The sequence below is a fragment of the Mustela putorius genome, unplaced genomic scaffold, assembly GCF_011764305.1.
Source record: "Mustela putorius furo isolate JIRA1106 unplaced genomic scaffold, ASM1176430v1.1 tig00000992_pilon_pilon_pilon, whole genome shotgun sequence".
NCBI lineage: Eukaryota > Metazoa > Chordata > Mammalia > Carnivora > Mustelidae > Mustela > Mustela putorius.
In genome coordinates, this window is record NW_025421526.1 from 935,506 (window position 1) to 1,007,594 (window position 72,089).

The 72,089-nt window shown below is 39.5% G+C and overlaps 1 long non-coding RNA gene across 1 annotated transcript; it reads right to left on the reverse strand.

The window, feature by feature from the left end:
• Nucleotides 1–23,219: 23,219 nt before the first annotated feature.
• On the reverse strand, nucleotides 23,220–45,442 carry LOC123393697. Its single transcript, XR_006608501.1, has 3 exons — nucleotides 45,314–45,442; nucleotides 30,516–30,585; nucleotides 23,220–23,593 (listed from the first exon to the last, which is right to left on the reverse strand). It is a non-coding gene; the product is annotated as an uncharacterized LOC123393697 (long non-coding RNA).
• Nucleotides 45,443–72,089: the final 26,647 nt, after the last annotated feature.

Sequence of the window (72,089 nt, forward strand, 5' to 3'; positions counted from 1 at the left end):
CTGTCGTCTCTTCCTTGAATTCGTTTATTAGCTTCTCCACGGGTCTTGCTGCCTCCTGCCTCTCCGCTTTGTATTACCAACACAGCACTCCAAAGTGCGATTCTGGTAAAAAATGTGTCACATGAGCTCTGGCTCTGCTTGAAAGTCTCCCAAGGGCTCGCCCTTTCACTCGCTGCAGACATTGGACGTCCTGCAAAGCCCTGTGAGCTGGTCTCTGGTTTCCTCTCCCACTCCAAGACCTTCTGCTCCACCTCGCCCTCTCCTGCAGACTTGGTGGCCCCTTCTTCAGATAAACCGAGACAGACGGCACACTGCTAAGCGCCTTCCTGTGGCAGTTTCCTCCGAGTGGGACTCCCTTCTTTGGGTGTCTGTATGATTTACTGTCTCAGACTGAAGTCACCCTCCAGTCACCAACTTCTCATTGATGCTAAGCCCGGCCATGCTGTGTAAATTGTTACCCAGCACCCCTCTGACACAGCCCACTTGCTTTCTTTTTTCAACAGAACGTATTACCACCCAATACACTCTATTTATTATGTTTACAAAGTTAAAATCAGTCGTTTCTGGGCCGTCTGGGTGGCACAGTCATTTAAGCGTGACTGACTGACTCTTGGTTTCTGCTCAGGTCATGATCTCGGGGTTGGGGGATCGAGCCCTGTGTTGGGCTCCTCATTCAGTGTGGAATCCGCTGGGGATTCTCCCTCTCCCTGTGTCCCTCCCCCTGTGTGCCCGCTCTCTCTCTCTCTCTCCCTCTCTCTCTAAAATAAATAAATAAATCTTAAAAAAAAGAAGTCGGGCATTCCTCACCAACAAATTAATTCAAACAAAGCAGGAATGTGTGTGTTTTGTTTGTTCTTGAATCCCGAGTACCTAGAACAGTGCCTAGAATATGCTCTACACTCAATAAATATTGCTGACTACATGAATACCGTTACGTTAAGTCACTTCACTTCATGCTGTGTGGGAGTAAAGAAAGTCATCCCGTGCACTCAGCGATGAGTTCGTATCACTCCAACACTGCCCATGGCCTTCCAGTGACGCATCACATTAATGTACGTTTATTGAGCCTGCGGTGCTCTGTCTTCTTTACATTGGGGTCATGGAAATAGGAAAGCTTGTACTTAAAATACTTGAGATTTCTGCTTGATACTACTTATAAAGAGATTATAGCAAGTCTGATAACTATAATCATTTCCTTTAGCACTTGGGGAAACCTCTAGCTTCCAGTGATAAAGACTTCGGTGACCAAGATTCTAGCCCAGGGTCATATGCACGATAGCTGTATGACCTTGGGCAAAGTAATTTAGAGTGCACATCTTTCACTTTGAAGTAGAGGAAATATTTGCTCTATAATATAAGATGGCTACAAATATCAAGAGATTATGTAAAGAAAAAAACTGTAAGCAAATGTAAATGCTCTATGATAAAATAAATTATTCTTATCATAAAAACTATAGATTTCAGTTTTTGACATGTAATACTGATACACTGAGAGGCTTCTAAACTCTAAACCAGTATGAGATGATAATGAACTATGAAGACTTTAGTGATTTAAAAATGTTAAGGAGCATTTGTCAAGTATCCTGTATATATACAGGATACTGTATATATTATATATTATATATATACATTATATATAATATAATAACATTATATATATAATATACATATATATTTAAAGATTTTATTTATTTATTTGACAGACAGAGATCACAAGTAGGCAGAGAGGCAGGCAGAGAGAGAGGAGGAAGCAGGCTCCCCACTGAGCAGAGAACCTGACACAGGGCTCGATCCCAGCACCCTGGGATCATGACCTGAGCCGAAGGCAGAGGCTTTAATCCACTGAGCCACCCAGGCGCCCCTGTATATATTTTTAAGTTCCATTGTAACTTTCTTAATTATTTAATTTGAAAATTCCATTCTCAGTGGGCAATTACCCAAAACTAGAAGAGAAATGAAACAAATATATCTTCATATTTATTCCAGGTGTGTTTATAAGACAATGATACTATAGTTAAGGAACGAACAAACTTCAGTGCCAATTAGTTTCTAGTAAATTATCACATGTTTATCAAATTAAAATGCCAAGGTTTATAATATATGTTAAATAATATCTATGAAGTAATAATTTATATATACTTCTATTTAAATATAGTTAGAATCATAAATAATCTGTAATTTATTCAAAATTCAAGATTTAATTTTAGTAAACTTTTCTCTAACAGTTATTAAGGTCCTACAATTTATAAAACCTTTTCATATATTTCATCTTTTTACATTCTCACAACTGCTTACCAAAAAAAGTATATTAATCCTATTTTATTGAAGAATATTTTAGTGGTGTCTCACTGTGGCCACATTTACTATATTTTTATATACTGTATCAATATCATGGTTCAATATTTTTGCAACCCTTTCTTATTTTATAAGATTTACATGTGTTTTTGTCTGTGTATATCTTGAATCTATAGTTTAGAAAACATAAGTATGCATAGCAAATACACAAACATAATTGATAATTGCCATAGTAGGTGTTGAAGAGGGTCTACCGTGTCTCACTTACTGACCCTTTCTTTCCGCTCTACTGAGAAGTAACTGACATAGTCAGTGTAGAAGTTTAACGTGTGTGAGCATGATGGCTTGATTTACATGTATTGTGAAATGATCACCACATGAGATTTAGTTATTGTCTTTAATCCCATAGAGATACAATAAAAAAAAGTTTCATAATTGTAATGAGAATTATTTGAATGAAAAATGACTAATTCTTTTTATATAAAAAAGATCCCAGAAATTACCAAAAGTAAGACTGATTCATCCTGGTGGATCTGCTGTCTCATTTTCAACAGTTTCTAAACATCGCTGTGGCGATATTGTATTTCTCATATGCATTATTTATACCAATTCTACATCTAGAAAGGAACTGAGGTTGATTACCATTATAAATGTATTATACGTTAGAAAGAGGCAAGAGGCAAAACCTTAGTGACTGGATTGTATAAAATTTAAGAAAATCAGATATGATAATAGGATCTCTTTCTTTAATATATGATGCCTAAAATTATTCATAAAACAAAAAATATATATTTGAAATTATTTTTATATGACTTCATTAATTCTAAAATTTTGTTTGCCTAGAAAACTTGTTGCATATAACATATTGTTAAAACCGTAATAAAAACTACTTTTCACATCATGAGCCATCTTGCTGGTGTTTTCATTGACGTGAAAGCTATGTACTTTAATCTTTCTGTGAAAACAATGGAGGAATTAATATATAAAACCCAGATGATTTGTGGATATATCACAAACTAACATACAAAAAGGAAATGGTTAAAATGCAGACTACGAAGTCTCTACCCCTTTTTCTCCATTTACTATTTGCCAGTTCCTTATTCCTTGTAATCCGGTGTCTCCATCGTAGTAGTGAGAATACTGGCCTCAGACCAACGGCCTCAGCCTGAGGGCGGCACAGAGCAGCGCTTCTACCCCTACTTTCGTCCTGCTTTCCTTCCTGCCTCCCGCCTTGCTTGTAAAGTGGAGATTCCGGTATCTGTGCGCAAGATTGTTGTTCAATAAAATTTCATAATACATGTAATAGCGTTTGTCAACTATGAATTGGTACAATTTAGGAATTAGAATTTTTAAAACTTCCAATGTTTCATTAATAAAACATTCACTGATTATTTATGATGTGCCAGCGACTTTTGAATATTTTACATGCATTGTCTTATAGAAATCTCAGAGAAACCTACTGGGAAAATATATTTTCTGTTATTATGAGATAACTTTTGCAGCAAGTACTGTGGTGCGAACTGCTGTTTAACTTGCCCAAGGTCATCTACCTAGTGAAGCGATGAACTCCAGACGGGCATATCTCGGAGATAGCATAGGTTCGGTTTCAGACCACTGTAATAAAGTGAGTCAAATGAGATTGTTGTTTCCCAAGTCACATAAAAGTTATGTTTAGGGGGAGCCCGGGTGGCTCACTTGGTTAGGCATCCGACTCTTGGTTTCGGCTCAGGTGATGATTGCAGGGTTGTGAGATGGAGCCCCGTGTCAGGCTCCGTGCTCAGTGCTCAGTCTGCTTGGGGTTCCCTCTGCACCTTCTCACTGCTGCTCGTGCTTTCTCTTTCTGAAGTAAATAAATAAAATCTTTTTTTTAAAAAGATATTATGCATATAATGTAAGCATAAAAGTATTATGTTTATACTGTAGGCTATTGATTGTACAATAGCATTATGCCTGAAAACATGTGAATAGCTTAACTTAAAAATACTTTATTGCTAAAAAATGATGATGTTGAACATCATCTGCACTTTTTGGTGGTGAAGGGTCTTGCTTCAATGTTGGCGGCTGCTGACGGGTCGGGGTGTTGGTTGCTGGGTTTGGGGGTGGCTGTGGCAATTAAAATAAGACAACAGTGAGGTTTGCCGTGTGCACTGACTCTTCCTTTCCTAGGTAGTTTTCTCTAGGATGTGACGCTGTTTGATGGCATTATGTCCACGGTAGAACTCCGTTCAAAACTAGAGCCAGTCCTCTCAAACCCTGCCGCTGCGTAACAACTGTTTCTGTCACGTTCGGGATCCTTTCAACTTCTTCACAGCGTCTCCATCAGCAGAAGCTTCCATCTTGAGAAACCACTGTCTGCTCATCCGTAGGAAGCAGGTCCTCCTCTGCTGAAAGTTTTATCGTGCGATTACGGCACGTCAGTCTCATCCTCAGGCTCCAGTCCTGATTCTGTTCTGTACCTGCTTCCCCACATCTGCGGTTACGTCCTCCACTGAAGTGGGAAGCCCTCCAAGTCGTCCATGAGGGTTGGAATCAGCTTCTTCGAAACCCACATCCATGTTGATATTTTGACTTCTTCCTGGGAATCCCACATTTCTTAATGACGTCTAGACTGACAAATCATTTTCAGAAGGTTTTCAATTTACTTTGCCCAGATCCATCAAAGAAATCATTACCTGTGGCAGCTATCGTCTTATAAAATATATTTCTTAAATAATAAGACTTGAACGTTGAAATTGCTCCTTCATCCATTGGCTACAGAATAAATGTTGGCATGAAAACAACATTACTCTGTCCCTCTCCATCAGAGCTCCTGGGCCACCGGGTACATTGTCAGTGAGCAGTAATAGTTTGAAAGGAATAGTTTTTTCTGAGCAGTAGGTTCAACAGTGGGCTTAAAATATTCAGTAAATTGTTATAATTCAGTAACTTATTGTAAACAGATGTGCCCTCATCCAGGCTTTGCTGTTCACATTATAGAGCATAGACAGAGTAAATTTAGTGTAAGTCTTAAGGGTCCTCGGACGTTTGGGACGGTAAACAGGCACTGGCTTCAACTTCGTCACCAGCCGCATTCTACCTAACAAGAATCATCCTGTCCTTTGAAATTTTGGTCAGGCATCAACTTTTCCTATTTACTTAAGTCCTATATATGGCATCTTCTGCCGATATAAATCTGTTTAATTTTGTTTACGTAGAAAATATGTTGCTAAGTGCAACCACCTTCGTTAATTATCCTCGCCAGATGTGGATGGCGTGGCACAGAGTCGCCAACCCTGCACTTTTATAGAGACGGCTTCTTTCCTTAAACCTCGTGAACCAACCTCTGCTCGCGTTGAACTTCCTATTTGGCTTCATGACCCACTTCGCCTTTAGAGAAGTGAATATTTGTTGGGCACAGCAAAGGTGGCGCTGGCCTGCCTTCTCTTCCTGCTAGAAAAGGCGCCACCGTGGCAGTATTGGCGCCACCGAGGCGGTTTCGGTGCCGCATCTCTGATATTTCCTCCTCTGGCCCAACACACCCTACCCAGTTACTGACCACTAACCAAACCCCATAGGCTATCTCCCCGCTGACTCATCTCCCATCCCCGACCCAATATAAGCTGCAACCCCGCTCAGTAAAGCGAGATCCTGCTTCGACAGATCCCCCGAGCCTGGTGTGGCTCGTGAATGCGCCCGGACCCGCGACACTCGCCATCCCGCTCAGCCCCTAGTGGGGGTCTCCGGCTGGCCTGGTTGCTCTCCTCGCGCCTGTCGGCCCGCAAAACCTACCGGAGTCCGACAAATCTTTACGGCCTTGCTCTGGATTAGTCTTCAGCTCAAAAGCATCTTAACAGCTGGTTTGATCTTCTCTTGAGACCACAGCTTCTGTCCCTGTAAGCAGTAGTGTGTTTCACTTTCTTCCCATCGTGTTTTCGCTGCAGCCGCACTTTGCATTTCCTTTGAGAACTTTTCCTTTGCATTTGCAACTTGGCTAACTCCTGCAAGAGGCCTGACTTCTGACCTGTCATGGCTTTAGACATACCTTCTTCACTAGGGTCAGTCATTTCTCGCTTTGATTTCAAGTGAGCGATGTACAAGTGTTCCTTTAACTTGAACACTTAAAGGTCACTGCAGAGTTATCACTTGGCCTGATTTCAATACTGTTGTGTCTCGGAGAATGCGGCAAGCTGAGGAGAGGGTGCGAGACAGAAACCGCTGGTCAGAGGAGCCCTCGGGACACACACGACATCTATCGGTTCAGTTCACAGTCTAATGTGGTGCAGTTCCTGACACCCTAAAACAGGTACTAGAGCATCAAAAATCACGGATTACAGACCCTTACAACAAATGTAATGATAATGAAAGAGTTTGAAATATTGTGAGAATTACCAAACTGAAACATAAAGTGGAAAAATGATCCCAATAGACTTGCTCAGTGTAGGACAAACCTTCAATTAGTGATAAATGCAATATCGTAGAAGTACTGTAAAATGAGGTGTAATAAAAATGAGATATGCTGATTTTTACGTTCGGGCACTATGACTGCCGCGTTTATCCTGACGCGTGTGTCCTGCTACTTCAACAATCAGTGCATCTGCCACCATGTCGCCCTTACTGTGATAATGGGCACTTCCTGTTACTCCAGAAACTTAGGCAACAGGTGTGTGTACATAGCAGCATCTGGGTAAGGCAGTGTTAAATTACACATTTCATGAAATTCTTATGTAAGAAATTAGAAGAAAACGTATTTTATTATGTATATTGAAAATGCTATATAATTGAAATTGGTGGGATATAATAGTTCTAAGAAAGATTCTCATTTCATATTATTAAATAATTTGAAATATATTATCATTAGTGAAATAGTTATAGCTGGTTGTAGTTAAAGAAAGGAAACAAATGAACTCAATTTTACTCTCAATAACTTCAGCTAAGATATATTTTTATAAATTTTATTTTGCTACTTTCACACTTTATTGAATTAGAAAATATTATTACACTTAAAACAGTACTGAGAACAAATATTTAGTGATTATTAAATCATGGAACAAGTAGACATGTTCTACACATTAGTGAAAAGTGAGCCTTTGTACCTTGAAAGGCAGTTCTCTCACATTGCTAAACTAACGTGAACTACAAAGGGAAAAAAGTATATACCAGTGAAGTAATTTTCACAACTATTGAAAATGTAAATGAACAGTTTCAAAGACTATCTGATATTATTTTAATGTGCTTGCAAAGGTTTTCTTTCTTCATTGCATGTAACTTTGCTGCTTTATTAAGTCTCTCCTTTAAACAGGCAAATTCTGTTGCACTTCCAACCTGCATTCCTGTTCATTTTATATTTAAAAAAATTTTTAAAATCAGCCTCACATTTTTTCGAAAACCTTAATTATGCTGTGTTAGTAAAGATCCTTGACAAAAATTGGCATCCAATCTGGATAAAATGTACAGGAAGAAAGCAGGTTTGGTATAGTAGATGACAGCCCCGTTGAAGACCGGCTCTAATCAATCCTAAGTTGTTGAGTCATAACTTAGATACCTTTAACGTATAGACCTATTTGGGAGTGTCAGCAAACATCTTTCTCCAGCGGTTTCCCAGATGATTACTTTACATATCATTTAGGAACCAGGCCACTGATGACTCCAAACTTGGGTAAGTGACTAAAGTAATTATTCCTTTCCCTGGAATTTTTGGATTTAGGACTAAGTGATGTAGCCATCTCTCTCTAAAGCCTGAAGGTTTTACGCTCAAAGGCTATTTGAAGCCATGTTTACTGCCATTCCATCTAGAAATTCAGAGAAAAAGTTGGTTTCTAAGTATGAAAGAAGAGGAAATCAAATGTTCACAGCTAGAGACAAGTGAAGCAAGGTTTCTCAAGACCAGTTTCGACTCGTCCCGGAAGCCTAGCAATATTCCCTTTGAGTTCATGAAGGTTCCCGTGTCCTTATAATGACTCCTAACTGTTCACGCCTAACTGGTTGACCTTATGATTTTGGCAAGCACATGCCAAAAAGAGTACAGATATACTGTGGGCCAACACGTTTGCTTGGGTTAGGCTGTTTAAATTTGTAAGAAACACATATCAGGTTACGTCGGTGAATGAGGAGTTATTTTAAGGAGAGACCAGATAATAAGGAAAATGAGAAACACTGCAGCATTCTAGCAGACGTGGAGAAGTGGTACCCTGCTCATCGCCTTCAGCTGATTCGGAGAACAGCTTCGGTGGTCTGTCGATAATGTAAGTACTGAATTCAGACATATCGCTCTGCTTTCTCCAGCAACTCTCAGCAACACGGACGTAAACACTGGCTAGCGGTTTATGGAGCGTCGGGGGCTTCTGAGTATAGTGCAGACCGAGATGGGATAGAGCAGCCGCCGACAGAGCGGTGAGCACGCCAGACACACGCGTCTGCTGGAGATGGACGTGGAGGGTGAGGGAGAGACGCTATGGTAGCGTCCGGGAAGACCTGACCCGTCCTGGTCCTTTTGGCTCCTCCCCAGTTGTCCCTTAAATGCTGACGCACGCTTGAGTTCTCACTCCATTTATCCACTTTATCTGGATGATACAATAGCTTGTATTACCATTTCTGACAATTCTGGCAATTCTGAAACCTGGGCCTTCAGATGGGATTTTGACGGAGCTGCTGAGCTACATATAAAACACATCATGCATTTCTGCGCCTGGATCTTTCAGCATCTGAAATCCAGCATGTTTCATCTTGAACAAAGTATTTTTCAAACCAGATTCGTAGTCCTCTTCTACACTTGCTATCCACGCATCACCACAGCTAGAAAAGTGAGGAACTTCAAAGAAATCCCTCTTTTACTTGGGATTGATCAATAAATCCTCTCGGTTAAATGTTTCTGACTTGCAGTCTCTTCACCCATCGCTACTATCGCCAGTGAGCCCTACATCATCTTTCATTTACGTCGTGGAGAGTAAATGAACAGAGTTCTTAAGAGCATGAGTTCTGGGTCTACACACCTGGATTCTACTTCCAACCCTACTACTCATTTACTCTACAATCTTCATGTCTCTCTGCCTTACTTTCCTAGACTAAAATAGAAAAAAAACAAAAACAAAAGCCCTGTAGTAGCTATTTCAGGTTTCCTCTGAGGAAGCAGTTGAGTCAGGGCTTCATTAGTGTTGATTTTTATTCTCCTTCCCGTGATTAACTCTGTACTCTTCAATCCTTCCACATTGCTCCTCTAATTATCAATCCAAAAGTAAAACTTGACTTCTCAAAACTTCTAATTTATCTTCATTGCATACATAATAATATCCAAGCCTGTTGTATGGCACCGAGTGTCTTCGTGGTCTGGCCCAGCCCCTTAATTCAGCATTGTCCATCAAGGGCCAACACTTTAGCATAATGACCGGACAGGGTTTTCCTGGTCATGTACTGCGTCCTGCCTGGTGCTTTTCCTGGCACGTATTCTGCTTCCTTCCCTCTCCCCTCTGTCGAATCTTCTCGACAAGCATTTTTTTTCCTATTTTTGACATTTTAACATAGAAAAGGATAAATTGCCTTCTTGCAGTCTAGCCCATCAGTAGAGCTGAGTAGCAGCCACGTCTGTGAAACCAGGCATGGCATTGACTCCTTCACAGACCCCTTTCCTAGACTCTCTCTGAGACCAGGAAGAATCAGGAGATACCTTGTCACTTCCTTCCATCGCATAAGTATCCCGACCACTGCTGTGGGTTGCACATCTACCTCTGATTGTAAGTGATCTGTCGTTACGGGACCGCCTGTACGTACCCCAAGCGTTTAAGGCAGAGCCCGGATCTTGCAGGCACGGTAACTGAATCGGTCGTCTGACTGAACTACAGATTCAATGACCACAGAATGGAGAGACTGGCTGCAGACTAGCCTTGCTGCTTTCTAAACCCAGGCTGCTTAGCAAAGGGCTTACCGTTTTTGAGTCTCATTTTCTCTGTGGTGAAATGAAGCTAATAATACCATCACCTCCGAAGGTGGTTGTGAGGATTGTGTGAGCTATCCACGCAAGAGGCGTCAGCACCTTGTTTCAAACAACGACGCCGAGAGGTTAGCCACAATGTAAGACAAAGTCAAATCTAAAATGTAGCCACCTTGTGAAAAAAAATTAACAGAGCAAAATTGCGGTCTTCTACATTGCAGAATGTCAGCTTTACTGCTTGGTCAAGTTTTCTGTTGTCCATAAACACCAGCAAGAATAATTTTACTTGCCTAAGGATGTAATCAAATAATTTTCCTATGCTTAACCCATCAAAACCTTCAACCTACAATTAATAGTGACGATTTTGAAAAGTATACCATGCAACAGCTTGGAAAATTTTGTCAAAGAGCAGTTGGGGGCAAGAGAGAGAGAGCTAGAGAAAAAGAGAGACAGGGAGGGAGAAGCAGACGCCCCTCTGAGTAAGGAGCCTGACCTGGTGCTACATCCCAGGACCCTGAGATCATGACCTGAGCCAAAGGCAGAGGTTTAACCCACTGAGCCACCCAGGTGCCCCTGTTCCCTTCTCTTGATTACTAGATAAAATTTAGATTTTCTATAAGTGGAAATGAAAATCCATTGTTTGCAAACTCTCTTAATTTCAGACTTGACTTGACTATAGCAAAGCACTTAAAGAGATTCTTTTTAAAAGGTGCTGATGCTGAACCGGAAGGTGATCTCATCTCCGTAGAGGCAGCAGAATTAGACCCATTAACTTCGATTGGCATTGAACAGCCGCCCTGGGAAAGCTTGTTGTCGTCAAATTTGAGGCAAGGTGTATGAGAACATCTGAAAGTATAATGTGATGCAAAGTATTTCACTGTGGCCTATTAGCCACACCTAGCAGCTTGTTTTAAAAGTCTAGACAGACAATAAAAATAACTACCAGAGAAAATAAGGAAGCATTCTAGATGCCCATGGGATTTTCCTTTAGTGGGGAAATTATTTAAACTAACCATAAACCACCCCTCCACTATCAAAGAACTTTAAGATGGTTAATTTTAGCAGAGAAGTCACATTTAAATATTTTCTTAAAATGTGGCCATATCATTCCTCAGAGGCTTATGGCTTTACCCTGCTATAGACAAGAAACATTAAAAGAAAACCAAAACGAAACAAAAAAACCCTTAAGCACCTAATTTGAAAACTTTGGGGGAGTGTGTCATTTAAAGAGATTTCTTTTCCCAGTCTTGGAAACAGACGATTGATCTCTCATTGCATTTCCGCAAACTCAGAACTTTCTGTGTACATACTGCTACTTCTTCTCCGTGTTGGGAGAGGTGTCACGTGTGGATCGTGGAACCATCCACCTCTGGAGGCGCAGGTGCAGGTCTCCGTTGATACGACCATCTCTATGTATTTGGGAGCCAATTCTTGGAAAAGGTTCTGTTGAAAGGTAAACTGAGGCACCAGACTCCTCTTCAGAGTTTATCTGAGCACCTGTCCCTTTGAATCACGCAGAGCCAAACCAAAGGTAGCCGGAGAATTCTGCGGACAGTAGCAGGAGCTGGGCTGGGAGGCGGAATGGGAGGATTTCTCCAGAAGAGGAAGCGGCAAAGCAAGGGCGTTGTTTTGAGTGACCGTAGTTTGAGCCATTGCGAATTTGGGAAATCGGCCGTTTGTGGTTGGCTGGTCTTGTTTGATTTTCTCAGATTGGAATGCATTGACTCTGGCTTCCGGTTTGGGTTTGCGTATGAAGGTGACCGAGGCATTAGAACTGTCTCTGTGTAATGACCTTCCTGTTGAAAATTCCATTAGTTCGGCAGGAAGCAATGCTCTGTGTCCGTGACCTGCTTCCCTTCCAGCCATACGGGGATTAGGGCACACCTGGTTCCCCGCAGATCACAAGGCGCTGATTTATTTAATTTCCTAATTTTTACTAAACACAGTCATCCCCAGGGTCCATGGAAGGTGGACTTTGAAACTTAGAGAAGCAAGAGAATGAACCGCATGGCTATGATGTCGGGGAGTGGAGCGGACCACGAAACTGCTGAGGGAATTTAGCCAACGCTTGATTTGGCATCTTTACCCGACTTGCTACGTTCCATGCTTCTGTTTGCAAAAAACTGTCCTCCCGTGAAGATGAAACTCCAGAGAAAATGGAAAGAGATTAATTTATGAGATCAGACTAGGAACGTAAAACCTGCAAACCTGGAAAAATGATTCAAGGTAAATGCAAATCTTGTTTAGAAAGTGTCTAAGGCAGGTGCAAAGGTCAAGGTTTTACTCTGAAATCAGATGCTCAGTCTGAAGAATTAAAGACATCAAAGACAGACTTGGTTATGATCATAATTACAGTAGTATCCGTGTTTTGACCAAAGATACAGCCTATGATGTAAAGGACACTTCAGGAGAAAAACATTAGTCACTTTGTGGTACGGCAGCACGTGACCACCAACATGTATGTTACGGCACTTCTCGTATTTATCAGAAACAAATGAAAATAGACTCTAACGAGGCTTATGTTCTCCTCTGTATAGCCAGTCATCAGCTGCTTGTAATTTTTTTTTTTTTTTGGAATCTACCAATATGTCTTAAAATCATAAGTTTAAACATACAAATACAGGAACGAGAAAAATTGATGAATTTATCTCAAAGGTATTCTTTATATTTAAAGGAGGGAGTAAAAGCAGAAGAGCTACTTAAGGAAATTATGCTTATTTATGACGTGTCCAGTTCTGCGTTACCATGTCTAGCTGTAGAGGACTCCATCAGAAACACAAGGTAAAAAAAGAACAGCTGGTTACACTGATCGGAAAAATGAATTTGTGTAGAGATCAAATGGTTATTTTTAGAATACTTGTAAAACGTCAGTATTATCAAATTTGTTAACATACATGTTTAAAAATGAAGCTGATCGAAGTGACTAGTAGTAAAAACAATGCCCCTTTCATCACCTCTTACCTCTGCTCCCCACGGACAACCGCACTGACCACTGAACTCTTCTCTCGACCTCCCAAATAATACCTTGACGCTGACTTTTTGTGGTTTTCAGTATTAGGCCTTATCCATGGCCTCTTACTACAGAAGATGGGGGTTCTCTCCTTTGTCTTTATATACCCTAAATACTTTCTTTTCTTTTTTTTTTTTTAAAGATTTTATTTATTTATGTATTTGACAGACAGAGATCACAAGTAGGCAGAGAGGCAGGCAGAGAGAGAGGAGGAAGCAGGCTCCCTGCTGAGCAGAGAGCCCGATGCGGGGCTTGATCCCAGGACCCTGGGATTATGACCTGAGCCGAAGGCAGAGGCTTTAACCCACGGAGCCCCCCAGGCGCCCCCCCTGAATACTTTCATTTCCATCCTCTCCAGACATGTCACCTGTGTTTGGGAAAGCTAATATTTATTGCTTAAACCGTTTCTAGTGGAGATGTGACATTGAATACTCTGATTGCATTTCTTGTGTGCAATGTGTTTTTCCTTGAGTTAGCATTTGTCCCCTTCCTTGACTTAATTGCTACTAATAAATTCCAAAAATATTCCCTAAAATTCCTCTCAAATATCAAAGATGTATGGTAAACTATCATTTTTATTTTTTCATATATTTTATTATTTTGCATACAATAGTCTCCCATAATATTTTCCAATATATTATTATTTTGCCAATGTGGACCATTTGTTTTAAGACCTGTTGAATATCCAGACTTTATTTCTTCCGAATTTTCTTTGCCTCATGTAGTAATAATAACTACCCTTTCCGGGTTCTTCTAGGAAGTGTGAGGTTTCAGGCAAGTACTATGCTGCAGGCTTCCTCTTTATATAAACAATTCCACTTAAAAATATATATCAGAATTCATGGACTCCTTTGAATTATAGTGACTTATCGATGAAAATTTAAGATAGTAGATTGAATTATTACTCATTACTCATGAAGGTCTGTTACCCATTGTGCTGCTTTTGAATACTGGTTTTCAAAGACTGTCTCATAGGTTGTATTGTGTTTAGTTGATGACTAGGAAAAAATCTTACTTAAGGAATGGAGGAAAATAGGAATGTTAATTAATTTTCTTGTCATGTTGAATTTATCATTCAACATGTACAGTGTATTGTAAATGCAAAACAGTACATCTTCCAACCTAGTCTAGCCGAACCTGTTTCACCCCTCGAACGTGGTCTCCTGCAGTGCTGACCACACCCCTGTCTTTCATCATACTGGGTGGTTGCTTATGGGAGGCAAGACAAGGAACATGCCTCCTCCATTCAGCACGGTTTAAAAGCTGCCTGGGAGAACACGTCATCCACACAGTGACAGAGGCGAGAGGACAATTAGGAAGGCACCTCGGTGACTCCGTGGGTGAAGCATCTGCTTTCTGCTCATGTCATGATCCCAGGGTCCTGAGATCCAGCCCTACATTGGGCTCCATATTCCATCAGGAGCTGCTTCTCCACTTCCTTTCCCTTCACCCCCTACCCCGCTCATGTTTTCTCTTGTTTTCTGTTTCTCTCTAAATAAGTAAAATCCAGAAAGAAAGAAAGGCCCACGGATACTGTAGAGCAGTGCGGCCTTGCCCCCTCCGAGGAAACAGGGTGCAGACACTCGCGGAGAAATACTCGATATGTGTCACAGAGCACGGACACAGGGTTGGTCAATGTCCTCCATACCGGCACCTGACGACATACGAGGTACAGGATTCCTGATCCCGCCTCTGCTGCCTGTAGGTGTTTTGACGAGAGGTGACATCACACTTGGCACACGATCTAATGAGAGCCAGAGTAGGGACCCACTGACCAACGCAATTCCAGTCCAAAGGCCAACCATGGACAGCTGGTAGTACCTTGTCCCCCATGTAAGAGTCCTGCAACAAGCTAGAAACCCAAGCTAAGGAAAAATATCAAGGTGTTAGGTTTATGCGTGTGTTAATTGCTTTTTCTTCTTTCTTAAAGCACACATGAACTATTAAGAATAGAGAAATGAAAATGCAGAAAAAACATGGCGGATAATGGCTACATGAAAGCGTGTGGTAGGTGAGTGGATGGGATTAAGGTCAAAGTGATGGGCTGACCTTGACGTAAGCAGAATGTCTTCCACTGTAACAAGAAGGGAAGCCGAGAATGTAGGAGAGAGTTCTGGAATGTGTTAGGACAATGAGGTAGCACTTATTTTAGTGTACCCGTTTTTTCAGTGAAGTGTAAGAGATATGACCAGATGAGAACGTGTTGTAGGTTTGTGGTTAGAGGTTGAGGAGAGAGAAGGAAGTATACGTATTCCCTTAAAGACTATTAAGTAAAGAAAGGTGCGTCCGATCCTCGTCTTACTATTAAATACGGAGTGTTTTTAAGCATCAGTGAAAAGATAGGAGGATGGATTAGGAACGACTGAAATCGTTTGGGTCTGGTCGTTGTCATCTATCTCCTCGTGCTAGTTACTTGCGACATGATCCAAACCCTCATGCATCCCAATTTACTCATTTGTAGAAGTAGGCCCACGGCTGAACCCATCTGTTTCTTTTAAATCCTCTTGTCTTCTCAGTAAGTTTTCTGATTCTGGGTAAACATTAAGCTTTGTTTCAGATGATAGGGAAGATAAATTAGTCAATACAAGAGTAAATGGTATGTAAGTAACGTCTTAGAGAAAGGAATTTTCAGAGGAAAATGAATAGACCAGTCGTAATAAAGGCTTTACTATCTAGAAACTCACAGTTCCAAAGCATAGGTGAATTTGTAATACATTCTTTATTAGTCTGATGATTATTTGGTTTAATGGCATGGCGTTAAAAGTAAAAGTCTAGAGGGCACCAGGGTGGCACTACTGGTTAAGCAACTGCTTTTGCCTCAGGTCATGATCCCGGAGTCCTGGGTTCGAGTCCTGGGATTGAGTCCTGTGCTGGGCGTCCTGCTCAGTGCGTGCGGAGTCTCTTCTCCAGCTGACCCTACCCACTCTTGTGCTCTCTTTCTCTCTCTCAAATAAATAAATATTTTTTAAAGAAAGGTAAAAATCTAGAAATAATTCATTCTTTGCAATCATTTTAGGTAAGCACTGTGAGCATATCTTGCGCTCAGAAGGGAATGAGTTATTCCCTTACTCTTCCTGTAAGTGCTTAATCTTTAAAATCAAGACTATGTAGATATAGCACAGATTAAAATAACTGTATGGTTTCCTGGCTACATCTCTTTGTCACAGTATTCCAAAGCATAGCAGTGCTTACAGATATCACATTTATTTATACAACTCAAAATATTACCTTTGCAAACTGTGAACATTAGTGCCCATTTCTTTCCAAAAAACATGCAGCCGTAAGATATCCAGGGCTATGCCAAAGAAGTGGTATCCAGTGTCTCATTAGGGATTAATATAGCTTCCTCAAAGAGAGGGGTGGAATTGTTTCTTATCAAGAAAATCACTCATGTCTTTCAGGCCCTCTTAATATTAGTGAAAAATGCAAAAAACATAAATATAAACTATGCCCCATAGAAGGAGTAATACATATAGAGGAATAAATAAAAAAATCATTTCAGTATTAGCAATTGAAATACTAACACACTTGCTAAATAATATTTAGGAAGTAAATTTTTTTTATATATAATATTTGCTACAGATTGACACGAATATATTACTTTAAAATGGTTGGTTCAGTTATGTTATTTCACATTATACTCTGACTACAGAATTATTTTTAAGTCATCAAATAGCATACAATTATGTGTACAGCCTCTTTTATGCAAATGTTATTTGACATATAGTCCAAATATCACATATTTTATAAGTAAAGAAAAGGACAGGAGGATTGTTTTTAGAATTCTTATGCTTATGCTATGCCCCAGTAATGGGTCTGTGATTAAAGGAACGAGACTGATACAAAGCGAAGGTCAAGCAAAGCTTTGTTCCGCGCCAAGCATCGAGAATCCAACTGACCGGCCGGGGCCGCCTCTTACAGACAGGGTGACCCCGCTCTCCTTTATGCACTGGACTTGAAGGGCAACGGCCATGCGGTTGGGCCTGGCCATGCACACGTGGCCAATGAAATTGTACCACACAGAAAGCTGCACAGTGATGCGAGGTGACAGATTGAATTACAGTTTACCCGATAGTAGACAACTGACCCAGCCTATCACCTTGGTTAGGATTGGCGCCCCAAAGGCTCCCAAAGGGTGGGGCCCACACTCCTTGGTAACTAGGGAGACAGTATGCGCCCCCACTGATCAGATGTCTCCACCTGGCCTGACGCAACCTTGTGTCTGTGCGTTGTTACCTGAGGTGGTTTCCCGGACTTGTTTTTAAGTAAGTCCCCTGGGGTAAGGGGAGCAGGGACCCTTTAAGGGTTAAACAACAAGGTTATTGTTTAAGCTCAATGGAAGCCTCTGGCTAAAATATAAAAATATAAAATAGGTCCTTACACTTGGAGCTTGCAAGCAACATTCTTTGGGAAAGGCACGGGCGATGACATTGTGTAGTTCACTTTGATCGCATCATACCATGCACGGATTTGTATCTGTGTAGAAACTGGTCCGGGAATTTAAATGGGAATTTAAAATGACCTACTGTGGAAGAAAGTTGATGCACTCCGGGAGAAAATGTCCTTAATAGAAAATATTATATATTTATTTGGAAAACCGTATCTGGAAATACTCAAAGCAGCCAGCTGTGAAAGCTTTCTTCAGAAGACCAAATATGAAATTTTCTTTTCAAATAATTTGAAAAGAAGGTACATTCTGAATACTCATATATCAAAGAGACCAGAAGCTTTAGAAATGTCTAAAATATACATGTTCTATAAAGTTTTCCTCAGATATTTGTATCTGAGAAAAATCAAAAGTACACATAGGGTTTTTTCAAAAGTTTGTCTTCTGTACATCTCCTTTTGATATGTAACTTGATTTGAAAATATTTTTTGGAGATGTTCTCTCACATAGACCTGTAATTTGACTTGGGATATATATGAGATTTTTAATATGAACACCTGTTTAAAGGCAGTGACTCTGGTAACTATATTTAGGCATTGCCAGCTTTCGAATTTGTTTCTCTCTCACCAGAGTAAGAAATAAATGGAAGGTTGTATTTTTAGTGGCAGCTGCGCAATTTCATTACAGATAGGTCTTCGCTTTTCTCTTTTATTTAAAACATAAGAGAATGTTTTCTTTCCAAGCTATGAGTACGGTTATTTTACAATGTTGTTTTTCTCCATATTATGAATATATAATAATGTGGGGAAGAAAGGCAAAAAAAATGTAGATAAAATTAAATTTCCTTGTAACCTGCAGCCTACTGAGAAATGCTTGAGGCAGAGTGTGACCTTCCTCCAGGAACTTGCAACCTTACAGTTCTTGCCTTGGTAGAGGAAAAAACAGCCTTACCTTGACAATAGCCTGGCCTGCAGGATCCCGGGAGTCTTCTTTAGCATATGAAAGTCCTTTTGGAAACTTCCTCTGTCTTTACCTCCCCCAAGCCAAAGTGTGTAAGCAGCTCTCCTCACAACCCTAGTGCACCTCTTTCTGGCCACCTGTCCTGCCCCTGTGCTCTAATAAAAACCACCGTTTGGGGGCATCCAAAATGTCTCAGAAATTCTTTTGTAGCCTTTGGTTCTGAATCCCAACATTTCCCCGTCGTATAATAGAGGAATGTACTTGATAATCACTCTGTAGAACTTACTGACTTTATCTTAACTTTTAGTATAATATTTTATTGAAGTATAATTTACACGTAATGAAATGCTCACATCTTAGATGTATCATGTAATGAACTTTTACAAATTTGTTACAAATGCTCACTTTCATGTAACCTACACCCCACCTACATACAGAAATCTTCTCCATCCAGAAAGTTCCTTATATTTCTGTGAATCTCTCTACGGATGTAATTATTTGAATGATGTCAAGATTGAAATAGGACCTTGCTCAGTTTTTATATCATATTGCTGTAGTAGAACATTACTAATGGTGATTTACCAGACAAAACTGAGTAACTGGTGTCCTGAAACCGGTGAAAGGCAAGCAGTAACAGAGACAAAGCACTGAGTTGTGATTTGGTGCGTGAGCCAAAGGAAACTTCTGGGCCAGACGCACCTTTCACCATTGTATGCGATGAGAGAACAGAAGGCTGGCTGAGGACAAAGCAATCTGCGCCTCACCCCCACTCCTTGGTGGGACAAATGTGACATTCTTTAAGAATGCCCCAACTATCTTAATGTTAATTGTTTGCTAAAAGGGAAAAACAACCTAGGCTGCGGTATCCGGTTATCTTGTAGGTCCTCTTTAGCATACGAAAGTTCTATTGAAACCTCCCATTTCCCTACCTCCTCCCAAACCCAGGGTACAGAACCTGCCACCCTCACAACCCGGGGCAGCAGCTCTTCTGCCCATGGGTCCTGTCCCTGTGCTTTAATAAAAAACCAGCATTTTGCAGCAAAGATGTCTCAAGAATTCTTTCTTGATCATCGGCTCCAGACCTTACCCACCGAACCTCACCTAGATTCGTATGGAAATCAATTATCCCTGTTAACTGCAGCATCATTTAGATGAAGTGAGCATATCGGCTCAAAGCTTAGTTTACGTGTTTTATTTTTGTCTTGAGCTGTCTTGTTTCTCTTGACTTCCGAAAGTTATGTTCTGTAGGCAACAAAGGGGCTGAGCTCAACAATTTCACTATCTGATCAACAGAGGCAGGCTTTGGATTAACTGCTCCAGGTCCATTAAATGGTAGATCAGTTGTGTTGATCAGCTTTGCATTGGGTCCCCTGCAAAACCACCTGAGGGCACTGTTTGTCTTGTTAATTTGTGAAACGTGGTTACTTTATGACAGTGTCAACGAGTGACCCTAACCCTCTCTTTCTTGTTTGGCACAAGTTTTCCATGTCAAATCTTCAACCCCATCCTGGAAGAACTCCCACTTTCTATAAAATCTATACATTATGTAAATGTATCTTTGTAAATGATGAAAATTTTTACTTCGTATAACAATGAACATTTTAGGACAACTGTGACATAATAAAGTTTAAAATTAACGTTTGTAAGAAGAGTTTTACAACAACAGAAAACAAATCAAAAGTCAGCTGTTTTTAACTTGATGATGAGATCTCAAAGCAGATTTTCACTCAAAGATGTTCTCTCAAAGTCGTTAACCGCTCCCCTGAAAACTCTTTGTGTGCTTAGCTTTATCTGCACAACCCAGCTATAACCCTTTTCTTCCATTAGTTCTTTCCCCCAGCTTTGGAAATATGGTACCATTTTTTCAGGGTTTTTAAGGAAAAAATAATTGCATTGCAAAACTGTTAATCAGACAGCAGATCTATAGAAGCTGAATTCTTAATTTGGTTTAAAGCAGAGTAGAGATTTTAAGGATTCTTTCAGAGGTAGAATGACAGAAAGATGCAAGAGAAGTCTAAATTTTGCTAGAGTTTGTTTTGTTTTACAGCCCTATCTTCAACAACCGCTTTGCCTAATTGTTAACGTATCTCATTAGGAAAAATGGTTAATACCAGCAGGAGGGGGAAAAGTTAATTTAAGTAATAGCTCTTTGAAACTTTTAAAATTATCTTGAAAAGTTAAGAAAAGTAGGAAGTAAACTGCATAAGTTCTGTTTTAAAAGTCTTTTTCTTAATGGTAGACATGAAAATAGAATAAAAGTTGTAACAAAATAAAAATAAATACACAGGAGACTTCAGGGGCACCTGGGTGGCTCAGTTGGTTAAGTGTCTGCCTCTGGCTCAAGTCATCATCTCAGGGTGTTGGAGGATTTTATGTCCCCTTAAAGCCTGAGGTCCTCGGTCACACTGATGAGGGAACAGAAGCAGGCTGAGGACAAAGCAAAAGCTGACACCCTGCAACCTCCCCCCCCCCAACTCCTGGGTCGGATGTAGTATGACGAAGACCCATCTTAATGTTAATACCTTGCTAAAAAGGGCAAAAGGACTAAGGCAACGGCAAGACCTCTGGTATCCAGTACCTAGTCGTTCCTCTCTAGCATATGAAAGTCCTATTGAAACCTCCCATTCCTCCCCACCCCCATGGTACAGACCCTGCCCCCACCCCCATGGTACAGACCCTGCCCCCTCACAATCCCCAGGCAGCAGCTCTTCCTGCCCACCTGTCCTGTCCCCATGCTTTAATAAACCACCATTTTGCACCAAAGATGTCTCAGTTTTTTCTTGGTCATCGGCTCCCGACCTCACCCCCCGACCTCACGTATATTCTAGAGCTTCATCAGCACAGCTGTAAAGGATGAAGTAGAGCAGAGGAAGCTGGTGGTAGCAAAGCAGCGTTTATTGAGCGAGAGTACAAAGCTCTCAAGAGGAAGGGGGTCTGAGTGGGTTGCACCCCGGAGTTCTGAGTTCAGGGGTTTTATGAGCTCTTTGGCAGAACTGTCTTGAGCAATCAGGGTGTGTGGAGTCCTCCCAATCAGGGCTTTGGTCGCGTATCTGTCTACCAATTATGAGGTGAATGTCCACGTGCTGATGGTCTTTTTTTTTTTCTGACATCTGGGGGCTTTGGTCTTAACTGACCCTTGCCCATGAACTGACAAGTCCTTTTGTGGTGAATCGTCTTATTTTAGGACATTTTGCAGAAGTCCTTTCTGCAAAGGCTGCAAAGTAGAATGCCAACGGGGTCCTGTCTAAGCTGCGAAACAGGATGTTGGTGCCATTTTATTTTTAGCTGTCCTGACTCCGTATTTTCTTGTTGGAGACCCCGGCCCTGACTACCTGTCTGTCTAACTCCTAACAGGGGTCCTAAAATTGAGCTCTGTTTTGAGGTCCCTCCTCTGCAGGGAGCCGGAGTCTCACTCTCCCTCTGCCCCTCCCCACACCCGTGTGTGCCTGTGCTCTTTCTCAAATAAAATCTTTAAAAATAAATAAATGGAAGACTTCAAAGTTATGCTTCAGGAAAGTTTCAAGTGCTATTTATGAGTAGAGCCATGAACTGGAATGTAAAAAAGAAACTCATCTACTTTTTTAATAGATTCAAACTAGAATTAGGGAGTTTGGACAGAAAAAAAATAAATGAAACAGTAAAACTAGCCAAAATACAAAGTAGGCAATATAGAATTTAATATTTACAAGATATTGCAGCTGTCTTTCTATCACTAACTTTTAATCTTACTGTGTTCTGAGAACATACCTGGTATGATTTCTGTTCTTTTAAATTTGTTGAAGTCCAGAATGTGGTCTGTTTGAATATCAGATAAAACTGACTTCTGTACATAGCTGAACTGAACTTAATTGACATAATAAAAAACTTGACTCAGGATAAAAGACATTTTTGTCAAGCTTACACAGAAATTACAACAAGTAGACTGCATTCCAGATAACTGGAAAATCCCCAAATGTTAGAAATTTTAAAAAATACACTTCCAAATAACTGATATGTCAAAGAATTCTCCAGAGAAACTGGAAACAAACTATTTGAACTAAATGGAAGTGAAATTAATACTTCTCACGGACACCAGGTGGCTCAGTCTATAAGCGTCCAACTCGATCTCAGCGCAGGTTTTGATCTCAGAGTCCCGGAGTTCAAGCCCTGTGTTGGGCTTCATGCTGGGGGTGGAGCCTATCTCGAAGAAGTACTTGACAAAATCCATGGAATTCGGTGAAAGCGGTATGGAAATTTATAGCACCAAATGTATGTATTAGAAAAAAAAAAAAGAAATATCTAAAATAAAAAACCTAAGCTTGTACCTTAGGAAAATAGAGAACAATTTAGATCTAAAAAAGCAGAAGAAATAGTAAAAGAGCAGATGCTAATAACATTGAAAGTAGGCAAACAGTAGAGTAAATTTAAAAATCAAAAGCTATTTCCATGAAAAAAATCATTAAATTAATAATCCGTGAGTAAGGGTAATCCAGAAAAAAGAGAGAAGACACAAATCATTAGTATAAAAAAGGAAAATTGAAAGAGGCCGTATCAGGGAAATTCAAAGGGTAATAAAGGAATATCTGATGCCTGCAAATTTGATAACTTAGGTAAGATGAACACATTCCTTGTAATAGACAAACTACCAAAATTCACAAAAAGAGAAATAATTTTAATTAGTCTACATTCATTTTAAAGAGTGAATCAATAAATAAACCTTCCAAAAAAGACATCACCAGGTTATGCTGATTTCACTAGTGAATCGTGCCAAACGTTAAAGGAAGAAATGATACAGATTCTCCATAATCTATTCCAGAAAATAAAAGGCAGAGAAATACTTCCTAATTCATCATATGATGCCGGCGTGATTACCCGGGTATGACCCACGTCAGATGGAGTGACCGTGCTGCTCGGGCGTCTCTATCCTGCAGATTCTCTGCTCGATCTATCAGTTATTCGAGGTAGAGAAGATGTTGGGTTCCAGAGCTAACAGCCAAGCAGGAACTCTTGAGACGTCTTTGGTGCAACACGGGGTTCTGTTAAAGCAGAGGGACAGGACCTGTGGGCAGAAAGAGCTGCTTTGAGGTTGTGAGGGTGACAGTGACAGACCTCGAAGTTGGGAGGGGGTTAGGGACGAGCTTAAGTCTCCAAAGGACTTTTGGAAAGAAGGTTTCCAGGATCTTGAGGGGCTCACTGTTGTTAGGAAAAGACCATTTATTATTGTCTAATAAAACCTTAGTCCCGAGGCCCTTCAGATGTACGTCTGCGGGTCATACGCTTGGGGGACAATTGCTAACATGTATCTTGAGGGGTTTAGAGATAAGGGAAATTTCCAAAGGGATTTTTATATTAAAGTAGACTTATAGGATCCTGGGGTTTGGCTAAGATTGACTTTTGCCCTTAGAGAAGTATTCATATCCAGGCAGCTAAGCTCCTAGAGGAATGTCACTCTGCCGGCTCAAGGACTTGTGAATGGTGAAAGTAGCCAGGAAATTTGATTTTTCTTCTGCCTTTTTTTCTCACGTCATTACTGACAGAAAGATGCTTATGTCTCCAACTGGATTGGTCAACTTGTCTATTTTCTCTTAAATTGTTCAGTGTTTGACTATTTGGGATATATTATCATGAGGTGCCCTGCTGATCTTATGCCTTGTACAATTCACTGTTCTTAACAGTCAGCTTTGTCTCAAGTTAATGGCTACTCTAGCTTTCTTCTCCAGCATCGGGTATCTTTCTCCATCGCTTTACCCTTAAGCAATCTGCGTCTTTAACGTGTTCATCTCGCAGATGGCACATTGTTGGGTCTTGTGCGTCATTCACCTGACATTCTTTGTCCTCTCGTGGGTGTATTCAGACTATTTCCATTTACATTATTATGTATGTATTTTGATTTAATACTTCCTGTTTATAATTTTCTATGCTTTGCATTTTTTTTCTCTTCTTTTTCTAGTTTCTTTGGTATATAGTTTTACTCTCTCCTTTCTTACCAAAATAATTATACCCCAAATTTTAAAAAAATAATTGCCTTCAAATTTACGATATACAGTTTTAACTAATCTAAACCTGCTTTCAAATAACTATACCAGCTCATGAGTCTTAAGGTACTCCGGTGCCATTCTCTCCTCTTGTTCACACTGCTGTAATTCATTATTTATTTCACTTTGCCCTGTGCTGTATGCTGTACTACTCAGTAGCTTGTTACTATTGTTGCTTTACACAGTTATCTTTTAAATCAGGTATTATCAAAATAATGTTTTACTTTTATTATTCTTTCTCCAACCCTCTTCATTTATGTAGCTCTCTCTTTATATAGAACTTTTTTTTTTTTTTTTTTAAATGTAGAACTCCTTTCCATGTCTCTTTCACAGCTGGTCTGCTGGAGATGAATTCCCTCAGTTCCTGTTTTCTGAGAAATTTTTACTCTTTCAATTTCGAAGGGTGATTTTTCTAGAAAGAATTCCAGACGGGTGGTGTGTTTTTCTTTCAACACTCAAAATATTTAGATCTACTCTACTCTTCGATGCGTGGTTTCTGGTCTCATAAGCAGTCTGCTATGACCCGTCCCCTGTTTCTCTTCAGGCTCTTTCATTCCTAAGGATCTTTCAAGATTTTCTTCATCTTCTGTTTTTCCAGTTTGAATAGAATGTCTTTGAAAGTGTGTGTGTGTGTGTGTGTGTGTGTATCTGTGTGTGTGTGTGTATCTGTTTGTGTGTGTGTGTATCTGTGTGTGTGTGTGTATCTGTGTGTGTGTGTGTATCTGTTTGTGTGTGTGTGTATCTGTGTGTGTGTGTGTGTGTGTGTATCTGTGTGTGTGTGTGTATCTGTTTGTGTGTGTGTGTGTGTGTGTGTATCTGTTTGTGTGTGTGTGTGTGTGTGTTCACGCACACTGGCATTTTTCCTGCTTGGTGTTCTCTGGGCTTTGTGGATCTCAGGTTTGGAGTCTGCCCTTGTAAGAAGTTTTCAGCTATCACTACTACAAATACTTCTATTCCATCCTTTCTTTCTCTTTCTGGTATGCTAATTGTGTACTATTTTATATAGTTTGCTATTTTTCATAGTTCTTGATTGCATTGTTTTGTTTTCATTTTTTTCTGTTTGCGTTTCAGTTAGGGAAGGTTCTCTTGGCCAACTTCAAGCTCACTGGTTCTTCACTCAGCAATTTCAAGTCTACTAATGATTCTGTTAAAGGCTTTCATTTCTGCTACTGGAAGTTTAATTTCTACAATTCCTTTTTGGTTGTTTTTTAGAGTTTCCATCTGTCTGCTTATATTTTAATGTCTTTTTTCCATTAAAAGCATTAATGTATGAATTATAATTATCTTAAATTCTTTCATCTGATAATTCCATTATCTGTGAAGTCTGGTTCTGATGTTTGGTTTATCTGGTCAGCCTGTTTTTTTCTTGCCTTGATCATGATTTCCGATTTTTTAATTAAAAGTTAGACCTGTTTTATCAGATACTAGGGACTGAGGCAAATAAGCCTTTAATGCGAGTATTCATGTTTATTTTGGGTGGCAGTTACACTCTGCTTAATGTTTCTTAAACTATGAGCACTAGAAGCTTCATGCTCTATAGTGTCCTTGGTTTGATCTCCTCTGATTTAGAGCTTCGTTTTGTACTGCCGCAGAGAAGTTTTGTCTTATAGTTCTTTCAACTTTAATCTATTATCATTTTTTAAAAATTATTATTTATTATTTTAGAGAGAAAGAAAATGAGCTTGAGTGGCAGGGACAGAGGGGCAGAGAGAGAGAATCTCAAGCAGACTCCATTCTGAGTGTGGAGCCTGACCTGGGTCTCCGTCTTATGACCCTGAGATCAGAACCTGAGATGAAACTTAGCTGGACCCTTAACTGACTGCACTGCCCAGGTGCCCCTTAATTTACTACTATTATACTCTTTATTAACCAAGGTAAAATTATACAGAAGTCTGTACTGACTGTGTTGGAAGTTAATAGTGAGTGCATATTCTTAAGTATAAATAACGTGGAGGGTCACATCCGTTTCCCGTGGGCCCTGCGGTCCAGCAGGCCGGACATCGCTCAGGGCTCACTGCAGTGCGCACTCTTCATCTGCCGGGTCAGTTTGCCTCCCCTCTGGTGACCGCTGCTGTGCTCTCTGTATTGGAGAGTCTGGGACTTCTTGTCTCTTTCTTTGTTCATTTGTTTTATTTCTGAAATTATGCAAATGAGTGAAATTGTGTGGCATTTGTCTTTCTCTGAGTGACTTGTTTTGCTTAGCATAATACACTCCATCTGTGTCCTTGCAAATGGGAAGATTTCATTCTTTTTGATGGCTGAGTAGTATTTTGTTGTATATATATATATAAAATAAAACATAGTAGTGTATATACCTACCATGTCACCTATATAACAACAATATATAGTGGTTATATACATATGACTATCACATTTCTTAATCTATGCATCAGCTGGAAGACACTTGGGCTCTTTCCATAGTTCGGCTATTGCTGGTAATGCTGTCTTAAACATAATCCAACACCTGCAGACTAGATATTTATCCAAAGGATACAAAATACTCATTTGAAGAGTTGTCTAAGTTCTTTGTATATTTTGAATATTAATTCCTTATCAGATATATTAGTGGCAGATGTCTTCTCCCCATTTAGTAGATTGCCTTGTGGTTTTATTGATGCTTTCCTTCACTGTGCAAAAGCTTTTTGTTTTGGAACAATCCCAATAATTTAATTTAATTTAATTTTGCTTTTGTTTCCCTTGCCTCAGGAGGCCTAGCTAGAGGCTGATGTCAAATAATTATTTCCTGTGTCTTCTTCTAGGGGTTTTATGGTCAGGTCTTACATTTAGGTCTTTAATTAATTTTGAGTTTATTTTTGTATATGGCATAAGAAAATGTCTAGTTGGTGTTGTGTTGTGTTGTGTTGCGTTTTTGCCTATAGCTGTCTGGATTTCCCAGACCATTTGTTGAAGAGAATGTCTTTTCCTCATTGTATATTCTTGCCTCCTTTGTTATAGACTAATTGACCATATAATTGTGGGTTTATGTTTGGGCCATCTCTTCGGTTCTGTCGATTTTTTAATTCTGCTCTTGCGTCAGTGCCATGCTGTCTTGATGACGACAAATCTGTAGACTATCTTGAAATGAGTTATCATAGCAACTCCAGCTTCGTTCCTCCTTCTCAAGATTGCTCTAGCTCTTGGGGATCTTTCTGGGCTCCACGCATTTTAGTGTTCTTTGTTTTCGTTCTGTGAAAAATGGTGTTGGTTCTTCGTTAAGGACTGCAATAAATCCGTAGATTGCTTGGAGTAGTATGGACATTTTAATGATCCAGTGTTAAATGTTCTTCCAATCCGTGAGTGTGGACTATCCTTCCATTCGTCTGTGCTATCTTCAATTGCTTTCAGCAGCGTTTTTGGAATATAGGTCTTTTACATCCTTGGTTAAGTTTATTCCTAGGTATTTTATAATTTTTGGTGCAATTTCAAATGAGATTATTTTCTTAACTTCTCTTTCTGCTGCTTTCTCAGTGTCTACAAATGTAACAGATTTCTCTATATTGATTTTATATCCTGTAACTTTACTGAATTCATTAATCAGTGTAGTAGTTTTTTGGTGGGGTACCTAAATACATAAAGCAACTACTAACAGACATAAAGGAAGAAATTAACAGTAATACAATGATAGTAGGGGACTTTAACTCCCCATTTACATCAACGGATAGATTGCCCATACAGAAAATCAACAAGGAAACACTGAAATTGAATGGCACATTAAACCAGATGGATCTAACATGTATATTCAGAACATCCCATCCAAAAGCAGTGTATTACACATTCTTTTCAAGTCTACAGGAAACTTTCTCTACAGTAGGTCATGTATTAGGTCACAAAACAAGTCTCAGTAAATTCAAAATGATTGAAATCACATCATGCATCTTTTCTAACTACAATGGTATGAAACTAGAAATGAATCACAGGAAAAATCTGGAAAGAACCTAAATACATGGAGGCTAAATAATATGCCACTAAAGAATGAGTAAATCTAGGGGCACCTGTGAGTCTCATTCAGTTAAGTGTCTGCCCTTGGCTCAGGATATGATCTAGGGTCCTGAGATAGAGCCCCACATAGGGCCATTGCTCAGTGGGGAGTCTGCTTTTCTCTCTCCCTCTGGACCTCTCCCCCCAGCCCTGCTCATGTACATGCTTTTTCTCCCTCTCTCAAATAATAAAATCTTAAAAAAAAATAAAATAAAATGAGTCAATCTAACCAATGGCTGTAGCCATACAGACCTGCCTCAAGAAACAAGACAAATCTCAAGTAAGCAACCCAACCTTACACCTGAAGGAACTAGAGAAACAAAAAAACAAAACCCAAAGCCAGTAGATGCCCAAAACCTGCAAGATTAGAGCAGAAATCAGTGAAATACAGACTAAAAATACCCCAATAAAAACAGAACAATGAAACCAGGAGCTGGGTTCTTGAAATGATAAACAAAATTGATAAACTTCTAGACAAACACATAAAGGAAAAAGATCGAGGACTCAGTAAACAAAACCAGAAATGGGGGAGGAGAAATAACACCTGATACCACACAAATGCAAAGGATTATAAGAGAATAGTATGAAAAAGTCTGGAACTGTGATGTCTTCAACTCTGCTTTTTCAAGATTGCTTAGCTATTTGGGGGTCTTTTGTGGTCCCATACAAATTTTAGGATTGTTGGTTCTAGCTCCGTGAAAAATGCTGGTGGCATTTTGATAGGAATTACATTTAATGTGTAAATTGCTTTGGGTTGCATAGACATTTTAAGAATATTTTTCTTCCAATCCATGAGTATGGGATATCTTTTCATTTCTTTCTGTTATCTTCAATTTTTTTCGTAAGTGTTCTATAGTTTTCAGAGTACAGATTTTTTACGTCTTTGGTTAGATTTATTTCTAGGTATCTTATGGTTTTTGGTGCAATTATAATTGGGATTGATTCTTTGATTTCTCTTTCTCCTGCTTCGTTGTTGGTGTATACAAATGCAATAGATTTCGGTATTTGATTTTGTATCCTGTGACTTTACCGAATAGAAAACCCAGAAATGGACCCTCTGACCCAGCAATCACACTGCTAGTTATTTACCCAAAGGCCACGAAAAATACTAATTTGAAGACATACTTGTACGCCAATGTTTATGGCAGCATTACGTATAATAGCAGAACTATGGAAAGAGTGCAAGTGTCCAATGACTGATGAATGGATAAAGAAGTGTTGTGTGTGTGTGTGTTTACACACACACACTGGAATATTGTGCAACCATCAAAAAAATGAAATCTTGCCATTTGCAACAATGTGGATGAAGCTAGAGTGTATTATGAAAGGCAAAATGAGTCAGAGAAAGACAAATACTATATGATCTCAGTCATGTATGGAATTAGGAAACAAAACAGATAGCATGGGAAAAGAAGAGAAAGATAACCCAAGAACAGACTCTCCATACAGAGAACGAGCTGAGGGTGGGTCGGGATAAATGGGTGAGGGCACATTTTGTGAGGAGCACTGGGTATGGAAATGATGAATCACTAAATCCTTCCCCTGAAACTAATATAACACTGCACAACAACTAACTAAAATTTAAATAACAACTGGAAACAAAAAAAAAATCTAAATTTCAACATTTTATATGCACTGTGCTCTGATTTATTGTTCAGATGACACTGAAAACAATTTTTTGAAGCACTAAACATAGCTGACTAAGTTCTTCCAGGCATCAGTACCAAGAATCCAGTAAAACACCACTTTATGAGGTATAAGGTTGTAATAAATGTACCAAAATATTTTTAACAATAAAAATCAGAACAATTACTTTTTAAAATCTCTCAAAAATCTTAGACACCCATACATTTTAACTGTATAAACTTCTAGATTATAATTAAATATTTTGTTATTAATAAATATAAAACCAGTTTTAATAGACTTCTGGCATAAACTTGCATATATTTGTAGTGTTTTATTGCTTACCAGAAGAGATGGTTCTGTAATCTCATTTCTGATAAACTTTACGTTTTCCCTCTCTTGTTTTCCGTGTTTGCTGTGGGTCAGAAAACACGAGCATTCCAGTTAATGGGGCGGGGGAGGGGAGGGTGTCAAAACAAACCTGTGAATTCAATAATGCTTGAAAGATCCAGGATTTTTTAAAAAGTTATATTACAATATCTTAAGACTATAGGTTTCTCATAATCTATTTCTCAGAAGAAGCAACTTCAGAAAACAAATCCACTGCTAGTCTTTCCTAATGACTCCCCGACAGACTCCTTTCTGTGAATCAGTATATTCAGTCACTTCTCTTGCAGACGATCTGATAAAGTTAAAGACTTGTGGAAGATTAGAGCATTACATAATCTTTTTGAGAAAGTTTTGACAGTTGATTTTCATAATTTAAAGAAAGATGAATACTGAAGAGAAAAGAGTAATACATTTATTAGCATTTTTTTTTGTAATCTCAACACCCAAAATGGGGCTCAAACTCATGATCCCAAGATCGAGTCACACGCTCTACTGCCTGAGCCAGCCAGTCACCCCATCAGCAAACGATTTAAGCTAATTTTATATTGCTTGATTTTCACATCAATATACAATAGTTTAACCAAAAAGAAGGCTACTAAATCCCACATACAAAAGAGGTAGTGTATGTATTTCCTTTATGTATGGAATTCAGTTGGCTATGGTTTTATGATGTAATGGTAAAATGCACATTACTTAAGATCTTCATTCATTTCTTTTTTTCATCTTCCCCATAAACAGATATTTATTGATATTTTACTATATCTCAGATAAAGCCTGGGAATTTAAAACTGAATAAGGCAAAGAACTTGAAGTCTATCAATAGAGGCAAATAAATAAATGAATAAATAATATTTAAATGTATGAAAATTTGGCCTTGCTAATAATCACGCTATGTAATACATTCTGCTAAAGTTAATAAGAAACAGTATTTCTCCCAAATTAGTATCTGTAACACTTAAGGCTCATAATTATCCTCTTTAATTGAGTGACCACTTCCTTGCCAGTGATGGCTGCAGCCTGTCTTTGGTACTTCTCCGTCTAGATTGCTGGAAAGTCATGATCAAGTTGTTCTTGCTTCATGGCAGCAACAAATCCCCTGAACTGAAATGTTAACCCCTCCTCAGAAACATTTATGGCCATTCCTGCCTTTACAAAACTCTTTCCTTCTACCTCTTGTCCAGAAGACCACGGTCTCTCTGGTGAGAATCGCCCTGGTTGCTGATAATAAACCTAACTGTCAGGGTCACAGATTGTCCTGATAGTTTTTATTAGGTGAGTTTTATTAATACTGAAATGGAAATGCTTGAAAAGTGCTAGATTTTTTTTAGCTACTTAATAATGTGGTTTTTGTTTTTTATTTCTTTCCTTTGTAATTTTTTGTATGATTGTAAGCAAATATTAAGGGCACAAACAATACTTCAATTATTTTAAACTCAGCTAACGGGTTAAAAAGCACATAAATGTTAGAAAAGGGAGATTTCTTGATTATCAAAAAAGATGATAGATAAGGCAAAGAACATACTAATCAGGAAATCAGAACATCATCTGTAGTTTATAATTCAAATACAAAGTAATTTAAAATATAAGTAACAAACGTCAAATACATGATTTTGACATGTAAGCAAAAGAATTTCACCATAAGCAAAAATGTTATTTGCTAATAAAATACTTTATTAAATATTTAATGTTTCTTTACTTAACTAAATTTTATGATCTTTTTTTCATAAATTTCAGATCTTTTTTTACATGGTTGAGAAAGAAAAAACGAGATTAGATGTACAACAGTAGATATGCAAGTGTTTAGAATAATCATTGTTTTCTTCACCAAATCCCCATTGTTTTGTGCACTTATGTCCATGGTCATTCTTTTATTTTTTTCCCAGTAGTTTTAAGCACTTACAGGTCAAGTACCAGGATAGAGCTGATGGTGTTGAAGTCGGGGAACGGGGGTCTTGTCTCATGGAGTTGAGGAGTGACCATGGTGGACAAAGGAGGGTGAGAATTTTATAAAGCAAGGATACAGAGAAAGTTCTCAGCACTGAGAGGGGCTGACTGGGCTGCCAGGTTATATGGGCCTCCACTGACAGTCTTTACTTAGAACCAACCAGGGAACTTGCGGCCTTAACATTCTTGTGGCCTCTTGACTTGAGCACGGACTAATGATGACATGTTTAATGGCTTACGTCTTCTTTGGGGTCTGGTTATTCCTTGTTGGGCACAGTGTGACTGCCATGACAAGATGTCACTTCTGGCGCCGGAGCAGGGTGCTCTTGTTTGTTCCCTCATCCCTGGTTTTGCTGCGCCTCAGCATTTCTGGGATTGGCGGTGAGCCTGATCACCAATGTCTCCCAACCTTGCTTTGCCTATCCTAGACTCAGGGAGACCCTTCAGATGTATATGGTGCCTCGGACACTTGGGGGATGATCGCCACATGTATCTCGGGGGTAGAGATAAAGGAGTTCTTCTGTGTTAAGTAGACCTACAGGGTCCTGCGGGTTGGGATTGCCTTTTGCCCTGAGCAAAGTGTCAATATCCAGGCAGCTGAGTCCCTGAAGGAATGTCCCTTTGCCTGTTTCAAGGACTTGTCAATGGACTGCAAGCAGTAAGGAAATTTAATAATTTTTCTTCTGCCTCCGTTTCCAACATCAGCACAAATATGAACAACCATCGGATGAGCGTGGCATTGCTTTTATAAAACTACACATGCACAGATGGCTGCGCGAGTTTTCTAAGGCTTCGAAGAAAGGCTTTGTTGCTGGGCGATGTGTGACAATTCTAGCTATACTACCTAAAGGAATGGAAATATTGACAGAACCAGTACCAAAAGTTGCCATGTATCAAACATTGACTCTGTGGTCTGCACTGTGTTAATATAAAGAGAATTTATATCATTGCATCACTTAATCCTCATAAGTACACCGTGAGGTAGTTACTATCATGATGGCCTTTTTTAAAATGAAGAAGATAATATTTTTATAGGTTAAATATTTGTTCAAGGTGATAAAGAGAGGTGGAGTCAGGACCTTAGGCTAGCTCTTAGAGCTAGCACGCCTCTTCAGTGTTAGCATCAAATTTTGTACATTTAATTACCTGGAAGAGGCTTCAGAATGATGCCTTTGAAAGAATGTGCTAATAGTTGTAAAAGAAATCACCTGCTCTGCTCTGATCAAGGGGAAAAATCTAAAATGAGAAGAGGATTTTATCCTTTGTGCCAAAAAGGATAAATCCAATAGCACCCAGACACAGCACACATAGGGGAATAATGAAGGTGTCTGTGTGTTATTGGAGGGTTTCTAATACTCTGCAAAGTGATTATCAAACAAAAAAGAATAATTACTAACTTAAAGGAAATTATTTTTCCAGAGCAACATTTCTGCACTTGGTTTCCCAGAATATTCATCCACTGAGATAACGATTGGGGATTTGGGAAGAAAAAGAAAGTGATTATTTCTCTAGCCAAATGCATTTGGAAAATATGCACTATTCGATATTCACAAATTCCATTAGCACATTAAAGATCCCAAGAATTTCAGTAGTATGAAAACCTACTTGACTTAACTCAGTATTTATCATACATTCAATAATTTGTCAAACAATCATATTAATTTGCTGAAAAACATGCTTTGGGAAATGTTGGTTTATGGATACATGAATATGTTTCAGAATAAGAAACAAATACAAATTCAAATTATATCTTATGTTGAAAAGTTTTAACTTATTTGCAGTTTCTTAGTAAGTGCCAGTTTTAAAGAGTATGCTTGAATTTTACATATTTTTCCTCATGTGCACATTAAGTAGGAAATGCCTCTGATGAGAGCAAAAGTTCTAAGAAAAAAATCAGTTTTGGGGCGCCTGAGTGGCTCAGTGGGTTAAAGCCTCTGTCTTCGGCTCAGGTCATGATCTCAGCGTCCTGGGATCGAGCCCCGCATCGGGCTCTCTGCTCAGCGGGGAGCCTGCTTCCCCCTCTCTCTGCCTGCCTCTCTGCCTGCTTGTGATCTCTGTCTGTCAAATAAATAAATAAAACCTTTTTAAAAAATCAGTTTTATAATAAACAAGGGATCAATTAGTAAATGTGCTGTGTTCTCTCCTGCTGAGAATAGAAGTCTGGCTATGACAACAATCTACACATACGGCCCTGCCTATTATTATGCCATTTTATAATAAAGTATGGTAAATTTTAGACAAGTAAACCTATTCTAAGTAATATTAATCTTTTACAAAAATTCAGAAATTCCCATTGATATGGATTTTGGGTTCCAGTACATACTGGCATTACACAGTGATTATCTTCATTAGGAACTGCTGTGGAACGTTAGTGAGATTTCTCTCAAGAGCTGCTTCAGGAAAATTTTACTTCCTTCTCATGGCAGTTCACAAAGGAAATGATAGAGGCCTTGGAGTAAGTCAGCAAAAAAAAAAAAAAAAAAAAAAAGCATGACATATAAAGGAATTACTTTTATTTATTTATTTATTTATTTAAAGATTTTATTTATTTATTTGTCAGAGAGACAGCGAGCGAGAGCGAGCACAGGCAGACAGAGTGGAAGGCAGAGTCAGAGGGAGAAGCAGGCTCCCTGCTGAGCAAGGAGCCCGATGTGGGACTCGATCCCAGGACGCTGGGATCATGACCTGAGCCGAAGGCAGCTGCTCAACCCACTGAGCCACCCAGGCGTCCCTAAAGGAATTACTTTTAAATTACTTTTAATAAATTGAATTCAAATTAAGCTAAACCTTAAGTGAGTAGACCTTTGTAATATACACTTATTCCCCCTGACAAATATGCATCATAAAACTCAGGTAGAGAATTATGATTTTAAAAAACAGGTGATTATATAAAGTCTTAGACTGTTATTATTTTTTCTGCTTTTTTTTCTTTAGACTTCAGGAGCTCTCATTGGTTTTCTTTTCAACCATGAAAATGACTTGTCAGGATTTCTTATGCCAGATAGTTACTCAAATACTATTTTATACTATGTAAAAATTTGGGCAACAATCTAATTTAATTCTGAATTTATATATGGGACACAGAGAAAGCATTTTGGAATATAACTGAATCATAATTATTTGAGTTACTTAAAGGAGTTTCTCTGTGTGCACACGCATGCGCACACACAGTGTGTTATATGTATCCTATATATTTTTATTTTTTTAATATTTATTTATTTATTTTAGAGAGAAAGCATAAGTGGGAGGGGCAGAGGGAGAGGGAGAAAGACCCTGAGATCATGACATGAGCTGAAACCAAGGATCAGACAGTTATCAAACTGTACCACACATGTATTCCATATACTCCATACGTATGCATATAGGATATATGTGTAAAATATGTGTGTATGCATAAACACATATGCAAATATGTGCATGTGCACAAATAAATGCATACCTATGTACGTATCTTGGTTTAATGTTGTTTTTGTTAACACAGAACTATGTTTTGTCCATATCATTGTGCTCAAGTACACTGTGATGATGAAAAATCATACTTCATCATCCAACTTGTCTCAAGGGTTTGCAATTAAAAATTAACAGTAAAAATTCTCTCTACACTAATTTAGTAAAAATGAGACCAAATATGGGTGCCTGGGTGGTTCAGTGGGTTAAGCCTCTGCCTTCAGCTCAGATCATGATCTCAGGGTCCTGGGATCGAGCCCCGCATTGGGCTCTCGCTCGACGGGGAGCCTGCTTCCCTCTCTCTCTCTCTGCCTGCCTCTCAGCCTACTTGTGATCTCTGTCAAATAAACAAATAAAATCTTAAAAAAAAATTAAAAAATGAGACCAAATATAAGCTTATTACAAAGTTATCAAAAATGCCATTTTCATTGATGAATATTGACTCATATAAAATTAAGAATATGCTTTTATAATGTACCTCCATTTGATTTTACATTTAATTTCACATTATTTGGGATTGTGTTATTACTTAATTGAAAACAAAATGAAATAATCTGGGGGACGCCTGGTTGCTCAGTGGGGTGTACGCCTTCAGCTTGGGTCATGGTCTCCCCCACTGGTCTCTGAGTCAGTGGGGAGTCTGTTTCTCCTCCTCCCCCTGCCCCTCCCCCTGCTTCTGCTCTCTCTCTCTCTCTCTTAAATGAATAAATTTAAAAATCTGTAAAAAAAAAGAAACAATTTTGGGGTGCCTGGGTGGTACAGTCAGTTAAGCACCTGACTGTTGGAGCTAGCTCAGGTAGTGATCTCAGGGTTGTGAGATCAAAACTCACTGAAGCCAGAGTCTGCTTGTTTCTCCCTCTGCCCCTTTCCCTAGCACTCTCTCCACTAAAATAAATAAATAAACAAATAAATATACCCAACACTTTCAATAATTTCTAGAGTAAAGTTAATTTTTTTGGAATTTTATAAAGCAAAAAGTTCATTAAAGAATATGTAGATTTCAATAGAATACATTAAATTTTCTCTAGTATATTTTCTGTTAAAGTAGTGTATTACATACTGAAGGGGTAAGAAAGATAAGTAATTCACTAATATCTTGATCAAAGACTTCGTTGACTAGCAGTGAAATACGTTTATGTACAAGTAAAACATGAATACTGGAACTCTCAGTAAAATTCATAATACCCAAAATGTGTAGGGCATAGTAAAAATTATTTTGTATTTTGATTTGTATACCTATTTTATTTTTATATATTTTGAAGTATCCCGGAGGCTCTGTTTATTTGTAATTATTTGTTGCTTCAACAATTACAAATTCTCTTGAAACAAATGTAAAAAAGAAAATCTCAATAACAACAAAAAGGAAATTTATGCATAAAAGAAACCAAATAGAAACTACATAACTGCAAAGCAAAATAGTAAAGGGGAAAAAAAAAACCCTGCTGGATGGCTTCATAGTGGAGTGGAAACCACCCAGGACAGAGTAAGTGAACTTGAGGACAGATCAATAGTTTACTTAATCTGAACAGCAGAGAGAAAAATGATTTGGAAGAAATGAACAGAGCCTCTGGGCCTTGTAAGATAATTGACACTTTCATTATCAGAATCCCTGAAGGAAGAAGGAAGAGAGTGGGGATGAACCAATGTTCAAAGAAATAATGACTGAGCACTTCGCACCAAATCTGGAAAAAGACATAAACCTGTGGGTTCAAGAAATCCAGAGAAATTCAAATAGAATAAATTCAAAGAAATACCCGTAAAGATGTATCCTAATCAACATGTATTCTACAGACAAAGAAAACATTTTGAAAACAGCCAAAGAAAAATGACTGCTATGAGTAGGGGAGGATCAACTTAAGTCAGAGCATTTCTCTTATCTGAAACGGTAGAGGTCGGAAAGACGTGGCGCAGCACTTGAAGTGCTGAAAGAGGGCTGGCAGAGTTGCATCACATCTCTAGAGAGTCGTCTACGGCGAGACGAGGCAGAAGCAGAGGAGGAGGGGCTGTTAGGATCAATGAGGTGAACCCAGAAGTCAGGGGTCTTGTTTTTAAAACGACTCTTGCTTTTACTCTGAATCAAGTTTTATATATTAATTTGTTAGAACTCATCAGGGAATAGGCATGAATTTGTATTTCTTATTAATGTTTCAACTTTCAACACATAATCGAGGAAAACAATAGAAATAGTGACAAAAATATGTGACATTTTTAAAAATAAGAAACATAATTTAAGATTAAAAGGATTTTCCTAGAAGCCTAAGTAATGGAACAGGAAAAAAGTCATTAGAATTTATTCAACCAAAAACAGGAGTAATCATGTTAAAATTGGAGCTAATAGGAAAATACTGTATATCTCTTATAGTTAGGAAGGGCAGTGCTGCAAGTGGGATTTTTCCTAAGCATGTAAAAAAAATTCTTTTTGAATTAGCACTTTTTAATTTCCCTTATGAGGAGAAATGTTTTGATGTTTAGTGCCTTCATGATTAAAAAGAATTAAAGACCGAATTTATGAATCATTTTTTTCTTCTGTAAATTCATAGAGAAACATAAGCACCATGTGGATACAATAATCTAAAAAGTCATGATTGTGTATAGTTTATTTTAAAGATGAAAAAGGAATAATCTGATTCAATTTTTTAAATGAGCAAGATGTATTTGCATCTTAAGTGATTAATTTTGCAGAACATCCCTGCTTTGTTTATTTTTATTTTAAAGATTGTAATTATTTATTTATTTAGCAGAGAGAGCAAGGGAGCGGCAGAGGAAGGGGGAGAAGTACACCCCCACTGAGCAGGGTCCTGGGAGCTGGGACCCCGGGAGCATGACCTGAGGTAAAGGTAGACACTTAACTGACTGAGCCACCCAGGCACCTGAGAACATTCCTGCTTTAATTCATCAGTGTAAACTCTTAATTAATTTCTGCCTTTGACTTTTCTAAAAAAAAAAAAATATATATATATATATATATATATTCTGAGTTTTTAAGTATTGGAGAATTATAATGACTAGAGGAAGAATTACACGTGCAGATTACAGAATTACATAGTGTTCTGACCAGTAGGGGCATGTGGACCCATTGAGACTAAATCTTCATTTACAGAGAAGTCCACAAAGAAGGAAAATTGTCTAGACCACTTCCCTAGACTTTGAAGAATGCATTTTTGCAAGGCTATTTATGACAGAAAGGTTTTGGAAGCTCATTATTAAGGTAATTGATAAAAACAGTTAAATGTCAATAAGCCTTTGACTGTGGCTCATGTCATAACTCAGTAACAAGTATATATCACCAATTCTTTTAATTTATAACCATCTCAAAAAAGTTTATGTAATTTGTAAAGCTTGTCATATTATTTTAACTTCATGGCATAATGAGGGAGTTGACATTAAAATATTTTTAAAACAATTGAAGTGCCTTATATGTAATTGAAGTAGTCACTGATATGTCTACGGGACAGAAACCATCTATTTACGAACTATTTTAACTCCTTAAATCAAAGTAAAGAAGGATCCAATACGGGGTCAGAGCTCTGAAGAGGCGTGTTTATTGTGCTTTATTCACGTGGCTATTTCCTTCAGGAATCTAATTTTTTCTTGCTTGCTTTCCCGGATTCTGAGGATCTTTGACGGGATCTTCGCAGCGACACACGAGTCGGAACGTTGACGGGTCGCACGAGAGTCGCCGTTCATAGAGACGGACCATTTTCAGGTCTTTATTTTGCTTCCTTTCACTGCTGTGAAACACCAAGTTCGTACTCAAATGAACACCTTGTCAAGGTCGCTCCGCGTTCGTACACTTGGGATCCTAAACGTTCCGGTGACCCGGAACACAGCTGGACGCGCGGCAAGTGTCCGGCCGCGCCTTCGTTGAGCCTCGGCGGATTCCAGGAAAGCCCCGCGCTACGGGACTCGACGGCCACCGGATTCGCTGTCGTCGGGTCCCCTTGGGGGCCGGATTTCTCGGCTCGGTGCGCACGTGGCACCCACTGGCGCGCGAGGCCTGGGAGCCGCGGCCCGAGGACGTGGCCGTGGACATGCGCCGCCGCCGTTCCTTCTTGGCTCGCACGACCGTGTAGACACTGAAGGCAAAGTCTTCGTATAATCCGCCGGGATGTTCCGTGCAGCGGCCGGTTCCGCCCCACAGTTGGTTCCCGGCTTCTTGCTTTTATTGACAGAATGACCCATTTGTTCCGGGGTGCGGGTCCGCGGCACCATGTCACACGACACACCTTCCTTCGGGCCGGCCCCGTGTCCGCCACCGGACCGGCCCCGTGTCCGCCCGTCACCGGACCGGCCCCGTGTCCGCCCGTCACCGGACCGGCCCCGTGTCCGTCCGTCACCGGACCGGCCCCGTGTCCATCACCGGACCGGCCCCGTGTCCATCACCGGACCGGCCCCGTGTCCGTCCGTCACCGGACCGGCCCCGTGTCCATCACCGGACCGGCCCCGTGTCCGTCCGTCACCGGACCGGCCCCGTGTCCATCACCGGACCGGCCCCGTGTCCGCCCGTCACCGGACCGGCCCCGTGTCCATCACCGGACCGGCCCCGTGTCCGCCCGTCACCGGCCGCGGCATCCCCCGCGCTCCCCGCCCGCAGCCCTCCCTTTGTCTCCTGAGGCTTTCAGTGCCTCTTTAACAAACAAAATTATTTGAGAGACGGGGGGGGGGGGGGGGGGGGGGGAGGGACAGACAGGGGGACAGAGAGACAGGGAGAGAGACAGGGGGACAGAGGGAGAGAGAGGAAGGGAGACAGGGGAGAGAGGGAGCGCACCCACGCGCAGGGAGGCGGCGAGAGGGAACAAAGATTGAAGCCGACTCGGGGCTGCGCGGAGCCCACGGCAGGGCTCGATCTCGTCACCCCGAGATCACAGTCCGCGCCCAGACCGAGACTGAGATGCTGAACTGACGGAGCCCCCCAGCGCCCCATTTTAGAGCTTTTTATGTAACTCGATTTTCTGTGAGGAAAGAAAAATACTTCGTAAACTCATTTTTATTATTGGTTGTCTTAAATACAAGCTGAGTCCCAGAGTCCCAAAGTACCAAAATAAAGAAATAAAATTCTAGGCTTATTTTAAAAAATGTCCACTGATACTCGTTTCAGCTAATTATATTTTTGATATGTGGAAGAAAGAACATGGGGATATGATCTTGTTATATTTATAATTCAGTATCTTATCTTTTCATTCCATAGGAAGAAGTGAGAAAAATGAAAAGACAAGTAATCTGTTTGTAGTTTGAAGGGTTTTAGGGTTAATAGCATGTACTATATTCAGTTTTGAGGATAAATGATAAATTTGGCACTCATATTGCCCTGATGTCTGGATTTTTGTTTTGTCGTCAGCAATCTTGAATAAACTATTTTCTAAAGCCCATATAATTTTCCGAGAAGTAGCACGCAAGCATTTGAAATTGTGTCCGTATCTTTCCTAGCCTTAAGGGAATAGAGAGGTAAATTATGCTAGCTTTTAAAATAATATCCAAGAAACATCAAGTCTACTCACTTTACATTACAGTGGCTGCAGACACATATAAAAGTGCCATATTATTATACTAATAGATACTAAAGTTTTTTCCTATTTGTGGAACAGTGCAGAAAAGACAGTCACAATACTGCAACTTTTTAACCAGTAATAAGCAAGTACAATGCAAATTAAAGGCAGAACACATTCTGACTTAGTTCTAGACATTTATAAGCTCAAGCTTTAGACCCACGGTGGTGACACAGGCATCCTGTCCCTCAGCACTAGTATTTTTCAATATTAGTGTTTTGGGGTTTTTTTTGCCTCCTTTTCCCAAACATTTTTATGGTAAGAGAATGACTTACAGCTCTAAGTAATAGACTCCAGAATGAAATGGTATACTTGAATTTCTATTTTTGACTTTGGTGATATATATGTATCTAATATATTATCAAGTAGTCAAATATCAATTTGCTTCCTATTTTCTTTGAGGGGTCAAAGGAAGCATTAAATCCCATTTAACTTAGTAAGTAAATACAATCCATTGATACAAAGAAATAGCATGCAAAGCTGCATGTTAAAAGTAGAGAACAGTCAGGTCTAATACCTTCACAAATTCTAGATATTTTGAATGATTTCCTCACACAGGAGAAAGCAGAACTTCAGCAGAGCTATAAGAAAACATTAAAAATTAGGTGGTTATGGCCAAAGAGACAAAAAGAAAAGAAACAATTTTTTCCTATTATCTGTAATTATAATTTAAAAAATTCTTTGTAGTTTTAAAAATTCAGTTTTTAATAAAAAAATTTGGTTGATTAATTGATACATCAATTAATTATGTATCAATTAATCATGTATATCAATTATATGATCAATTTCAGTGTGTATCTGTTCATCTACAAGGTTATTTATGAAATACACTTATTTTAAATATGAAGGCATATAACAATCTACTAGTGAAGACCAAAGAATTAAAATTAGTTATTTTAAATAAAATAATTATTTAAAAATGTGTGCTATATTGCTCCCATTTTTGAGTTTAGAGTATTGTGCCCTATGTGGGTTTCTACCTTTACACACGGTATTAGTTTCCTATTGCTTCTTCAACAGATTGCCAAAAATGCATTTTCTTAAAACAACATAAATGTATTGTCTTGCTGTCAAGTCAGAAGTTCAACACCAGTCCCAAGAGCATAGCATCTCTGTGACCATGTCTCCATAATCATATCTTTTTTCTTATTCTTCTGCCTCCCTCTTCATGTGCATATGGTATAATTTAGTAATTCCACATCTAGTATGTATCTGATAAGAAATCTGTTCATCTTCACAGAAACACTGTAATAATACTCAAAACATAAAAGCTACCAAAATTCCTTTTAATTTTTTTCCCAAAATTCCTTCTATAGCTATAATGGATAACCAAATTGTGATGTGTCCTATCAGTGAAGTTTTATGTAGCAATTAGGATGAATGAATAGAAACTTTATACCACAATATGACTTGATATTTTAAACACAGTATTGATACTTAAGCTTGGAAAGAATTCATAAATTTATCATAATAGAAAAGGTGAATAAATGGAGAGGTATATGGCCATTTTGGAGAACAATCTGGAAATACACAATGAAAATAAATGTGTTCTTTATTGATATATATTCCATATTAACTCTGCTGTAAGAACTCAAGAAAATATCTTAAGGGGTGTTCCTTGTATAGCTTTATGTAGGAGCAGAAAGATGGAGAAACAGAGGAATTTATCACTACGGAAATGAAAAAATATGTAGTAAAATTTTGCAGTAGATATAAATCCCAAAGCATAATTTAAATAAAAATGAGAAAAAATGAGACTTATATATAAGATCATCTATGTATATTTTTCATATATACTTTCAAATGTACATAAGCATATGGGAGATGAGTTCAGTACATAGTTTAGTAAAGAAGGAATAGTAGAACGTGATTAGGTGCTGGGACAAACATTACTGGTAATGATAAGTATAATAAAAGTCCACAAATATAAAACCTTGCTCAGATTATCACAACAGCATTCACTAAACAAACAGATAGAAATAATTAAAAGGAGAGCAGGCAGAGAAAGACGACTGTCGTATGATCTCTCCGATACGAGGAATCTGAGAAACAGGGCAGAGGGTCATAGGCGAAGACAGGACAAGATGAAACAAGACGAAACCAGAGACAGAGACAAACTGTAAGAGACTCACGCTCAGGAAACAAACAGAGGGTTGCTGTGGTGGAGGGGGTGGCCGGGGATGGACACTGGGGGTCATGTGCGGTGGTGAGCGCTGTGGATTGTGTAAGACTGATGAATCACAGACCTGTACTCCTGAGACGATACTTTGTATGTTAAAAATTTAAAAAATTTTAAAAAGAAAGAAAAAGAGGAGAACATGGAAAAAGTGATATTTTATAACATGGTCTGACTTAGTTAAAACAGGGTTCATGGCATCAGATACAATAAATGCCTTTATAGGATTGACTCTGAGGACGGCAGTGTTTAAAATCCATTTCATCCATCCGTCGGGAGAACCTAATTGCAAAGGTTGGCAAGGTTCCCGGTGTTCTGCTTACCCCTTCCTGCACTGACGCTTGGTCGAGGCTTGGACTTGGATGCGGCTGTGAATCAAACCTCAGCCTTGCCTGGATATTATATCACAGACGAGGCTTTGGGAAGGACCTTAAGTAAGCAACACGCAAGGGCAAAGACGAACTGTGAACGCTGAACAGAAAAAGTCTAACAATGTATATAAGATCGTTACCGCAGCAGAAGTATAGTCTTCAGACCATCTCCAAAGACCCAGACAACAATAAATTTTGAAAAGTACTTATTTTGAGAAAGAAAAAGAAAAGGAATAGGACTGTTATCATAATCTGGCCTCTGTAGGAAAAGATCCATAATAAAAGAACAAAGCAAAGAAGTTCCAGATGCTTCCAGTGAAGCGCTTAGACTGAGAATCTCTGAAATTACAGTTACAGAACGTTATTTGACATGACAGTGTTGATATAGTAGTATTTCTAACAAAAGTCACAATGAGGGAATCTTAGCCAGGGCAAGATGATATATTCAGTTTAGGAGAATTCACAGAGGGTTTCATAATAGGACTGTATCCAATAAAACCAGGGAAAGCATTGACTCTTAAATGTCAAGATAACTTTTTTAAAAATTAAACTAATTAATTACTTAAGCAATTTCTGAGTTCTGTTTTGTAATTGAAAGCAAGGGACTTAGCGTGAAATGATGCTTGGAAGTATAAAAGTTTAAACCATTCATGCTAATTACTGAGCATCTAATGTAGAAATGTACCATGATAGATTCCTTGACACAAATGTTAATCCGTAAAAAAAGGAAGGTTTCTCTTTTGGTTGTCCTATGTTGGCAGGGTAGAGGTTGTATGAGAATTTTTCTCAAGGGCCATTTTTACCTGTTATTGGTCAGGAGACATAATTCACTTCATGTACAGAGTAAATTTTTCAAAGCATGGAGGGAATAGTATAGTCTCCTATACTTTTGAAAATAATAACTGAAACTCCAAAAATTAAAGTCTATAGCATATTTCACTTTCAAACATTGAAATGTGTGGATACATTTATTTGAATAAGGAAAATAAATAAAGGCTAGAGATGCAATTAATGCTGAGAAAATTGGTAGAAACCAGAAAGTCTCTAGATGAACAATAGACTATTTTTACTACCATGACATGGTGACTGGAAAATCTGTCATACGTAACACTCTTCCAGACTTTTTCTTTCTTTTTTTTTCCCCAACATTTTATTTTGCAATAATTTCAGACCTACAGAAAAAGATACAGAATTGCTCAAAGAATTTCTACAAACCCTTCACAGATTATATTAACCTAATATTGCTTATCGACCCCAGAATTTTAGTACCTTAAGGCAGCGAACATTTATTTTCTTACATAGTGTCTGAGTGTAGGAATCTGGAAGCACTTCAGCTGAGTGTTTCTGGTTTAGAATTTTTCATGAGTTTGTAGTCAAGTTGTTGCCGGGGTTGCCGTCGTGAGGAGGTGGCGGAGAATCTGCTTTAAGTCTCATTCGTGGCTGTTACTAGGACACTTTCCTTCCCTGACTCACTCAACCTGTGGACCTCTCTACCCAGATGCTCGCCCAGCAGGCAGCTGGCTTTCCAGAGAGAGAGAGGAAGGGAACGTGAGGCTGAAGGAGAGGGAGAAACATGCCTTTAAAGACATAATCTCAGATTTCTACGACACCATTTCTGTCGTAACAATTTGGGGCTAAATCCAGGCCAAAGTCAAAGGATGAGGATTGCTGCACATCCTGAAGGAAGAAGTATCAAAATGTCTACAATATTGAAAGCCCCAACCCAGATTACCATGTGTTAATATTTTATCCCATTTGCTTTATCATTCTACCTCTTATTATTTACATTGGGGGGACTTCTATGTTATAGACAGGATGCCCCCTTACTCCTTAAAAACTTCAGTGTATATTTATTAAAAACAAATGTATTGTCTTCTATAACTGTTGTGCAATTTTCCAAAATAAGGAAATTAACATTGATACAATGTTATTATCCGATACACAGACCTTATTCAAGTTTTCTATTTGTTCCACTATGTCCTATGTTGAAAGATAAAAAAAATCTGCTCTTGGATCAGACCAGGATTACTCATTGCATTTACTTGTCATAGTTTTTTTTCCTTTTTTTTCTCCTTTTCCTCCTTTTCTTTTTTTCTTCCCCTCCCCCACCCTGCCTCTCTTTTCTTTTCTTTCTTTTGTTCATTTCCTTCCCTCCCTTCCTTCATGTTTTTCATTTTATCGTCATCTTTTTGCTATCATCTAAATTAAAACAGTACCCTAGGCTTTCTTGTTTTCCATGCCCTTGACTCTGAAAAGTCAAGAACATTTATTTCTTACATTGTTCTTCAATTTTGCTTTGTCGGAATATTCCTCATGATTTGATTACCGTGATATGTATTGGCAGAAATACCATGTGTATGAATTTTGATGCTCCCCAGAGCATTATATTAGAAAGGACATGCCTCTCTTGTTATTAGAGACCTTAATTTTGATCACTTGGTTAAAGTGATGCTTGCCAGATTTTCTACATTAATGTTACCGTTTTTCTCTGTGTAGTGTATTAAGTATCTTATAGGAGATACTTTGAGATTATGTAAATACGTGGTTGTCCATCACAGTTTCATTTCTGTATGATGATTTTTTACTTGAAAGTATTATTACTATGATGGTTGTCAAGGACTATTTGACCATGTATCCTCAGGCTAAGTATCTGCAGAGGCATCAGCAATGTTGAACTCTAGATTATAAGTTTATTGTGGTTCATAGTGGTAAGAATAAGCAATTTTGACACTGTGAGCATTCTACAATTGAGAAGACAATAAATAACCTGGAATAGAATCTATACTTCTCTCGGAGAACTGCAGATGCAGAAAGGGAAGAAAATCAAATGTATCCTGTGTGCATGCACAAACACACACACACACACACACACACACACACATTCATATATTTCTTGACTCATTTCTCTTAGAGGGTCTCAAATCAGTGACATTCGCACAGAAAGGAGTATAGCTAGTACTCAGAACCCATATTTGATTTCTAAACCAACCAAAGATAAGCAGATTTCTTGGCAAAATTAATAATTTCAGGGCTGATGCTGGGAAAGAGTTTGAAGTGTCTTGCTATGCCAGAAATAGGGAAATACTCAAAGAGTGCTGAAGGCACGGTAGCCAGCCTTAAGGGTCTTCCAATGACCAACTGATGAGTACTTTGAGCGTCAAAATAAATAGTAAGCGTTAACAGATTATAGTACATAAAAATTCTTGAATAAATAAATGCATGAAGGGAAAGCTCTCTTACAAGGAATTGAGAACTAATAAATGTAAAAGTACTGAGGAAATTAGAAAATCCTCTCACATTTTAATAACCTCCCAAAATGCTCTGGGTAAGTTAAGCAATATACCAGTTTGTGTTCCACTCATCTGCTAATGATGAATGACTTGGGATCTGGTTCTTACTTGGATAAAATCGGGGACAGATAACTGTATAATTCCCAGCTTGCTAGTTTTCTCCCACGATTATTAATCATGTATAACATGAGTAAAACTGGTATGTGATTGGAGAGATAACCTTTAGTCACTATAAATTATTGTGTATAACTCAGACTCACATATAAACAACGTGACTTAAATAATACGTCATCTGTATGAACACTAAGCTGTGCTGAGTAACACGCATTAGCGACACCTTGTGCGCCTGGTGCCCTCGACGCTGTGTGAGCCTCCGTCCTGGTGAGTGCTACGATTCACGTCCCACTGACAGCAGAATCTGACAAACGTTATTTGTTTGCTGACAATTTTATCTCTGAAGAGTGAGCGAGAGTTATGGGGTCCGGCCCCAGGAGCGATTACCACAGAAAAAGGAGTGCTGGCTGGTGAAAGGGACCGAAGCCGAGGTCCTAATCATGTCCTTGAGCTGCCTGCAAGGGTTGTGAAAGGTAGTATTCATCGCCCTCAGGCTTGTGTAATAAGCTTGAGGAAGGAACATTGTAAGAGTTTAAGAAAAATTTTCAAATTTGTCCTATTACAGAAAATTTACATTTCTAAAAACATGAATTTAAGACATTTTGCCTTAAAAATTCATCAAATTTCCCATTACTTGTGAGATAATCTGAAGTTCTTAGCCAAACAGTTCATTTAATGGTATAGCCTTACCTAATATTTTACTTCTGTCTCTCAGTTATCCAAGGCCTCATTCAAGTTCTATAAACGCATGTACACACCACCACAGCACCCTGCTACACATATACATATATACCCATAAACACAATTCGTAAACCCGTCTTTGCATTGTGTGTTTCCAATTTTCCAAACACACTCTGAGCTTCTTCACATTAGAAGCTGGGACTTTGCCTCCTTTGACTTCTTACAGACATTCACTCTGCATGGATCAGACTCAGGAAGGGCTGTTGGTGAGAATCAAAATTCATTTTCTGACCAGATAGTCACTGAAATGTAAGGTGCATTAAGACAGAATAGTGCATGGCCTTTAATTAATGCTTGGTAAACATTATTTCAATAAATAAAATATAGTTGAATATTTACAAACGCTATCAGTTATGGAAAAGAGAGGTAAACATCAGTACAGACCATTAGCTGGAGAACTTGGATTTTAAAAGGTCAAGATCAGAAGACATAAACATAGTGTTGGGGCTGATTCCATGTTGAAACCTGTTAAACCCCTAGGACCTGCTTGGGCCTACTTAGCCATAGTGACTCCATGTTGCCTACGTAGTCATTTTGTTGTTTAATAAATGCTCAGCAGTTACTGATACCAGTTCCGGGTAACCGTTGCTAAAACACACACACACCTAAAACAAGGACATTTTGTTGTTTAATAAACGCCTCAGCAGTTACTAGTATCGGTTCCAAGTAACCGTTACTAAAACACACAGGTAGGAGACATCCAATCAGCCCAACCCACATACGCAGAGGTCTGTGATTGTGCCCTATAAAACCAGCCTGTAAGACCAAGGGGCGTCGCTCTCTTCGGAGGCGGCGCTGGCCGGTCAGTCTGACTTCTAATGCTTGGCACAGAATAAGGCTTTGCATAACTGTGCCTCAGTCTCATTCCTCTCACAACGGACCCAACAATAGAAGCAGACTAACTGGGCTGAAAAGAAAAGTATGTTTACATCAAACTGTATGAGTTCGGACAGGAGTTTTAATGCTAAAGAGACTAAAGCATATTACAGATGTTAAGAACAGATTTCCAGGTAAAGAACTAACGTGTTTGCTTGTTTCATTGTCAGGACAGACATCGAAATGGAAACTTCATTTTAACTTGGGGGCCAGAAATAGTGGAGATAGAGAATAAGACAGAACACTAAGTATGTAATGGTTCGGAGCTTTCCCATACCAGGAAATGGTATGAACATGAAGAATTCTAAATTCATCCAGAAATACACCTGCACACTGAAATACACCCAGATGCTCCGTAGTAAAGCTGCTGAGAACGAAAGACAGAGACCATCTTAGAGGGAGCGTGAATGAGGAGAAGCTTCAAATGATGACGATTAACATTGAAAGATTATTTCCCAAACTAAACTGTGGAAATCAAAACTAGAATGAGTGCTTCAAGTGGGGAAATAAAATAACTTCCACCAGAGACTTCTATATAGAATAAAAATTACCCTTAGTAAATTATAGCGAAATAGAGACTGTTTGGGGCAAACAAAATTCAAGAAGAATTTAAGAAGAATTATCACCAATGAATCCACATTAAAAGAAATGCTAAAGGACAGTTGCAGACACAATATTTACAGATGAAAACATCTATTTACAAAGGGGTAAAGACAGTGGAACTAAAAGTAAATTCAAAGAGCATGTCGTATGCAGTTTAAAATATATAAAGAGCTAAGATATAGGAAGATAATAGCATGACATATGAGAAGGTATTAAATGCAGTTGAAGAGTTTTAATACCATCTGTGCATCATGCAGACAAAGTACCCTAATATGTATTAGACTTGAAGAGTCAAGGCTGCATGTGGCTGTAAACATAGTTTAGAACAGGAAAAATAGGAGCATCTGGGTGGCTCAGTCGGTTAAATGCCTGCCCTGGGCTCAGGTCATGATCCTGGAGTCCTGGGATGCAGCCAGCACGGGGCTCCCTGCTCGGTGGGGAGCCTGCTTCTTCCTCTGCCCTCCCCCTGCTCATGTTTTCTCCCCCACCCCACCCCACGCTCTCTCTCGCTCTCAAATACATAAATAAATAAAAAAATAATAATAAATAAAATCTTTTTTTAAAAAGAGGGAGAATAAAATACTACATTAAAAATACAGAAGTGGCAAGAAGAAAGAAATACAGGAAGAACAGATGGGGAAAGTAGAAACTAATAGTAAGATAACAGGGGTACACCGGATTACATTAGTAATTACAAAAAATGTAGATGAAACTAAAGCATTCTAATTAAAAATAATGTTCAGGGGCTCCTGGGTGGCTCAGTGGGTGAAGCCTCTGCCTTTGGCTCGGGTCATGATCTCAGGGTCCTGGGATCGAGTCCCGCATCGGGCTCTCTGCTCAGCGGGGAGCCTGCTTCCCCCTCCCCCCACTCTCTGCCTGCTTGTGATCAATCTCTCTCTCTGTGTGTCAAATAAATAAATAATATCTTTTAAAAATAAATAAATAAAAATAATGTCAGAAAGGGTTGACCTAAATATATGTTCTTTATAAGAATGCAAATAAATTGAAAATGAAAGTATAGAAAAGATATATTATGCAAAGATTAATCAAAAGAAATTGTCCCAAAAATAAATTTTTTAAAATATTCCTTTAGTAATAAAAGTAAATGCACTGCTACGTACATCAACATGGGTGAATCTCAGAAATATAATATTGAATTATAGAATCTATGGGTCCATTTAGATGCTCTTCAGAAACAGGCACAGTTACAAGATGCTGCTTGACCCTGAAGATGACGGTGGTAGAGACTGAAAAGAGATTGTGAGGCGTCGGGGTTGCTGGTGACGTTTTATTTCTCACCCTGGATGGTCATTCCACACGTGTGTTCCCATTGCGCTAATTCATTAAGCTAAACATTTATGAATTATACTTCTTCATAATGTCATGCTTCAGTCAAAGGTTTATTTTTAAAAAGTAAGCTGGCATGAAATTCATAAAGAATTTTAAAAAGGTTAGTTTATTAAAGGTAACATAAGGCCAGAAGTGATGCTAATGCATCACCGAAAATGCACGTTTTAGGAGTCCATGTATCTGTGAAAGGGATCGGTGGCAAAAATGGGCTTTAAAACTTTCCAGCAACCAAAATTTAAAATGCAGAACGAGAAACGCAGGTTGTACAGTTTTCATGAACTGATGACAAGCGGTGGATTAGAGTAGCACAAATATTCCTGGTACTGAGATCACAGAGGAAATTCTTGTTCATCCTCAAAAAAGGAAGAAAAATCGACAATGTACTGAATATTAACTCTAACAATAACTTTAGAGTAAACATAGGGATGGTTTTCGAAAAACTCTGATTTCCATTCATTAAAATTAAAAAACTGTATGGAAGGGATTTTGGGGGATTGGTTTGAATCAAAATCCTATGATAAAATTTTTAAAATAGGCTTATTTGGTTTAACTACAGAGAGATTTCAATATGTCACTAAAAAGAATTGGGCACGATATTTCTTTTAACTCTGTCAAGGTCACATTGGCTAACAAGTACTTGGAACACAGCTCTCCTGTACTGCCAGCTTGTGCTGGGCCATATGCTGCGACCATCAGTGAGACAGACGGTGAGATTAGCATCCCCTGTGAGATGTGCGGAGCCCGACACGCACAGGTGCCTAACCAGAAGGCCACGGCAGAGTCACGGAGATGGACCAAGAGCGTTCCTGCTAAGTTTCTCCCCACAGAATAAAAGCTTAGGGTGTCTTTCAGCGTATATATGAGTAGATAATAATGTCCACAAAGTTCTGTGGACTATAGGATGATGACAGAAGTTTGATCTGGAAATGTTTCTGTAAATGAAGCATCTCCGATAGTACCTCTTTCTCCTCCCACTCCCCCCTTTTTTTTACCACCATCGATCTATCAGTAGCCCCTAAGAAAGATTTATGATATTATTCGTCCCGCTAAGTCCACCGTGATAGAAGCTTACATACATTATCCACTTGGTGCCTTAAATAGTCCAATAGTAATGGCAATGCTAATAGTTAACCAAATAATCAAGACTCATTGTGTGCCAGACACGGTATTAAGATCTAGACATAATTATCCAATTTAATCTTCCCAACACTCTAAGAATTACCTTAATAGTATTACTTCTGTTATATACATGAGGAGGATCAGAGTATGGACAGGTTAGAGTCATACAGAAATGAGGGTCAAGAGATAAGGTATAAACCCAGGTGCGTATGGTTAAATTTGTTCTCTAAGCTGAAGGTATTGCTATCATATTTTCATTACTGAGAACTCTGAAGTTTAAGGGGTGACATAAATAGGCCAAAATCATGTACATTAAAAAATGTGGAGGGTAGAATTAAACTCAGTTCTATTTGGCTTGACATTAAGGACACGTTTATTTGATTATAACAAACCAAATGCTTTCATACTAAGCCTGGTGCGTGTATTACAGTCGCTGACAGACTTGCCTGTCACTGGTGGCACAGTGCCTACGATGTTTTAGGATCTCCTCCGCACCGCACGATCATTCTCTGCATGTATTCTCCTAGTTACGGCATTCACAGGAGGTATATTTTCTCATTACTCCCATTTTACAAATAGGAATATTGAGGCTTAGAGAAATTAAGTAACTTGACTAGGATCACAGGGCTAGAGATTCAGCTCTGAAGAATCCAGAATAAAAGATAATTGGCAAAATTAAGCAACCTGATTAAATATCTATCTATCTATATATCAGGTAGGAAACACAAGAATAATTACAAGAATAATTGCAGCAAACACACGTCAAAAAGACAAATTCATAATAAATAAACGTAAATTAAGTATCAATTATTGCTTTTCAATGCCCAGTTTGGTAGCGATGAGGAAGATTGAGCATTTCCAGCGTGGCGCACGGTACAGAAATGGGCGCATTCTCATGCGGCCACAGACCATCTGACGACGCACACCCAGAGCAGCACACACCCAATTCTAGGGGCGCTCGAGGGTCTCAGGCAGGTGAGCCTCCAACTCCCCGTGTCTTCTCGGCTCGTGATCTCAGGGTCATGCGCTTGGGCTCGGTGGGAAGTCTGCTTGGGGTCTCTCCCTCTCTCCTTCCACTGCCCTCACTCTCGCGTGTGCTGGCTCCCTCTCTCACATAAGTAAATAAATATTTTTTTAAAAAAACACATACACACAATTCTATAGTAATATGCAGTTTCTTTGATTTAGTAATTATCCCAAGGAATTGATACAAGGTGTACACATGAGGACTCCTTGACTGTATTAATCACTATAACAAACATGATAAAACACACAACGGAATTCGGCTTTCAAGGAGGTACTGATTAAAGAGAGATTAGCCCAAATAACTTAGTTATTATTAAAGTTGCTTGTATAAATTTTTAAAGAAATTGAAGAGGCAGACAAATATATTAACAATATTTGTTCTGTGTCACAGCACTGTATTAGTTTCTTAGGGCTACTGTAACAATTTACCACAAAATGGGTTGTTTAAAAACAACAATTCATTCTCTCCTGGTCCTAGAGGCTAGAAATCTGAAATCAAGGTGCTGGCAGGGTCATGCTTCCTGGCCTCTACCTAGACTGAGGTGGTTACCAGCAACGCTTGCCTTTTCTTAGCTTCCAGACGTGTCACTCCCATCTCTAGCTCTGTCCTACATGGCATTTCTTCTGCTCCTTCTGGTGTTGTTCTGTGTCCCTGGATGACCTTTGTAAGGACACCAGCCACTGGAGTTCAGGCTCACCCTGAACTCACCTCATCTCACCTGAGTATCTCTGCAAAGAAATCATTTTGAAAAAGGGTCACATTCACATGTACCTGGGGTTAGGATTTCAGTGTAACCTTTTTTGGAGAAAATAGTTCAACCCAAGAAGGCAATTTAATAATTAATAGTAATCAGAAAGTTTGCTTTTCATTCAGGGATTTATTTTATTTTTTTTTATGATTTTATTTATTTATTTACTTGACAGAGAGACACAGCGAGAGAGGGAACACAGCGGGGAGTGGGAGAGAGAGAAATGGGCTTCCAGCCTAACAGGGAGCCCGAGGAAGGGCCTGATGCGGGGCCCCATCCCAGGACCCTGGGTCATGACCTGAGCTGAAGGCAGGGGCTTAATGATTGAGCCACCAGGTGCCCCGAGGGATTTACTTTAAAGGAGGTACATAAATAATAATAATAACATCTGGAAATTAAGTTTTTATGAATTAGTTTTTCACCCAAAATATATTACTTCAGCCAAAATGGTGGTTTGAAATGGAACTGGCGTTTATGAAGCATTAGGACATTTTGATTCCTTTTTCCTGTGGAGATCGAGGTATGTTTTCTGGTAACAGTTTGTAAATGAACTACTATATGACAAAAGGCCTTTGTTCGTCACTTAGCAAAAATGGTCAGCATGAGCTTCCTGGTAACTATTGACCTTATGTGACGATCCCTTTGACATATAAAGGGAATCTTTTCAAAGAACTAAAAATACTCATGAAAAGAACTCTGCTAATTCAACTCAGTTTTTCCCCAATGAAAAGACATAATAGGAACAAGGAAGCTTCAGTGTTTCCTTCACAACCCCGAAATAATTTACACTGCTCCCCTAATTTCTTAAACATCATTATGCCCTTTTCCAGCTTTATTAGGGTATGATGGACATGCAACGTTGCATATATGTAAGGTGTGCAGCATGGACAGTGGGTACCCGGATTATGAAATGGTAACCACAGTAGGGGTAGTTAACAATACCTCCTATAATTACCGTTTTTGTGTATGTGGTGAGAACTTTTGAGATCTCGTTTCCCGGCAAATTTTACTGTAATGAAAAAGCCGAAGAAACCGAAACGCCACCTCAATAACCCGTGTTACTCACCACGAAATTGTGACGGGATTTGAACACCCGGCCTCCTCGGTACTCGGTGCTGTTCGCGCAGTTCACAGTGATTTCCCCGGTGGTTGTCACCTTGCCCAACGCTCAATCACTGCTTTGGGTGCAGAGTGTCGCCGGTGGGATGCGATAAATCAAATACGACCGGCCGGGCTGGGACCAGCTTTGCCGGCGCTGCCACAGACCCCAAACCCACCCGAATCGTGTGTCACTGACAACGAAGTCCCGCAAGTACCCCCCTTCACTCCGCTCTGTGCGTTCGGGGGCTCGGAGAGCCTTTGGTGGTACCGGGTACTAGTACCTGCGGGATGCTCAGGTATCGAGAACTATACCTGCGGGATGCTCGGGTACCGGGAACTAGTACTTGCGGGAATGTCAGGTACCGGGTACTGGTACCTGCGGGATGCTCGGGCACCGGGTACTAGCACCCGTGGGATGCTCGGGCACCGGGTATTAGTACCCGCGGGATGCTCGGGCACCGGGTACTGGTACCCGCGGGATGCTCGGGCACCGGGAACTGGCACCCGCGGGATGCTCGGGCACCGGGTATTGGTACCCGCGGGATGCTCGGGCACCGGGTATTGGTACCCGCGGGATGCTCGGGCACCGGGAACTGGCACCCGCGGGATGCTCGGGCACCGGGTATTGGTACCCGCGGGATGCTCGGGACCGGGAACTAGCACCCGCGGGATGCTCGGGCACCGGGTATTGGTACCCGCGGGATGCTCGGGACCGGGTACTAGCACCCGCGGGATGCTCGGGCACCGGGAACTAGCACCCGCGGGATGCTCGGGCACCGGGTACTAGCACCCGCGGGATGCTCGGGCACCGGGTACTGGTACCCGCGGGATGCTCGGGCACCGGGTACTAGACCCGCGGGATGCTCGGGCACCGGGTACTAGCACCCGCGGGATGCTCGGGCACCGGGTACTGGTACCCGCGGGATGCTCGGGCACCGGGTACTAGACCCGCGGGATGCTCGGGCACCGGGTACTAGCACCCGCGGGATGCTCGGGCACCGGGTACTAGCACCCGCGGGATGCTCGGGCACCGGGTACTGGTACCCGCGGGATGCTCGGGCACCGGGAACTGACCAGGAAAACCGAAGATCTCACTCAGCACGCGAGATGCACGCATGCAGGGTCCGCTCCCCGGTGTCGCAGGGGGACACGCGGTCTCCACCCTCGCAGAGCTCACCGCGGGCGGAGCCGGACCGTGCGTGGGTGAGTCTGTCCCGCGGCCGCGCACAGAGGAGGTGCGGGGGTGGCGGGGCGAGGCGGCGTGAACCTGCCGGACGCGGACCCTCCTGGAAGACCCGACACTTGCTCCGGACTTGGCATGACGCAGGACGCGTCCTCCGAAGTGCGGGCGGGACGGAGTCCTGGTGGCGCTGCCTGCGGCGAAGGGGGCGCAGGACGCTCGGGCAGCCGCGCGGGGTTCGCGGGAAGGACCCTCCGGGGACGGGGCTGTCACCGAGAGGCCGAGACAGAGGTCACGGCCAGCTCGGGACGAGCGTTATCGGACACCAAGGAGTTTGCGTTTTGTGCTGCAGGAGCGGAGGCCGGCGGGAGCGCTGCGGGTCGGGCCCCAGTGGCTGTGTCGCTGCGCTAGGGCGCGGGGCGGGCGCGGGGCGGGCGCGGGGCGGGCGCGGGGCACCGGGAGCAGTTGCGTCCCCGCTGTGGGGAGAAGCGGATCCACGAGAAGAGAACCAGCCCGAGGCGGTACCGGCCGGTCGCTCACCGCGGGCACTGCGGCAGGAGAGGCCGGCGGGGGCCTCGGGGCCTGGTCCCAGGGTGGGGGCGAAGTGCCGTGTCCTGGCTCGCGGCCTGGACGGAAACTCGGCGGCGGGTCACGCGGCGGCTCCGGGAGGTTTTGTGGACTGTGGCCGAGCCCCGGGAGCAGAAGGAGCACCGCAACCTCCGAGGGGCGTCGCACCGGCGGTCACTCTCAGGTCACCCAGACCTCCCGTGACGCCCCGGACCCACACAGGATCTTGTTTCCAGATTTCATGAAACTGCAAACTACCAAACACGCGCAAGTTTCTTTTTTAAATCTTTAGGGAGATTAAAGAGCTGGGGAGCCCGTTCTCTTACTCCAAGTCTAGGCTCATGTTGATGCTTTCAATCTAGGCTAATGCACGCCCTTAAATCAGTAAAATAGGGGACCTGGGGCTCAGTCGGTTGAGCATCTGCTTCGTCTCAGGTCCATCTGCTTCGGCTCAGGTCATGATCCCAGGGCCCTGGGACCCGGCCCGAGCTGGACCCCTGCTCACGGGGAGTCTGCTTCTCCTTCCCCTCCGCTGCTCCCCTGCACCTGCTCTCTCTCCCTCTCTCACATAAATGAAATCTTTTACAAATTCAATAAAATAATATGATTATAAATATGAACTACAGCCAGTCAAAATTGATACAGAAATAAAAATTTTAGCTTTGATATTTTCCAAATTCTAATTTTGAAAACACATTCATTCATTATATTTAGGAGTAAAACTTAATTTGTCCTTGGAGAAAGATGTAGTGTCTTGTTCTTTGTGAGGTAATGGAGAGGTTGCCCGTGTCCACTTTGGGATTAAGGAATCAGTGAGTTACCATACGCAGCCCTAGAATCAACGTTGCTCTAGCATGTTTCCATAGCAGACTTGGACGCGACGAAAATCTTTTTCAGTAACGTTTAAATATGAGTTTATTATGACTTAATTTAAAGACATAATTTTTGTTACTCATGATATCTCTAAGCAGGTTTTTCTACAATAATATAAGTTAAAAACTGACACATTTGACGAAGCCTATTGAAACTGTATCTACGTTTATGCACTGTGACATACTTACGTTTACATTAGTGTAGGTTTATTTAGTCATATTTTGCAAAAAATACAAATGAACAGAGTTTTCTTTTTACATATGAATGTATCTGGTAAGTAGGAGGACTGTCTTGAAGCTGTAGTTGATTCCTCTTCAAATTTTCCCTCAACCTATCAGTCAGAAACTGTATTTTTTATCCTTACAGATATATTCCAAAGTGAATAGGGAACATGAATGAAATAAACATAAATTATTCAGGCACTTTAGCGATGAAGTATCTCAAAGAATCTTGTCTTAGAAAATGTATTAATGCGTAATATCTTCTGAAAGTTCTTACACAACATTGGTTGACCGGGTCACACAAATGCACATGAGCATGTACCATCAGAACAATCGCTAAAGCCTGTTTTTTTTTTTTAATTGAGGTATAATTGACATATAAGATTAGTTTCAGGTATACAACATAATTATTCAATATTTGTAAATCCTGCAAAATGACCACCATGAAGACTGATGTTTCTATTACGCTGTCATTAGATCTCACAGAATGATGCTTCCTTTGGATGTGTCATGGATATTAGAAATAAGAGAACAAACGTGGTAAACAGAAAGGAAGTGGGTAGGGGGAGCGTTAATGGGTGATGGGGATTAAGGTGGGCGCTTGTGGTGAGCACTGGGTGTGGTGCGGAAGTGCTGAATCACTATATTGTACACCTGAAACCAGTATTACACTGTATGTTAACTCCCTGGACTTTAAATAAGACTTTTTAAAAAATTATAGGCCATAGATATTATAGATAAAAATTCATATTCTTTTTGCAATATGATCACATATGCTTATTTAAATATGTAGTTTTTTAAGTAGAAATCTGATTAAGAAAGAGCATAATCATCCTTTAGTTTTATTTATTAGCTTAATTAATTCTTAAAGCTGATTAGGTACACCAAAATTATTTACATTTCTTTGTTTTGGTAAGCAAATGTGGTTCCAATAAAATTTTCTGACATTTTTTTCTTCCAGTCTTTTGTTTTACCCATTAATACACACACACACATAACTATATATATTTAACATTTTTGCATCCATAGTGCCTGTAAATTACAAGAGCCGTTTTTATTAATTTAACATGATATTGAAAGAATTTTTCTGACATTTGAATAGGAAGGGTTTCACCTATTTTATGAAACACAGAGATATGAACAGATAAAATATTGGAGTAGGAACAGTCAGGCAAAAGTAATGTAATGACAGGAATCCTAGGGATATTGCATTGAAAACAAAACCTAACCTAGGCCAAAACGTCTAGAAATTAAATTCAAGGGTTTGTTAAACCCTATACTTTTTCATTCATTATAAAAAGATAAATTGCCAAAAAAAATCAAGGCTGATAAAGGCCAAGGAAGGAGAAAGTGTGAGAGGTGAATATAAGAGAGATGGTGAAGATTAAAATCCTTGCTTCATGTCAACATATTTTCCTTCAGTATAGACAGGAAATAAAAGCAAATAATTGTAAAACTGAAAAAAATTTATAAGCTTCTGATTGGGGTTTCATTGTTAACAAAGATTAAGCTATCTTCAGTTTTCAAATGTTTGTCCAGACTCTTTCATAAAGAAATCTTCAAAAAAAACCTGAATTTAATTATTGTGAATTTATAGTACCATAATGTTCCTAAGATTGATGAAATATATAATGCTCAAGTTAATTTGTTTCACACTTTAATTTTCATTTTTATATGTTTTCAACAGAGAAGGTATAAGAATTATACAGGGAACTCATATATCTTTTTTAGACTCATAATTTGTTGACACTTTGCCCTATTTGTTTATCTGCATACAAATAAATAAATGGGAATTTTTCCTGATTTCTGAGAAAAGGTTGGAGATATTATGTTCTTTGCCACTAAATGTTTTAGTATGTATTGTCTTATGGACAAAGGAAGTAATTCTCTCACATGACTATAGTACAATGATCAAAATCAGAGAATTTCAGTAACATATGTCCATATTGTAATTTGTATTCCATATTTAGATGTTATCCATTGTCTCAATGGCATCTTTTCTAACTTAATTTTTCCCTGATTCAAGAACCGATCTAGGACTACATAATTTATTTAGCTGTCATATTTGTCTAGCCTTCTTTAACATGAAATCATGTCCAGATTTTCTTAATCTTCCTGCCCTTACAAATTTTTGAAGAGTGGAAAACAAGTATTTTATAGAGTTTTCTTTTGTTGGGATTTATCTTATGATGAGATTCAAGTTATGCATCTTTGGAAGAATACCAGGGGCACAATGTTGTTTCCTTCTCGGTGCATCATTTCAGAGGCACGTGATGTTGGTATGTCCCAATATTGGTGATGTACCCATATATTCTCAAAATCTCTTTCTTGCTCAGAGTTGATTTGGGTAGAAAGCTGGTGGTCAGCTTCTCTCACAGTATCTTTTCAAGGATTCCAGGCCCCAGATAGGACTCTTGAGAGAAAAATATGTGAAATGCCTCTTTTATAAAATAAAATCGTTTCATAAGCTGTGGCTATCCAGTAGACTTAAGGCATAATGATATTAATGTGGGGGGTGTCTGAACCCTTTCTTCATAGCCTTCTAGTGAACAGAGGTTTTCTGGAACAAAAGTGAATACATTAACATTTTAAAATAACATTTCACAATACCTGTTCCTTCTGGAAATTTCAGTTTCATCATACCTTGGTTTTCAGAGTATTTCTGAGGGAGTAGTGGTGCCATTCATAATCAGTCTGTGGGTTGCTGTTACTCTTTTATACTCCCCAACAACTAGTGATCGTTTATGTTATTTTCCGCACAGGACACTCATGCTAACAGAGTAACTGCTTTTATGTGTCCCCTGCTACAGAACTAGCTTAACCCTGGGTCTGTCCCTTTTTTTTGTCACTAACTGTAGTTCCACAGTTTCCAACTAATCTCTGCACCAGTCTTTGCTGCCATCTGGTTTCCAGTACAGAATAATATCTAACTTACCTTTTTTGCTGATGACCTCCTATCTTTATTTTCTTCTCAGTTGCCCAAATTAATTAAAAAGTATAGTTTCCCGGAGCATATTGAAAACTCTGGAGAAACCTGAATTTAATCATAACGTATGGTTATGCATGGCTTCTCTCCAGAGTTTTCCAGAAAACTCTCATCCTTGTCTAACTCTACTCACTTCTCTAATGTTTTACCTCAATAAGCAACAAAGTCTCGATACCTACCCCTCTCTGTTTTCTAGGCAGAGAAATGGTGTCATTTCTTCTTTATGTATCTGGTAGAATTCACCAGTAAAATCATTTAGGCTGACATCTTCATTTTTGGAATGTTATAATAATTTCTTTTATAGATATAGTCCTATGCAGATTATCTCTTTTTCCGTTTATGAGCTTTTCATAGTTTGTGCCTTTCAGGGAATGGGTCCATTTCATCTGAATTAACAATTTGTGGCTAACAGAGTTCATGGTATTCTTTAATGTTACTCATCAGGAGTGATGACCCCTCTTTATTTCTGATATTAGTAACGTGTGTTCTCTCCTTGTTTCTTGGTTAATATGGCCAGAGGCTTATCAAATTTATTGATCTTTTCAAAAAACTAGCTTTTGGTTTCACTGATTTTCTCTTTGGAGAATGAGAAACTTGAAGGGTTTCACTCCAGTAGGCACTGGGGCTCCAGCGGCTTCTGCTCCGTGCAAGCCCAGTCCCTGTAGACTGTGAATCTCCGTATTCACTGGTCTCACTGGATTTGGGGATGGTGGTTTGGCTTGCGAACTCAATTCACTGATGTTTCAAAGAATAATTATTTCAGTTCGTTCAGGTGTTTTCCAGTTGTAAGGAAGGAAGTGACAACTTTTAAGGAAGATTTTTAAATGTCAGAGCTGAAACTGTAAGTCTCCAAGTGTCCTTTGATCTATAATTTAATTTCCCTAGTGGCCCTAATGCTCTACTCATATCTGTTTACACCGTGCTGGATTGTGCCCGAGAGGATATTTCTAACTCGCGGTCTGCCCCTAGATCTACTCAGGTCTTTGCACCATTCTGTCTGTAGGACAGACAGTTTGGTGTTATGGTCCTGATATGGTTTGTTACGATTCATGCAAAGTCAGACAGAACATCACAGATCAATAAATATGGTAAGTAATTCCCTTCAAATTTAACGCCCTACACTTTCTTGCATTGTCTAGACGTAGCGCGCTGTCTAGACGTTCAGGAAGCCCTATCACCTTAGATGATCATGAACTCCCAATGTGTAAAAAGGATAGTGGGAAATATCCCCTTCCTGTTTCCACAGGTTATCTCTCACAGCACACGGAGGCTAGCCCAGATGTGTCCAAACCCTTCCTCTAGATCCAGGCCACTCCTTTGTCATCTTCTCACAATCCCCCCTTCTTTTCACTCTCGCAGCCTTGCTCTTTGGGTTCCCAACGCCATCCTCGATGTGCCTGGACTCTGGGTCTGATCTATGGTGCCTTCCGCAGTCTAGACCCCACTTACCCACCTTTCTGCCCCCTCTGTTTCTTGACCACACTGACCTCCTCACCGTTGCTCGGACACACTGGAAACAAGCCCTCTCGGGAACGCTGTGCTTGTCTTCCCTGCCCACAGCGCACTTCCCCATGTCTTCCTCCCCCACTTTATTCTGGGCTCTGCTAAACGTCCCTTCGTCTTAAATTCTCCCCGTGATAATTCGTACAACAGCTGCCACTCCTGAGCACACCGACATCCGTTACTTTCTACTCCCTCACGTGTTCTTTGATTGAATAAATGAACATATTATGTCTTTTTCTTTTCTTTATTGAGTTACACTAAAAATCCTTCCTTGCCTAGGAAAGAAAATAAGGAAATCCCACCTCGTGTGTATGACGACATATTGCAGAAAGTGATCGCAAGACGAGGAGCAGGTGTTCTCAGAGGAAGTGATGGGGACATGAATCAGTTTAGGTTGCTGGAAAGGCTTCTTGGAAGAAATTTAACATGAGGCTTAAAAGACGAGAAGACAATTATGTGAAAATTAGAGCTGAAGATTTTCGGTAAAACGAATAGCGCCCGGTGGGAAAGCAGAGCATGTTTAAGGACCCAGGAGACCCTCGAGAATGAAATCATCCGAAGGGAGAAAACATTTCATGAGAAGAGCCTGGGGAGCGAGGTAGGGTCGGAACCTAAATGCCTGGTAGGTATATATATGATATCATTTTAAGTGGGTAAAGAAGCCATTGGACAGTTCTAGGCAAGAGTAACAAAGCAATTTGTGTTTTAAAATTATCAGCTTCGCTGCTTTGTGGAAAAAGAAATGGAAAATGACAAGATAATTAGAGATGAGACTAGTCAGGAGATGACTGTAGTACTCCAGGTGAAACATGACCGTGATCTGAACCAAAACGGGAGAGAAATGGATGATGTATATTTTTGCAACATAGAATCAAAGTGCCTCAGGTTGGGCAGATTAGATGCGTGGAAAAGAAAAAGGTGTCAAAGGTACCGCAGCGCTGACTTGTATGGGGGGTTCGTGGAGGCCGTTTACTGATTTGGAAAAGTCTGTAAACGAGAAGCTCTTAAAAAGAGGCCTGGGGAAGGGGACAAATCCACAGTCCAGCATAGTTGAATTAAGTATGACATATCTTAGAGACAGTCGAGTGGAGGTGTGAAAAGTTAGACAAGTTTAGGGCTTGCAGGAAGTGTTTTAACTAACAAGAGATCATTGGGGGTGGGGTTTTTTAATACCATCTTACATATTTCTAAACAATTTACTTTCCAAATATGATATAGGATAATAAACCAATAACTCAAGCTCTTTCCAACAAGGTGACGAATTTTGAGTATAGTGTAGAGGAGGAAGAAAATGGCTAGTAATTATTGAGTGTAGGTCAATGATCGATGTTTTACTGTCTTTTCAATCATGTTACATGTTTAATTATTTACATTTCACACATGGAAAAACCAGGACTTAAAAAGTTTAATTAAATTGCCCTAAGATCACTCATATTATAAGTGGCAGAACCAGGGTTCAAGCTCAGTTTTTTGTTATTAAAACCATTCTATTTCTATACCCCCGTAGTATAGATACATATTTTTTTTCTTTTCTGCCTTGATGAGAGTTAACAATAATAGTAAATGTTTCCAAAATGAAAGCAAATACAGTGATGATGCTATAAGAACATGCATAACTCATGGGGCGCCTGGGTGGCTCAGCTGGTTGGGCGGCCGCCTTCGGCTCAAGTCGTGATGCCAGAGTCCGGGGATCGAGTCCCACATCGGGCTCTAGCTCCATGGGGAGTCTGCTTCTCCCTCTGACCTCCCCTCTCATGCTCTCTCTCTCTGTCTCTCTCTCTCTCTCTCTCAAATAAATAAATAAAATCTTAAAAATAAAAAAAGAACATGCATAACTTGAGGTAGTGAAATAACCTTCTTTCTTAGAGGCTGTGACTACTTTGAAGTACAGCCTATAAATGTTTTATCAGAGCAGTTGATGAAATGGTGGTAAGAGTTAAGCAGGATTTTCATTTATTACCAAACATAAGATGTATTTTTTATCACTACTTTTTAAAAAAGTTTTAGTTTGTCTACAATTTCAAGGAGTCTAGAAAGTAAGTTTGATTATTTTAAAATAAAAACCACACACATAAGAACTGTGTCTTAGTAACCATTACTTATTTTCAACAAAGAAACTTGGTATTTTAGGGGCTTAAATTATTCCTCAAGATAAGAATTAACTACTTGATCAAAATTCTGCTACTGTTTATTATTACAATTACCTGGAGGGCTGGTATTTGCTATTCTTGCTATTTTTGACGGGGGACAGGAGCAGTGAGAAACATCGTCTCCTAAGAGGATCTTTCCGGAATGTGATCATGCATTTTTTACAACATGGGGAATTCTATTCTGTTAGCTTTCATAATTCCATCTCATTTGGGATATGAAGTGATATCCTCCATCTTTATCAATGAGTTTGGAGGAAAAAGTTATCGTAGGAACAGACTAGAGATATCCCTTTGTATTCTTGCTGAGATATGAAAATTATTTTATTATCTTTCTGAAAATGATATGGTAAAATTTAAACAATTTCTTTGACATATCGTCTATCTCGTGTAACTTGAATAAGTTATTCTGCTTCATTTGTACATCTCATTCTGCCCTTTCATATTTCAATGAGCATCTAAAATAGTAAGAATGCGGGTGCCTGGGTGGCTCAGTGGGTTAAGCCGCTGCCTTCGGCTCAGGTCATGATCTCAGGGTCCTGGGATCGAGTCCCGCATCGGGCTCTCTGCTCAGCGGGGAGCCTGCTTCCTCCTCTCTCTCTCTGCCCGCCTCTCTGCCTACTTGTGATCTCTGTCTGTCAAATAAATAAATAAAATCTTTAAAAAATAAATAAATAAATAAATAAATAAATAAATAAATAAAATAAAATAGTAAGAATGATACTGAGGACATTTTTAAATACTGAAATTCTTTTTGAAATGAAATTGCATTCTTTTTTATTGCTCTCTTAGAAAATCATTTTAGAATATTAACATTTTAGAATTAAAAATCATTTTATTTTTTATTTTTAATTGTTGAATTTTCTCTTAGAAAATCATTTTAGAATATTAACATTTTAGAATTAAAAATCATTTTATTTTATTTTTTATTTTAATTTGTTGAATTTTTATTTTAGAATTGTTGAATCAGTAAGTTATACACCTGAAAGTAATGTAACATGGGGTATTTTTGTTTTTGTTTCAGGTTTTTATGTAAATTCCAGTTAGCTAACATATAGTATAATATTAATTTTAGGAGTGTAACACTGTTAACTATACTTTAAACAAACAAACATATAAATAATTTGGTGTTTTAAAAAAAATGCCTAAGCTTCACCCACAGAATTTCACATTTAATTGGTCTGAGAGGGGAAAAAAACAATCATATGAAATGGGTTTTTTTGGTTTTTGTTTTTTGTGGGGTTTTTTTGTTTGTTTTGTTTTGTTTTTTTTTTTTACTTTGAAAGAAAGAGAAAAGAAAAAAAAGAGGATGAGGGTGTATCAGTTGGTGTGAGATTATGATATATGCCTTTGAGAGATGACATGCTAATTTTTTCTTAAAGATTTTATTAATGTATTTGACAATGGACAGAGAGCGCATGAGAGAGTGTGCAAGCAGGGGAGTGGCAGGAAGAGGCAGGGGGGAAGCTGACTCCCCGCTGAGCAGGGAGCCTGATGTGGGCTCCGTCCCAGAACCCTGAGATCCTGACCTGAGTTGAAGGCAGACACTTAACTGACTGAGCCACCCAGGAACACCAACATGTGTGGTTTTTAATGCTTGCAATTTAGGAATGTTTTCACATTATAAAGGTGATTAAAGTTAGGCTCAAAAAAATAAAACAATTAACCCCAGCTGACACAATTAGTGAGAAAAAGAGTCGTGCAAATTTCACATTGTATTCACATGAAGCAGTTATCTTAGCATATTCATGAATCACCGACATTGAAGAGATGCCACTCTTTGCTTTTGGTATGTGCTTAGAGATATGTGGAAATCCCCAAATTTACCTTGTGGAAGTAGAGAAAACAAAGTCTATAAAATAAAAGAATTAGTGTCAAGGTCATTTGACGAATGAACAGAGAATCAGCTGTTCTTACCTGATTGTTTATTCATACATACTTCAACGTGACAGATATTTTATTGCCCAGTGAACACTGTAAAGATAGACCATTCTCTTTTTAAAAATTTTTTAATTAACATATAATGTATTTTTATCCCCAGGGGTACAGGTCTGTGAATCGTCAGGTTTACAGACTTCACAGCACTCACCAGAGCACATACCCTCCCCAATGTCCATAACCCCAGCACCCTCTCCCTACCCCCCTTCCCCTGGCAACCCTCAGTTTGTTTTGTGAGATTAAGAGTCTCTTATGGTGGGGCACCTGGGTGGATCAGTGGGTTAAAGCCTCTGCCTTCGGCTCAGGTTATGATCTCAGGGTCCTGGGATCGAGCCACACGTCGGGCTCTCTGCTCCGCTGGGGGCCTGCTTCCCTTCCTCTCTCTCTGCCTGCCTCTCTGCCTACTTGTGATCTCTGTCTGTCAAATAAATAAATAAAATCTTTTTTTTTTAAAAAAAGTCTCTTATGGTTTGTCTCCCTCCAGATCCAAACTTGTTTCATTTTTCCCTTCCCTACCCCCCCCACAACCCCCCACCTTGCCTCTCAAATTCCTCATATCAGAGAGATCATATGGTAATTGTCTTTCTCTAGTTAACTTATTTCACTCAGCATAATACCCTCTAGTTCCATGCACATCATCGCAAATGGCAAGATTTCATCTCTTTTGATGGCTGCATAGTACTCCATAGTACATGTGTCTTCTTTATCCATTCATCTGTGGATGGTCATCTAGGTTTTCCATAGTTTGGCTATTGTGGACTATATAATGAATATTGATTTAAGGTATGCACCAACACAGAAGGATAGTGTACCATCTTTGCAGGAGATCACAGTCAAGCAGATATTCAGATGTATTTCAAGAAACAGCCTCCTGGTGATTTTGTAAATATTAGAACCAGTGAATACCATAATTATGATTACATCCCTTGCCATAGAGTTAATCCCTTGGCATAATGATGTTATATGGGATCCAACTCTGGTAGTGTGCATGTTGTGTGAGCCCTTGGATAGTGGTGTTGGCTGGAGCACTGCTGATTAGAAAGGGAAGCTTAGAGCCAGAATATATCCCATGCAGAGTGACATTGCCCTTCTCAGAGAGGAAGAGATCCTCTTATTCCTTCAGAGAGGAATAAAGATGTTCATGATGTTCTCTTACTGCCTTTTAATAGCTAGGATATCTATAGTGGATGTCTTTTATTTTGTATTTCCTAAAATTTCTCTTTATTATTTCCTTTCTTGTATGTTCTCTAGGTTTATTTTCTTTTGCAAATGACAAATTAAGCTTCTTGTGACATACATAGATTGTTTCTATTTTAGCTACTTCTGATGCATATGATTCTGATACATGAACAATATTCTCATACCTGAAATGATATATGTTGCTATTACTATAAAATCATAATGATTTTAGTGCCATAAATTGGCCATAAATGGGGGCATCTGGGTGGCTCAGTCAGTTAAACGTCTGCCTTCAGCTCTGGTCATGATCCCATGGTCTTGGGATCAAGCTCCATGTTGGACACCCTGCTCAGTGGGGAGCCTGCTTCTCCTTCTCCCTCTGTAGCTGCCTCTGCTGTTCCCCTGCTTGTGCACATGCTCTCTGTTAAATAAATAGATAAAGTATTTTTTTTAAATGATATAGATCATAAATTTAAGGGTGTATTTCTGCACTTTCAGTTCTATTCCACTGACCTATGTCTATCGTTACATAAATACCACACTGTCTCAATTACTGCACCTGTGTACTAAAAGTTGAAATGCATAAACGTGAGTCCTCTAAGTTGGGTTCTTTTTTTCAAGATTTGTTAACCTATTATGATTCTCTTCAATTTCCTTATGAATTTTAGGATCAGCTTATCAATTTTTGTGAAAAAGCAGACAGGTATTTTAGCAAGAAGCATGTTGAATGTAGATAAATCTAACAATATTGTCTTCCGATTCATGAGTATGCATTGACTTCCCACTTTCTTAGATCTTTAATTCTTTCAGCAGTATTTTCTAGTTTTCAGTGTTCAGCAATTGTATTTGCTTTAAGTTTAGGCCAAATGATTTTATCTTTTTTATGATACTGATTATTTCCTCAATTCATTGCTAATGTGTAGAAATGGTTGAGTTTTGTATATTGACCTTGTGTCCTTAAACTTTGCTGAAATCACTTGTCATAATAGTCTTTTAAATAGATTGCCTAGTGTTTTCTATAAGTAAAATTATATCATCTGCAAATACAGCTTTATTTCCTTTCCAGTATAGATATCTGTTACTTCTTTTGCTTACTTTATTGTCCTAGCTAGAATTTCCAGAACAATGCTTAATAAAAGTGGAGAGAGCATTCTTGTTTTGTTCCTAGTCTTGGGAATGAAACATTTAGTCTTTTGCTATTAGGTATGGATATTAGCTGTGGGTTTTACATTTATAACCTCTCCCAAGTTGACAAAATTCACTTTTATATCTAATTTGTATATTGTCTTATCTGGAGAAGGCAATGGTTTTTTTTTTTTTTTTAAAGATTTTATTTATTTATTTGACAGAGAGAGATCACAAGTAGGCAGAGAGGCAGGCAGAGAGAGAGAGAGAGAGGAGGAAGCAGGCTCCCTGCTGAGCAGAGAGCCCGATGCGGGACTCGATCCCAGGACCCTGAGATCATGACCTGAGCCGAAGGCAGCAGCTTAACCCACTGAGCCACCCAGGTGCCCCGAAGGCAATGGTTTTGTGAAATGCTTTTTCTGTACTTATTAAGATGATCACATGAAGATTGTCTTTTATTCTACTAAGATGATGTATTACATTGACTGATTTTCATATGTTAAACTAAGCTTGCATTCTTGGATAACTCGACTTCAGGCATGGTGTATAATCTTATATATATTTTGTTGGATTCAAATTTTTAGAATTTTACTGAGGATTTGGCACATACATATTCAAAAGGGATACTGATTTGTAGTTTTCTTTTCTTGTGATATATTTACCCAACTTTGGTGTAACAATAATACTGGCCTCATAGGATACATTGGGACATGTTCTCTCCCTTTTTTGTTTTAATTTGGAAGTTTGTAAAGGATTGGTAATTTGAGACTGTAATTAATTTTTCTATTTTTATCTATAATTTTGTCTACTTTTTAAATACTTTTTGAGAACCAACTTTTGGTTTGGTTTGACTTTCTTCATTTTATTTATATTTTCTACAGGTATACATTGGAGATGTTGTGCATTTGATTCCAGAGCACTGCAATAAAGCAGACATTGCAGCAAAGTAAGTCAAATATATTTTTTGGTTTCTCAGTGCATATAAAAATTATGTTTACACTATACTGTAGTTAATTATGTAATAACATTATATCTAAAAATAATGTAAATGCCATAGTTTAAAAATATTTTATTGCTAAAAATGCTAGCTGTCATCTGAGTTTTCAATAAGTTGTACTCTTTTTGTCAATGGAAGGTCTTGCCTTGATGATGATGGCTGCTAACTGATTACGTTGGTGACTGCTGAAGGTTGTGTTGGCAGTGGCAGTTTCTTAAACTAAGGCAGTAAAGAACTTTGCTCCATTGGTTAATCCATCCTTTCACAAACAATTTCTCTGTAGCATGTAATGCTGTTTGATAGCATTTTACCACAGTAGAACTTCTTTCAAAAATGGAGTCCATCCTCTCAAACCCTCTGTTGCTTTATCAACTGACTGTATGTAGTATTCTAATTCCTTTGTGGTCTTCAACAGTCTTCACAACATCTTCCCCAGCAGTAGCTTCCATCTCAAGAAACCATTTCCTTGCTTATCCATAGGTACCAACTCTTTATCTATCAGAAGTTTAACCATGAGATGGCAGCAATTTGGTCACATCGTCAGGTCCTACTTCTAATACTAGTTTTCTTTCTATTTCTACCACATCTGCAGTTACTTTCTCCACTGGAGTCTTGAACCCACCAAAGTCATCCATATCCTTCCAAATCCATCACTTTCCAAATCCCTGTTAATGTTGATATTTTGACCTCTTCCCATAAGTCACACATCTTCTTAGTAGCAGCTAAGATGGTGAATCCTTCCTAGATGGTTTTCAATGGACTTAGCTGAGGTCCACCAGAGGAATCACTATTTATGTCAGCTGTGATTTTATTAAATGTATTTCTTAAATAATAAGACTTGACCTCCAATGCCTGTTTATTCCCGTTTGTGCTGATTCTGGGAATGTCCTTTCTTCTCTCTCTCAGACACCTTGGAGGGGCAAGGGCCGAGGAAGGCCATATCCAGTTTCCTTGGCGCAGTGCACGTAGGGTGCTTTATTCTCCACAACGTGGTATATGCTAAGATGGGTTGGGCTTGGGCCAATGTCCCCATGTTTATAGAGCTGAATAAAGTGGGACTCTGAGAAAAAAAAAAAAAAAGACTTGAAAGTTGAAATTTCTTCTTGATCCATGCACTGTAAATGCATGTTATGTCAGTAGGCATGAAAATGAGATTAATGTCATGTATCTTATCAGAACTCTTGGGTGACCAGGTGCATGGTCGATCAGCAGTAATATTTTGAAAGAAATTTTTATTTTCTGAACAGTGGGTTCAAAATATTTACTGTACATCTGAAACGAACACTATGTCAACTATATTTCAGTAAGAAAATATTCAGTAAACCATGTTATAAACAGATGTGCCGTCATCTAGACTTCATTGTTTTGTTTACAGAGCATGGCTAGAATAGATTTAGCATAATTCTTAAGAGCCCTAGGATATTTAGCCTTGGGTTCCACTTAAAGTCATTGGCTATATTATCCCATAACAAGAGAGTCAGCCTGTATTTGAACTTTCAGCTAGGCATTGCCTTCTCCCTAGAAATGAATATTGTCCATGACATCTTCCCATATAAGACTGGTTCACTGAAAATCGGTTGTTTATTGTAGCCACCTTCATTGATTATCTTCAGCTGGATCTTCTGGATAATTTGCTGTAGTTTCTTCATCAGCACTTGTGCCTCACCTTGCACTTTTATGTTATGGAGATGGCTTCTTTCCTTAAACCTCATGTACCAACTTCTGCTACTTTCCAACTTTTCTTTTGCAGCCTCCATATCAGCAACTTTCTCCGTATCAGCAACAAGGCTGTTTTGCTTTATCATGTGTCTGTTCACTGAAGTAACACTTCCAATTTGCCTTAAGAACTTTCCCTTAATATTTAAAACTTGGTGAATTGATTACAAGAGGCCTTGCTTTCAGCCTATCTCTGCTTTCAACATGATTTCCTTACTAAGCTTAATCATTTCTAGCCTTTTTTTTTTTAAGATTTTATGTATTTATTTGACTCAGAGAGAGAGAGATCATGAGTAGGCAGAGAGGCAGGCAGAGAGAGAGGGGAAGCAGGCTCCCTGCTGAGCAGAAAGCCTGCACATGACCTGAGCGGAAGGCAGAGGCTTTAACCCACTGAGCCACCCAGGCGCCCCCATTTCTAGCTTTTGATTTAAAGTGAGAGATGCACCACTCTTTCTTTTATTTGAACACTTGGAGGCCATTGTAGGGTTACTAATTGGCTTAATCTCAATATTTTTGTGTCTCAGGGAATGGGAAGGCCCAAGGAGAGGGAATCAGGGGAACCACCAATGAGTGGATTGGTCAGAACATGTAAACCATTTATCATTTCACAGTCTTAGGGATGCCTGTGTGGCTTAGTCAGTTAA